This window comes from Nicotiana tomentosiformis, chromosome 9 (genome assembly GCF_000390325.3).
Source record: "Nicotiana tomentosiformis chromosome 9, ASM39032v3, whole genome shotgun sequence".
Taxonomy (NCBI): Eukaryota; Viridiplantae; Streptophyta; class Magnoliopsida; order Solanales; family Solanaceae; genus Nicotiana; species Nicotiana tomentosiformis.
In genome coordinates, this window is record NC_090820.1 from 45760241 (window position 1) to 45832329 (window position 72089).

The 72089-nt window shown below is 38.0% G+C and overlaps 2 protein-coding genes across 3 annotated transcripts; one reads left to right on the plus strand and one right to left on the minus strand.

Annotated features, from left to right (window-relative positions):
* Positions 1-15010: 15010 nt before the first annotated feature.
* LOC104118447 (folate-biopterin transporter 1, chloroplastic-like) lies at positions 15011-32530 on the minus strand. Of its 2 annotated transcripts, none has more exons than XM_009629679.4 (9): positions 32189-32530; positions 27531-27760; positions 27052-27116; positions 26809-26971; positions 19341-19489; positions 18996-19241; positions 18742-18910; positions 18334-18426; positions 15011-15537 (listed from the first exon to the last, which is right to left on the minus strand). In XM_009629679.4, exons 1-9 carry the CDS (start codon positions 32445-32447, stop codon positions 15382-15384), a joined length of 1530 nt encoding a protein of 509 aa, XP_009627974.1. In that variant the 5' UTR covers positions 32448-32530; the 3' UTR covers positions 15011-15381. The 2 variants fall into 2 exon arrangements, with proteins under 2 accessions (XP_009627974.1, XP_009627973.1); XM_009629678.4 differs by having other exon boundaries at positions 15011-15675; positions 32189-32528.
* Positions 32531-46896: 14366 nt separating this feature from the next.
* Positions 46897-47716, plus strand: LOC138898712 (uncharacterized). The gene is made up of 2 exons (XM_070184805.1): positions 46897-47507; positions 47569-47716. Exons 1-2 carry the CDS (start codon positions 46897-46899, stop codon positions 47714-47716), a joined length of 759 nt encoding a protein of 252 aa, XP_070040906.1.
* The last annotated feature ends 24373 nt before the right edge of the window (positions 47717-72089 follow it).

Below are 72089 nucleotides of genomic sequence, written 5' to 3' on the forward strand. Positions count from 1 at the left end.
TAGAAATGAAAGAGAGAAGAAGAATTCTCATTGACTGTGCAGTGTGAAGGATCCAGATTACATATATAGAGAGATTAACTTAACTTAACAACTTAACTATTTAACAACTTAACTAACTTGTGGGCAATGACATTTATGCCCTTATATTATTTAACAATGACTTTTGTCAAGGTTATGTACCTATTATACGACTTATTTTCGCTAGGTTGGTGCCAACAAAATCTTCTGCCTCTCGTCATAAGAGGCGGATTTAAGATTCAAAGTTTATGGGTTCTTTCAACAGTCTCGGATTAATACTACAATAATAAATGAAAATATTTATAAATATTTAGTGATATATATATATATATATATATATATATATATATATATATATATATATATATATATATATGAAAAAGCACGTGAATTTGTAACCCAACCTTTTAGATCTGCACTTACCCGTCACCTATGGATAGATCCATGTTTCAAAATTTTGGGGGTCCTATTTTCTTGCAAACATTTAAAGCCTCTCAAAATATGTTGTAGGAACAATTCAGACATGACTAAATATTAAGACTTTAATATGAGACAATTGGTAATTGAGAGATTAATAAAATAACTTACCTAGACTCCTAGAGTTCCCAATTTAGAATTTGAGTGGTTCCATACAAAAGAGTAGCTGGTAAACTGTTTGAACAAGAAGTTTGTGATTGTCATCAAATGGAGGAAGGTTTTAAATACAAAATTAGAGATATTTTCTAGTTAAACCATTATATACATAAATATCAAGAAAGCTTCATAATTTCTTAGTGAGAATTAAGTTCTTGTTTGTGATTGAATGTAGGAAGGTTTTGCTTGCACATCCAAAAATTATTTCAAAAGAAGAACAGAACAAGAGAAAATCTCGTTCTTTCAAAGTAAGAGTAGATGTTATTGTTTACCCAAAAAACAGATCGAGTTGAATTTATACGTAGTTCTAAGGGTACATGGTATAACTTGGCACAAATTGAAAAATAAGTAGAAATATGTTGAGCATTGACTGTATAAAGAATGAAATACAAACCAAACTGAGTGGAAAATATTTTATGAACAAACAAGATGAATCAATGTGCTAAGCCCCAAAAAAGATAATCTCTATATCAATATCAGTATGTTTTCTTGTGAATAATATCAGAGTGTAAGAATGCCTTCCAATGTTTGATCCGTACAGAACTAGTAGTTATCCCTCTTATAGTGAAGGAATCCTACTTTAGATATAATTAAAAATACATAGTGGGGATCTCATAATATATTAGCTTTTCCCTAATTTCCGCCGAGATTCTCTCCCTTAGTGCGGCTGTAACGTTTCTTGTCTCTTGGCTCGATCTTGGTCGGATTTGGTATTGGTTGATTTCTAGATTTAGAGCTCGATATTAACTCAAGCTCGATATTGACTCAGGGCTCGGTATCAAATCTGGCTTGATATTGGTCGGTCTCTGGCTCTTGAGCTCGATAACACCGCTTCACCTCATAATTCGATTTGGACTCGAGCTCGGTACTTGATCGGTCTCAAAACTTCAAGCTTGGTAACCTGGATTCAGATCTCATCTCGATATTATGAAAATGACCTTCGATCCATTATGTTCCAATCTTGACTAATCATATAAAGGTCGAAATCGGTATTGACCGTATACGATTATTCACATTTCATTTGATGACCATGAAGTGATACGAAGGTTTAGCGCAAATTTTAAAGCTTGGCACGAGGAAAAATGAAGATTGTAAAAAAAAATTCGTATTGGATATTACACCAAACAATAAATGAGAGATATATGTTATGTATGAAATAATTTTCACTTAGTTTTAGTCAAATGAATGCATTCTCATTTTATTTTCTGACGATCATGATTAAATTAATCAATTTAATGTTTCATAGTGTTCCTCAAACACTAATTAGAATTATATATGCAATCCTAATTAAATAAATTATATCTTTTGTTTACATTAAACGCCTCAGTGGTGCTTTATGCATTTAACATCTACCCTCATTATTCACACATTAGACTTAAGGCTATGAGGGCCAGCTCATTTCAATTAGTTTCAATATTTTTGATTAATTTGATTATACTCCCTAAAACCATAGTCTACATTCCAGGCCCTAAGTGTCATTATCATTGATTACTTAGATAATAATATAGCAACACAATTTAAAGTTGAGCTAACTGTGCACATCACCATCACAATTGAACTCTTCATTTGAAAAAAAAATTAAAAAAATTCCATTTGCTTGCGTATTCTTTCAATTTTTCCATTTATTTCCTTTGTCTTACGTAATGTGGATCAGATCTTAGCATAAGTGATATTGACACAATTTATTACTATCATAAAAGAAAAGAGTGGGTTGCGTTAGTGGTGAACATCCTTCACTTTCAACCAAGAGCTTGTGAATTCGAGTCACCCCAAGAGCAAGGTGGGGAGTTCTTGGAGGGAGGGAGCCGGGAGTCTATCGAAAACAGCTTATCTACCCCAGGGTAAGAGTAAGGTCTACGTACACACTACCCTCCTAAGACTTCACTAGTAAAATTATACTGAGTTATTGTTGTTATTAGTATCATAAAAGTACGATACTCCTGGATTTGACTTTTATCCTTTTTTTCTTTTTGTGGTAGGTTTTGGGGGTTTCTTTTAATTTCGCCATTATATACAAGATTGCTTTCATTCAAACACTCATTTTTCATCATCTTGAATTGATTAGCCTTATATTTCTTGTAGTGGGCAATTATATATTGGCCGTTCTAAGCAGTTTTAAGCTAAGATTCAATCACTTCTTTATCCCAAATACTCAGAAAGTGCATATATCTTATTTGAGATTGAAGTTTCAAGTTTGACTTTTTTTGTACCTTGGTGATATCGATAAAATCAGAACAATACAGAAAATGTCTGTACGATGTATGCACAAATTGAGAAATTGTTCAAGTTCGAACGTGTTTTCTCTGCCTTTGCCCCAATATATTTAAAGTAATTAACCAGATAGTGACCTTGCAACTCACACTAGATATGGTTGACAAGTTAGATGGAGTTCTGGCCTATGATCTCAAAACGATGAAAAATTCTAGTTAATAAATTATGTGTTTTGGTAATACAATTATTACTTCTCTCTGTTTTGAATTTCCAACAAGATGAGAAAAATACTCTCAGTCATGTCAATTAGCAATAGTAATGTCAAGTAGCTGCCTCTATTGTTGCTATCCCTAAAACCATAAAATAAGGGAAGAAAATCTTTCTTTCCACGTCCTACAACAGAAGCAAACTGTTGTAAGATTTCATTCCATATAATAATATGCACTCGTGAAATTTTATAATCATTAGGTTGTATAACAATAAAGTAACTATTATGAAGTAGTGGAGACTGGGGAGATTAAGTGAGGATTAAGGTCCATATAATTGAATACCTTTACCAAAAGAAGCTAATAGAATAATTAAGTGAAAATGACTGCCAGTACAAGCTTTCATCAAGATTAAGAAGGGTACGTGATGTTGATAATCCATCATTATATACACGTTAAGACATCTCAATAACAATATTCATATATAATAACACTTCATTATAAAAGCCAGACTTTTTCCGAAATAATTTTCATGTTATATTATAATATAGGTTTTCTATAACAACATTTCGTTATAACATTCAAAAATATTCTGAACAAACGAGATTGTTATAAAGAGTTTTGACTGTATCTCTGTTTTAGTAGGACTTTGTATGCCAATTTAGGACTGTAATTGCCTATAGCCTAATAGATAAGCAATTAATGTATAGTCATCATATAAAGAATTGTTTTCTTTTACATTCTTTTTGTGATTATTAATATCTATAATATCAACCATTTGATTTCTTACTTAGAGCATACGGAAAAGTTGAAAATGTATATATATGGGATTATTAATTGAATCAACGAAAAGAAAGGAATATATACACGTTCTAGTTTGGGATAACCATATTAACTAGATAAATTCTAGTTAATATTTTATCTGTCTTTTCGGGAAAATGAATATCTTCAACAAGATTTCATGTTCTACTCTTTTTTTTTAATCACCACTCGGACCTGCAACCTGCCACACTAGTAGCCTGTTGTTTGTCATCATCTAAAAGAAAAAGAAAAGAGAAGAAAATTTTGAAAGACAAAACTGGTAAGTTATAAGTAGAAATTGTTGAAGTAGAAAATGCTTGCTGATCGCTTAGCGCACGGATCATACGGTATCTCCTCACTCACTAAGACTAGGGAAAAGTGATTGAATAAAGCATTTGTTCCTACAGCTTTCGAACCTCACGTTCTATCACGCACGGAAAAGAAGCTGACTCAAAGAAATCGGTCACAAAGCTTATTTTTGCGGGTCAATAAGCTCTCGAACTTTAAAAATTTATTTATTTTGAGAAGTATTTTTTTTAAAAGTGATTTTCAAAAAAAGTACTTTTGGTGAAAATCGGTTTGTGTTTGACTAATTAATTTTAAAAACACTTTTGAACAGTAATTAGTGTTTGACCAAGCTTTTGAAAACTGCTTCTAAATATATTTTTCTCAAAAGTACTTCTCAAAAAAGTACTTTTGGAATTTTTTTTTTTTTCTTCTAAAAACTTGTTAATCACCTCAATTTTTAGCCAAAAAAAATACTTTTGACCCAAAACAAAGCTTGGCCAAACATGCTACTAGTTAAAGTTGACTTGTTGATCTTGAGATATATAAATAGCAGTTAAATTAGGTAAACAAATCAAGAGTATGGAAAAAAATTAAAGGTCCTTGATTGAGAAATTAGATTGAAGTATCTTATTTGGTCCATCACAGACAATGAATTGCCAAACATGTGGGGTTGAGACTTGAGAGACATCACATACATTGCTAGTTACTATAAAAGAGTGCAGTTATTGCCTTGGCTTGAAAACATGTGAACTCTTGTCTAGTAGGAAACCAGCATTTCCAGTGGCCAACAGTTTCCTTTATATAAAATTTCTAACGTCTACGACTCTAGCACTTTCAAAACTATGGACTATGGTGTTGGCGTATTCTATCTGAAGATTAGCAATTAATTATGGATATTTGTTTTCCTAATTGGTTAGGAATATCATTTGACACTAGTAATTTGGCTTCGCACTTCATGTGTAAGGCTTACTTAATTACCTATATGGCCAAGATACTTTTTTATAGCTTAGCCAATTAATCTGAAAGAAAAAGACACGAATGAGTTTAAGGCACACACATCAGATCAGAAGCTGAAAAAAATAATTTTTTTCTAAACGAATTGCTCTTCTAATTGACTAGACAAACACAACCAAATCAGCTATAAACAAGGGTGTTTTAAAATATTACGTACGTTAATATTGTCATTTTGAAATTTAATTATAGGGATAATACATAAGTTGCTCCATGAATTTGTGTCGAAAAGTGTGTTTCCATCCAATCTTTACGGGTATCGTTTTTTAATCATATACTTGTTCATACTGAATTTAATTCCTCCTTAAAAATACATAACCATTATTGTAGAGAGTAATGTTTTACACGCTCTGCCACGTCACCAGCCACATCAGAACTATGTCAGAGTCAAATACTTTTTAATTTTTTTAGTTATTTTTCTTTTTTAATATCTCCTCCCTTTTATTTACTTTTTTTTACACAAAATTTTCTCTCTCACCCCTCCCCACGACACATATTGTCGCGGTTTGCAATATCTGCTTTGGGACCTCACTATACATGGTAAAATAAAGGGGATCCTAGTAATTTTACATTTGAGAAACTAGTATCAATAGACATTGAAGAAGGGATGGTTCCTGACGATGATGTTAATAAGTTGTGTTGCATGATTTCTTTGTGTTCTTAAAGTTTAGGGATAATGCCGTTTTTATTATTTAATAAATATCTTTTTCCGAACAAATTTCCCCATCAGTAATGGGACGTTGCTGCAATCTCTAATTTTTTTCGGCAAGCGAAGAAAAACCTATAAAACGATCAAATAGTGTTGTTATTTGAGTTTGAATTGAAGTATAATTACTTAAATTGTTGGATCACCATAGCAGGCCCCAAAACTCCTTTCCACCAATAAAACAGAGCTTCCACCATAGATAAATCCATCAAAAGGACCCAACAAAACAACACTCATTTTTATTCCTTTTTTTTCTCCCTATTCTGATTAATATTCAGTACCAGTATGAATTAAGAAAATATTTTCTATACAGTTGATTAGCTTTTATTTTATGGAAAAGACAGTAAAGAGGGTCACTTGGTGATATAAGAAGAAATGAGGAGAGAGTGAATGGAGAAATTTGGAAGAGAAGCAAAGTAAAAGAAGAGTATTAAAAGTTGCTAAAAAGTGAGGATGGAGCCAAGAGAGTATGACAAGTTGACAATTATGCTACTTTTAACGCTTATTTTGACATTTTACGCTCTTCGAAGAAGAGTAACTTCACTTGCTTCATCCCATCGTTTTCATTTAAGGAGGAATTAAATTCTGTATGAACAAGTATAAGATTAAAAACGATATCTGTAAAAGTTGGGATGGAAACTCACTTTTCGGCACAATTTGAGGGAGCAACTTATATATTATCCCTCGATTATATTTGTGTTTTATATGGCATTTGGCTTGTTTTCTAAAAGAAGACACAGTGAGGTTTAATTGTATGTAAAACAATATGCCTAATATGGGTTTTAGCTCTAGATCCATTGTTCAGAATTTTAATCATTTCTCACAAGAATCTTATTATAAAATTCTACCATTAATGGTTGCGTCTATATTTAGTGCATTTCACATGGCTTCCCACATGCTTTTAATTATCTTTGAACAATTCCCTCCCAACCATGGATTCTACTAACCAACTACTTCAATTTCAGGTTATGACTCTCACCACACACCTATATCATATTATCTGGAACGAAAACGAACCAAGAGACTACAAGACTGAGAAACAAAGTGAGTTATTATAAAAGTGAGTATAGAATATACTAAGAACGAAGTAATTCTCTGTTAAAATTAACAATGTCAGAGCGACAATGGTTGAAAAACTGTAAAAACCACGTCTTTAGTCAAGAGTACTCATCCAATGATCGAAGATTTAAAAAAACATAGAAGAAACAAATGAAACCCCAGGAAAGTAAGTATATTGATAAGTTTTTGTCCCCATAATTATTTCGCATAAAGAATGTCCCCATAATTATTTCGTAGTAAACAAAATATACTTATGGTGCATTAATTGATCTAACAAAAATTATATTCAAACACTTATCCTCTATCAAGTGCATTATTTCCTTATCAATCATCATGATCGCTTCTCAAGTCTGCTTATAATAATAGTACTAATCATTGCACCAACCAATAGTGGCTTTCTCTTCTCATTAATTTAATTTAATGTGAAGAACAAATATATTAGTAGTTATATTTATACATATATAAGTAGTTTTTTAATTATCGTAAGCTGCTAATGAGACTAGTCACTTATGATCACCAACGTTTTAAAAGGCGTGGGCGTAAGGCGGAGCATAAGTCCGAGGCGCAGGGCGTAAGCCCCATAAGTATTTAATTTTTAATATTTTATAAAATAATATAATGACAGTTAATATTTATAAATAGGTAAAATTACATAAAAATTAAAGAAAACTATATATATGTGTGCTCCATCCCCACAAAAAAACTAATCAAAACAATCTATTATACATTACTTACAAGCGCAAGTCATTTGAGTCTAAAAGAATAAAGTTTTCTATATGGAGAAACAAAAATGATGATTAACTTGCAATTTGAATTTTGAATTTGATGATACGAAGAAAAATATAGTTCTCTTTGTAAAAAAAAATAAACATTCGCTGCTTTTAGGAGATTAGAATCTTATTGTTGTTAGGTAATAGGTAGGCTTCAAGTAATTGGCTAGAAACTGGTATTATAGATATACATCTCCTTTTTTCCTAATTATAATAGGTTCTCCTACTCAAGAACTTTTTGGTATTAAAAGTGGTGCAATGATTGGAGTGGAGAGAGAGTCTAACAACTATTCCAACTTCCAACTTCCCCATCTCCCCATGTGACAGCCTTTGGGATGTTTGGCTGAGGACAAAACAATGAAGAAAAGCAAAAACTAACAAGCAGAAAGACAATCAGCCACTTATATTTCACTCAAAAGAATTCATTTTTTATCTAAAGTCCTTATGTTTGTGCATCAGCCACATGGAGGAACAATAAGAAATCTACCATTTTGATAAGTTGGTGTAAGTAGTAGCAAACCCACTATTCTCCTTTGGTTGCTAGTGAAACTTATAAAAGTGTCATATATAGTGTTAATTGTGTCTCGATCGATGTAATTAGTAATCTTTCTATCACAAATGCACCTCAATTACAATTTAATTGTGTGTCTCCATATAATATCACAAGTTAATTGAAGATTTTATATATTCAACATTTTCCTATCCTTTTCATGTTGTGGGGCAAGGAAGGGAAAATTGTGTTTCATGTTCAAGCCATCAACATATGGTAGGAAGGCATAAATGGAAACTCCATATGATGAGGAATCATAGAAAAGGTGAGAGGAACCCAATTGGAAATTGGAAAAGAATTTGTGGGGCAAGTGCTAAAGTAGAAAAAAAGAGAGGAAATGGACTCTTGTGGATTACTTCTTATTTAAAGACTGAAAAGAACAAAGAGCCATTGGGTTTGAATTGAATTTGGTGGAAAGTATTGGGCCTTTTCAGATGTGACTACACCAATCGTAATTGTTTTATTTTTGTAGGAACCTTTTGAGGCCCACCCCATGTGAACTTCTATCAGTTTGTCACGTGATAGGTTTCTTGTAGAAAATCTCCCAATCTCAATGATAATATATACTGGAGGACTCTATTTTATTTTATTTTGTTTTAATTTAGTTTTCGAAGAATTAGATTTTGAGAAATAAATTTTAGAAAAATATTTCTTTGAGGAATTTTACTTTTGTATAGCATTTGTGAACTTATTGCCTATGTTTGGTTTCTTTTCAATTTTAGAAAAATACTTTGGTTTACTTTTTAAAATACAAAGTCAGGTTTAGAAGCAAACCCAATGTTTTCTGCAACCAAAAAAATTCCGAAAACCTTCTAATTCCAAGCGGGACCCAGTAACATTTCACTAAATATTTTCTAAAAGAAGGAAAACCAAATTAAGGTATAATGCTTCTATTTTAAGATAGACCGGCAAGCCAGCCCATGCGGGCTTTCGAATTTGACGGGCTGGGCTAGTTCAAATGAGCTTTGGAATGGTCAACCCCGACCTCCGTGGGCCATGGGCCGGGCCAACACACTATTTTTAAAAATTATTTCACAATTTTTTTAACATTTAAATTATAATCTAAAAATCCAAACACATTAATATGTACAAGACAATATTACATAGAGTTGCTAACCAATTTGCAAGTCTAATTAAATTAATACTTACTATGTACACCAATATCCCATGCTTTTGATTGTTAATAATGCCCATCAAGTAGGGGGTCTTCGTATGGGTTTGCTAGTTTTAGTACAATTTTAGCTTCATATGGTGTCTTCTTATTGATTTGCTGGTCTTAGTACAAGTTTGCTAGTTTTTAATTAAGTTTGGCTTCTCTTTTTAGTATTTTTAGTTCCTTATTTTTTCTAGTTATTATATTTTCCCAAATACCTTTTTATTGGGAAACTACAAGTTATGTCAATTTATAAGTAGCTTATTATAAAAATTGGTCAGTTCATAAAATATTATTAATATTAGCCAAATATTACCAATATTAGCCAATTAGCTATTTGTAGAAAAAAATGTCAATTTTTTGCTTTCTTTTGAATGAGTGTTATTAGAATAGATTGGTACATCTTAAGAAGCTTGAATCACAGTTTTGGGATGATTTGGTTGAGTTTTGAGGTGGTTTGAATTGAAAATTCGAAGTAGAAAATGAACATGAAAAAAAATAAGTGCATCACATATGTATCATATTTGTATCCAATGTGTATCCAATATATATATAACATGTATATCCATGTATACCTGTGTGTGAGATACACACGTGATATATGTTTGATACATGTATCGCAGAAGAATATTTTAAACTCGATTTTAACTACGAATTTTGATACTAAATCAGTCTAAATCACCTCCAATCTTCTCAAATTTTGTATATTGACTTATCTATATGTTTTCAATGAATTTCAACCATAATCATTGAAAAAGTCTTTTTTCCTAGGTTTTTAGAATCTTATGTATATATTTTTTTTGTATTTCATCACCTTATTTGCTACCTCATCCATAAAATTTCTTGTCCGTTTTGCATCTAATGTTGTTGATCACGCTTAAATATATAGAAAGAGATCTTTGCGTGTGATTTTTGGAGAGAAAGAATCTTGTTTATTTAATTTTTTAATTTTTATATGTGTTTGACTAATTTTGATAAATCTATGGTTAATGATTAGAGGTTGGTAAGTTAGGACTTATTTGAGACATTTCTATAAGATTACCATATTTTTTGGGCATGTGCCGGACTGGCCTAGCCTTGATCAAGCCTCACGACCGTGGGCTTACCTGGATTGGTTAAAAAAGCCTTATTCTTAAATAAACTTAAAAAATCTTCCAACCTCATTAAATCATGAGCGGGGCTAAATCAGCCAAGAGGAGTAGACCCGTATTGACAACTCTAGTATTGTAAAAATTGCGCGGGGCGCCCTATTTGGTCGCCCCCGTTTAACTTATACCCACATTTTAAAAAAGTTTAAATTTGTACCCACTTTTTAAACAAATTCAGGCCTCTTTCTCCTCCTTCGTTTTCTTCTCTTTCTTCTTCTTTTTCGGGTGACAATGATTTTATACGGTGGTTGTGAGGATATTTTAATCTAGTTTATGATATTTTACAATGGTGAGCTGCTATGACGCTTTATTTCTTATTATTGCTTAGAGTTTCTTCCTCTTTTTCTTAATTGCAAAATGGGTTTATTAAATTTATTATTGTTTTGACAAATTGATGATTGGGGTTTGTTCCTGATGATATTTGGAGGTTATGTTTCAAATTTGAGCTCATTTGGAGTAGATCGAGGTATTAAATCGTATAATTGATTGTTATAATTCGAAAAATAAATTTCTGTTTTCGGCAATTTGCACTTCAGACCTATTTGGCCTTAAGTGCATAAAAATGTTGGTTGCACTTTAGACCTTTTGGCCTTAAATGCATCTGATGTGCAATTTTGCACTTCAGACTTATTGGGCTTAAGTGTAGCAAAACGTTTGTTGCACTTCAGACCTTTTGGCCTTAATTCATCTAAAGTGCAATTTTTCACTTCAGACTTAATGGCCTTAAGTGCTTGAAACCATTGGTTACACTTCAGACCTATTTGGCCTTAAGTGCATCTGAAGTGCAAATTTTCACTTCAGACTTATTAGCCTTAAGTGAATGAAAATGTTTGTTGCACTTCAGACTTTTTGGCCTTAAGTGCATCTGAAGTGCAAAGTTTCACTTCAGACTTATTAGCCTTAAGTGAATGAAAACGTTTGTTGTACTTCAGACTTTTGCCCTTAAGTGCACTTCAGATTTTTTGGCCTTAAGTGAATGAAAACGTTTGTTGCACTTCAGACTTTTTGGCCTTAAGTGCATCTGAAGTGCAAGTTTTCACTTCAGACTTATTGGCCTTACGTGCATCTGAAGTGTAATTTTTCACTTCAAACTTATTATCCTTAAGTACATCAAACCATTGGTTGCACTTCAGACCTATTTGGCCTTAAGTGCATTTGAAGTGCAATTTTTTCACTTCAAACTAATTTTTTTTTAACTTCAGACCCGATAAGTCTGAAGTTGATCGTAAAGTGGGTACGCTTGCAAACATTTTTGCAAAGTGAGTATAGGTTCAATTGTGACCCCAAAATCGGGTATAGATGCAAAAACCCATCTAGTATTTGATAGTTCGAACATTTTTTCATTTGTCGTCAATAATACTTGAAATTTTTACCTTCCTATACTATATATGAAACTTTATTACCCTCCCTAATCAAGTTTTAACTTAATTACATGCACATATATAATTTACCAATTATATACAAAATAGTTTTAAATGAGTAATCCTTTATATTAAGAATTGAATAGGGTATCTCCGTCCCTACTCTCTCTCTCTCTCTCTCTCTCTCTCTCCTTTTCTGTTCTTTCCCCAATTTTCCTCCTTCGTTTTTCTCTACTTTTCATCCTTTTTTACTATGAAATTCATCAATAATTTCAATTGTTACAATATAGAATTTTAACTTAACAATTTCCTTTTCATGTTGCACAATTGGTGTTCGAATTGAAATTGTCAATCAATAAATTTTGAAGATATTTTCACCATTGACAACCATTAAACAACTCCGAAACTTTAAATTCTAATTTGTATTTTCAAAAACTATTGTTTGTTTGGATTGAGTGTTGTTGCAAACAATTGAAAAATATTCTTTGAAGTTTATATCTCAATTTTGAGGGTGTTTGGTGAAGATTAAACTTGATTTTGGCTGTATTTCAGATTGAAACTCGAAGAAGAAGAAGGTATGACATACTAAAGTTGTACTAAAGGCATGACAAGAGTGGGTTGCTTTAGTAGTGAGCACCCTCTACTTCCACCCAAGAGGTTGTGAGTTCGAGTCACCCCAAGAGCAAGGTGTGAAGTTCTTGGAGAGAGGGAGCCGATGGTCTATCGGAAACAGCCTATCTACCCAAGGGTAGGGGTAAGGTCTGCGTACACACTATTCTCCCCAGACCCCACTAGTGGGATTATACTGGGTTGTTGTAGTTATTGTAAATTGTATTTAAATTGTATTTTGTTGTACTTATATATTTTTTATTTGAATATTGTATGAAAGTTAAAAAATAGTTGTATAATGTATGAAGCATTGTATTAAATTTGTATTTCAGTTATAAATACTATCTTTTTACATAAAGTTGTTGATATGTATCAAAATTGTATTAAGAAAGGAATTTTGATTGAAATTTCTAAGAGGAAGAAGAATACACCACATACAAAATATATGCAAATCATATACAAAATACATACAAAAGACATTGTATAAAATTTGTATGAAAATTATATTTTAGTTGTATGATGTTGTAGTTATATTTAACCGGGTAAAAATGAAGTATGAAAGTTGTAGATAAGTTAGAAAAAGTTGTATACTATATAATTAGTCGTATAAAATCTGTTTTTAGTTTATATATTGTTGTAGATGTATCAAATTTGTATCAAAATTAAATATTTCGCCATTCGGAATTCCTTTTGATAATTAAACTAAAGAATTTATTATTCAAATAAATTAAATTATTAGTCCAAATAAAATATTATTATATCTTTGCTAGCACAAAGGATATAATTAATATTGTGGACAAATTAAAGTTTTCTATTTGAAATAGAAAATCAAATTATATCTCTTGGTTGAAGTATATATGTGAAATATATTTAACACTCATAATTAATATTTATATATATAATAGTTGTATATAAAATATAATCCAATTTGAAATTGAATAGTTGTAAGGTAAAGGACGTGTAAGTCAATCCAATTTTGAATTGGATTGTCGTCGTGAAAATCTGTCTTTACATTATGAATGGGATTCAATGTTTCCGATTTTTCTTTAGAGAGGAAGTGATTCTTAAATAATACTTTCTTCCTTTTTATTTTACATAAATACTACAATTAAGGCACTATGGGAAAGAGGAGAAGAGAAAAAAAGAAGGAAAATGGTGCAACTGAATCCCCTAAATTAAGACATTAATAATGGATTATTTATGGTGAGAGACGGCAAAGAATAGGGAAAGAGGAGATGAGAGAAAAAAAAGGAAAAAAGTATAACTAAATCCCCTAATTTAAGGTACTAATAATGAATGGTATATAATTCGTAAGTAATCTTTATTTAGGACGGGTAATATACAAAACTAGAATAATTTTGATAAATAAGTTTCAAATATTGTAAAGGAAGAAAAAAATCCCTACTTGGACTAGTATACTTTTTTAACATAAGCTTTTACTTTTTCTTTATTTTGGAAAACCAGACAACCAACATGATGTCCTCAGCATAAGTTATACATGGTGTTAGAAATGCTTATACAAGTATAAGCAATAGCTACACTTAAGGATCTTAACATTTCATATTCTGTAAAACCTTCCATGTATTTCTTTCCATTTTTCATCTCGAAATTTATAGAAGAAACCCACTAAATCAAATTTGTGCAAAACCAGATAAAGTTTTTATTTCTTTTTACATTTCTATCAAAATTGATGAGTTTCTTCTTTGACCAATCCTCAACAACAACAACAACAACAACAAACCCTCACCAATCCTCCTCATTAGCAGTATATTTCTCCAATATGGATTATAGAGAAGTTAACTTCGACCTTAATTGAAAAGCTTAAGGGCGAGGCGAAAAATTGGTGGGGTGCATTGAAGTTATCCCAAAAAGGAAAAGAAAAAAAAGTTCATACTAACAAGATTCTATAGTAAAGCTCAAACCTAGACTGCAGTTTACTTGTTGAGAAAAAAGTAAATTATAAAAGATTCAACCTTTTGCATTATTTGTGCATTTGTTAAGCAAAAAAGTAATGAAAAAAGTTGTCAAGATTTTTAATAATAAAACTTTCCCCCAAATTACAACAACAACAAACCCAATGTAATCCTATAACTGGGGTCTGAAAATGGTAGTGTATACCCATACCTTAAAAGTAGAGAGGGTAGTGTGTACCTTCCCCAAATTAAGCCTAGAAAAAGTTTAAAAAGTTGAGGAAGATGGTTCGTTTTATTTTAAAGTTTCCTACTTCAGGTTCTTTTTGCCATATTAGTTCCCCCGCACTCCCGGTCCCCATTGTGGCTAGTACACCGAGTCAATCCATCTTGCCTTTTGCTTTCAGATAAAGGTGTACAGAAATTTTTTTTCCCTTTTCCTTCACTTTGATAAACGTATATACATTTTTCACCAACTTCTTGACACCAAGATAGATAAAGTAACAAGCAAATTCAAAGAGTACTTTTATTAACTTGAAGCTAGAAGCTATTGGCTTACTATACCAACAGTAAGTATTCCCATATGGAACAGTCAATGTTATAAATACTTCAATGCCTTTTGGCAAAGATTTGATCATGTAATGCCAAAAGTTAGTCAATTTCTCAATGGGAATTCAAGACTTACAAGTTACAAGACCATCCAGCATTACATACGTTAAGGATCAACAAGGCTCACGACCTATCTCGCCCTTTACTCAATATCTCGAAACAAATAAAGATCACTAGTCCCTTAAGCTTTTTCTGTGGGGGTTATGAATTCACATAACTCATGTGTTTAGTCATTCGATATTAGTATTTGTATTTACATGTGTATTCTCTCCTATTGTTTTCTCAAAAAGCTGTAGCAAAAGCTTAGCCAGATTCAGGATGACACAGAAGGCAAGAATTCAATTAGATTTCATCTCTATATCGGTATTTTCTTTTGTATCCGGTTCATCATCAGGAAGAAGACCAAGCAAGGGCAAAGGCAATAGGGAGCTGAGATTGCAGAGAACTATCAGAAAAGCCAAGTTGTCAAACCTGTCCTTGGTGACACCAAATACCTGCGTTAGACCGGCACCAATTAGACCACCAAGGACACTCCCTCCATTGGATATGGACATAAGGGTTGCGAAAAGAGTTGCTTCCATTCCTTGTGGACATATTCTAGCAGCCAGTACTAGAACAGGCATGAAAGATGCCTGAAACAGGTAAGTAGTTAGATGATGCGTGTTGCCAGAATACTCTAAATTCTATATTAGAATATAGAAGTTTACCCATTCAATTTCAGTTTACATCTATACTAATAAATAATGCAGTATTTTAGACTAAAAATGGCACTTCATCGGCCAAGTTTACCCTTGCGAGAAAAACTCACGTTTCTCTGCTCCTCCATCAGATAAGCAATCTCGTCAAATGGCAATTTTTTATGCAATCACTCATTTGCGAAGATTACCCGTTGCTATCTTCTTACAATTCGTATATGAAGTGCTCAAGAAGGTGATATCACCAAAATTCAAACAGAACACCCATGTTTCCTCCATTACTCTTATCAGATAACCATTCTCTAAACACACCGAAAAATCTATTGTTAAAACGATTTTACTGTTCTATAAAAAGCCATACACTATTTTTATTTGTTCTCTCACATGCATCAAGCACATAGTCTGGCTCAGTATGTGTGGTGAAACTTCCTCCTTCGTACTTTAACTTTTGTTTTGAGAATTCTAAAAACCATTACTTTTACCATTCATCTTTGGGTGTCCAACTTGGTACATGAAATTGACACTTCTGGTATGAATTAAATCTTTCACAGTTCCAGTGACACAAGATTGCTCCTTGCTTTTTCATTACAGATTTCTGTTTCATGCTTTAGATTAAGCTTCAACTATGTTCTGTAGTAGTTTATATTGGTCCAGATATCAAATAAAAGTAGTAATTCCTAACAAATATGAGATTGGAAATCTGAAAAATAAAATGATTTTCTTGATATAACCAATTAAAATCTGCTAATAGCATAAGTATTTTCTACACAATCGATATATATCACTTAAATTCTTTAAAAAATAATTAACGAAAACTGAGTTGGGGAGTGAAGGTAGATAAGATAGTGCTTTGAGTGACTAAAATCTGCGGATATTGATCAGCTTTTCCCTTTGAAATTATTAATAGACAAATATATCAACTTGATAAAAATATACGAGCAAAACTGATTCTAATATTGTTGATAATTGCAGATTATTATTATTATTATTATTATTATTATTTTTATTATCTAAGCTCGATACTCAACCTTAATGCGTGCTCAAACAAACCTTTAAATATAAGATTTAATAGGTTTTTAAATACAGGTGGAACTTTTTTTTTTTGATTGCAAAAAACGAAAAAATATGGTATGTGTTTTAAAAAACACCACTATGAGAAAAGCCTTTTTTTTGGCTGCAAAAACTGAAAAAGATTTTTAAAATTGTTTTCAACCAAACAGAGAAAAGTTCTTCAGTATTTGCAAAAACTGAAAAGTACTCCAGAGGTGTTTTGCAGTTTATAGTTTTTCAGTTTTTGCAAAAACTGAAAAACTTTTCTCAATATGGTGTTCGGTGAAAGAAGATTTCAAAAGCAAATGAAAAACAATTCAGAGAATGTTTTCAAAACCTTCTGGAAACAAATGCCAGGGTACATGCTAGATCTTAAGGGTTTTTGCCTTCAAAACTTAAGCTATTTTCCTTAAGATACAGTTCGTGTAGAAATATCTTAATCTCATTCAGGTAACATCCATTCAACAACCCACAAATGCATGCTACTTTGAAACGGTTTATCCTAACACAACCTAAACAAGAAGACAGAATACAAATTGAAAACTAATGTTATACGAAAACCTCAAGGAAAAAGCATAGATTTGAAAGAATCTAAGCATCCAACACGAATCTTAAAACTAGGGGTGAAGTATCCCAAAATCTTTTATAAACTCCTTCAGATGCCCTTCTATATCCAAGAGACTATATAACTCAACAATCTCCCGCATAGGTAACGCGATTTTGTGTTCACAGTAAATTTAATGTGGATTGGCGGGGCTGAGAATATTCTTGCCAAAGGTTTGCTCTAATACCATGTAAAGGAAATTGAAAGTCTAACACAAAACCTTAAGGTAATAATAGAGTAGCCAAGACCTTGATAAATCTCTTTAAATGCCCTTTGATACTCGAGACTATATAATTCAACAGTACAGATATAGTTTTTATAAAATATAACCTTAATGAAGAGCTACCTTCTACTTTATCAAAACTCATGCTGGCCAAAGAAAATCTAGTTTTACATGACATTGCAATCCTAAATACACAGTTTTAAATTCATATCATTTACCTGAATTTAGCATCCCAAAGAATTACTATTAGTTTATGTGCACGAATATTTTCACAAATTTTATTTGTCTTTATGGCTGCTATAGTTATTAATTGGAATGCAGACCTAATTGGAATCCATTAGACACCCTACATACATGAAAAATTACTTGATCACTGTCATTATATCCCAGTTCGACTGTTTCAATGAAAGAAGAAAAAAACTCTCAAGTTCTTGTTTTTCATTAGACAAATACATCTCTGTAGGTAGGTTCGGTGAGTTTCTTGCAAGCCGCAAGCTAGCCATTATATCCTTCAATTGTTTTGTGTGCATTCGCTGCATCTTTATATGATTAGTACTCATTACTTAAGTTCTGCTTTTCAGATTTCGAACTAAGCAAGATTGAGCTTCAGAGTGCTTTACTCTATATATTACTATGCGTTCAGAAAAAATATGAATTAGATCAACCAAAATATGAACGGATTCTCAAGTATGGAACCAAGTACAAGAAAAAAGATTACCTGACCCAGAACAGTTATAATCAAGGAATCCCCAATAGCAAACCACTCATCACTAATGCCAAACTGCCGGTTCAATCCAGTCACCAGCAGAACCTAAAACAAATCCATCATACTTTGAAGTAAATAAAGGCCACCATGACCCCAAAACAGAAGAAAAATCATAAAACAACAACAACCCAGTATAATCTCACTAGTGGGGTTTAGGAGGGTAGTGTGTACGCAGACCTACCCCTACCTTGGGGTAGAGAGGCTATTTCCGACAGACCCTCGGCTCCCTCCATCCGAGAACTCCCCACCTTACTCTTGGGGTGACTCGAACTCACAACCTCTTGGTTGGAAGTGGACGGTGCTCACCACTAGAGCAACCCACTTTTGTCACCAGTAGAAAAGATGTGTTGGGACAAGTACCTGGGTCATCCCAAGAGCTGTACCAATGAGAGTCATTACGAGGAATATTTTGCGTAAGGGAACTTTCTTCAAAAAACCATTATAAAGACCCACGCCAATAAGTGATGCAACTGAAGTGACAAGCTTAACACGTCCAAGGAATTCAGGAGTGAAACCAAGTTTGTTTGTCCTACAATCAGAACAAAATTCTATTAGAACTAGTCGCTTTCATGTATGTTTACATTAATTAAATTTAAACCTGAAACTGAGCATACGTGAAGTAAAACATAGCAGAATCTGACTGTGGTGTTGCCTGCCATAAGAAAATAAATAGGGTGGGAAGTAGAACGCTAGGCTGCTTAACAGTAACCCATAACTGGATAAAATTGTTTTTTGAGCTCTCGATGAAGCCATTGCCTAAAGAAACTCCCCTTGCTGGGCCTCGTACAGGCTGCTCTTTCACAAGTACAGATACTGCAGATGTTATGAGAGGAAGTAATGATGTTGCACCAAAAACAAACCTGGAGGAACCAAAAATATTTAGATTAACCCATCTGGACCATTACTACTCACAAGACCACAATCACATAATATTTAGAAAGACTGACCAAGTATCATACCTCACACCGTAAGCATCCACAAGGGAGCCACTAAAGTAGGCACTCACAATTCCTCCAAATGCCGAAGAACCCCAGCACAACGACTGAAGAGATCCTGACATGCTTTGAGACTCACCACGTGCCCTCTCAACAACCATGGAATCTACAACCTACATGATCGCTCAATTATATATGCCAGATGAATGTGGTGGAAAGATACCAGCTACAGGAAGAGAAGCATTACAAAGAAGCAAAAGATCAACTCAGATTCATTTCGCCAGTAACTCCTTTTCTATGAACAAGCGTAACAACAAAAAATCAAGTCCAATAATTCCCAAGTGGCATTAATATTTTCAAGATTTAACACAAGGATCGGTTGATATTTGCAGCGTGTTCATTGGGTACCTACTCCCTCCTACCAGCAAAAGTACCGTGTAACCTAAGTTGCTCGGACTTGGGAGCGGGTGTCCGATACGGGTGCGGATCTAGAGGTCAGATCCGTCATGATCTAAATTTAAAGATTCGAGGGTACGGATCCAGGTACGAATACGGGTGCGGGGATTCGACTAAAAATAATTCAATTATTTAAAAATAGAGTTATAGAAATATGTCTAAATTATGGGATATTATGTGGAAAACTTACAAGGTATTCCGAGAAGGAGAAAATATTGAACAAGAGTAGAATTTTAGAAGGAGATAAAAGGAAAAGGACTGATATAGAAATTTATATATACAAGGTATTCCATTTTCTTCCATATCACCCTATCTTTTGATTTGTTTTCAAAAATCATTGTATCTGTCCCAAATTTCTCTGTTGATTTTGGTCAAAGTACCCAAAATCGGTTGACCAGATCCGATATGGATCCCACACCCATACCCACGTCGTGTCGACACGGGTGCGGCACTAAAAGCGAAGAGTCCGAGCAACTTAGCGTGTAACTTTACCCACCAAGAATTAAGCAAATGCGAAGAAATCACATACTCCATGCGTTTCAATTTAGATGACACATTTCGCTTAGCGATAGTCAAACTGTGTGAAGTTTGACCAACATTTTAAAGTATAATTTTTATCATATTTACATGAGAGAAATTGCAACTTATAGTACCTTTTCGTATAGTTTTTGAATATCTAAATTTTAATTTTAAAATATTGAGTTGAACTAATCTAATTTAGCTTGAAAGTTTAGTCAAACTTATCCTCGATAAGCAAAATGTGTCATCTAAATTGAAACAGAGGGAGTAGCGTTTTTTGCCTCTGCTGAGATTTGTACCTAAGACCTCATTATTCTTATGCCCTTTCTTTCTTTTAAACAAAAAGGAGCTGCAACATCATAACTTCTGCTTTATTCATCACTTTGATTTAAAAGATCATCACTCGCTAATGTGCTGTGAAATTACAGCACATTTGATATCATTTGCACAAGTTTTTACTATTCTTTAAGCATGATTGTTGTGTTGTAGGGGTTTTGAGGCCAAGCAAAAATGCACGAAGTGTCCCAGATTTGATGACATATGGCTCTTATCTTGAAGGCACGGGCCGCAAGTGAAACGCAGATTAAAGCTGAGAAGAAGGAAATTGAAGGGTTGAGATAGGGCAAATGTGGACAGTACATTCATCGTCTGCTGAGAGCCCAAAAGTCGTGAAAGTTATCCAATTGGTTGGCATGGAGCCAAGACGCGGGCCGTGCATTCCACATGTGGACCGCATCCCAAACACATGTTGAAGATCCTGAAAGTCAAAATTCTGAAGATTGACATGCGGAGCCAAGATGCGGGTTGCACATTCCACATGCGGAGCCAAGATGCGGGTTGCACATTCCACATGCGAACTGCATCCCACGTGCTTGTTGAAGATCCTGAAAGTCAACATTCTGAAGATTGACATGCGGAGCCAAGATGCGGATGGTATATTCCACACGCGGACTGCATCTCAAACGCCCATTGAAAATCCTGAAAATCAACAGTCTGAAGACCAACATGCAGCTCCAAGATGCGGACCGCAAGTCAAGATGCGGATAAAAGTCTAGAAGCCCTAATTTAAACATGTGAAGGCCAGACATATGTGGACCGCATGTTCGTTATGTGCTCAAGAGACAGTCCACATGTGATACTGCGGGGGCATTTTTAGCATAATTATTGTCGCGTTTTTGGACCATTATAAATAGTATAGTTAGGGTTTTTGTAGGGGTTTTCGGTCTGAAAAGTGTCCCTCTTGGAAGGGCATTGAATACACCATTCCTTTGAAGCTTTTGAGAAGAAGATTCCTTTACTTTCTCCGCTATAAGACTTTAATGCTTAGTGTTGTTATTCTAATTGTCACGAGTAGCTAATTTTATTGTTAAGGTTGTGGAGCCAATGATTGGTGTAATGTTAATGTGTGCTTATCATTAAATATACATATAATGGGTTGTTGATTTCTATTCATCTTCTCTTGTTTCATTTATGGTTGGTGGTTGCAAATATTAACCTGTGCCATTTTATTTAGTGAGTCAGGGTTTGGTAAAAGTGAATAGCAAAAACTCAAGGCTTTAAACCTTGTTTAATAGGAATCATTTAGGAATAAGAGGATTCTACTTGCCATAAATTGGTCACTCTTATTTGTAACTCTTTTTGTATTTGGAAAAATCATAAAGAGGAGATTCTACCCAACTATTGAAAAATATTAGGTAGTCACTTAGAAATTCCCATTAAAAATATACCATATTAACACATATAGCATTGCATTCCAGTAAAGGGGGCACACCATTAGTTTCTTAATCCAAATAGTTAAATCTTTTAGCAAAATAGCGTCTCTTAAATAGATTAGCAATATCAAACTCTTTTCAAACTAACGGGATAGAATTACGACCACAGTCAAGTACCACACTAGTAAAGTAAACTTTTCACGCCTATTCTTGGGTTATTATATTTGACATCGATCGCCTTACACCATTTATATAGATGTAATCTGGGTGTATCAAATTTTGGCGTCGTTGCCGGGCAATACGATTTTGAAATTACTAATTAGTGTGTACTTTACTTTAAGTCTTTTTTCTATTCCATCACACTTTGTTTGCCTTGTTTTGTGAAATTAGGCAAGCATGGGTGAACCTGACAATGTGTTTGCGAATATGGATCAAGTTATTGATGATGTGAATGCCATTGTCCCTCCGAGAGTTGATGCAACTACCTCCAAGGTGGACGACAGTCTCTACACAATACTAAAGGCTGAGGGGTTCTTTCGGAACTCTACCGATGATGACCCAAATCAACATCTCAAAAAATTATTGGGCGTACGCGCATTGCACAAGAAAAACCATGTGTCAGATGATGCACTGAGGTTGAGAGTCTTCAAATACTCTCTAGCTGGAGAGACAAGAACATGGCTTCACAATCTACCTCCAAACTCCATCCATACTTAGGGCGAGCTAGTGCATGTCTTCCTCGGGAAATGGTTTCTACCAAGCAAGAGGGCGGAACTCCAAGAGAGAAAAAAATTCTCTAAGCAATTCCCGGGGAACAACTTCATGAAGCTTGGGGTGAGATTCAAGCAATACATGGTAAGATCACCAAATCATGGGTTTCCGGAGAACATCTTGTTGGAGAAATTCTACAAGGGTTTGGATCCCATGAACCAATCCGTAGCTAACAATGCGGCCAATGGGTTTTTCATGGATAAGACATTTGCGATTATCACCCAAATCTTTGACAAGGTCGCCAAACATAATCAAGCATGGCATTCGAGCGACACGGATGGTGGTGTTTCATATGGATCCCCTTTTTTTACCACTATCGTCAAGGAAAATTAAGAGAGACTAAGTGATTACCGGTCTTGCCACTAATGTGAATGTTTTGACAAAAATATTCACGGAAAGCCAAACAAAGAAGGTGAATGTGGAGAAGAAGTGCAATCAGTGCCGACTTTAACTATTAAAATCAAGAAGGCCAATACCAAGAATACACTCGGACGGAATATGAAGAAGTGAATTATGTCAACAATTCTTAAGGAGGGTATCAAAGATAAAATTAGGATTGGGGCAAAAGAATCAATGGAGACCTAACCCGCAAGGGCAATGTAACCAACAATGACAAAACGACCTAAGGTAAAATCTGAATCAAGAAAATTGGAACATAACAACTTTAGGAATCGGAACTCAAATCCCTATGTTCCACCGAAAGGCCAATATTCTAACTCTCAACATTAGCGGGAGAATTCTTCAAATGATCAAGGTAGTTCCAAATTGGAGAATATGCTTGAAAGGGTTTGCAAAACCAAGAGAAGTCTAGGCAAAAAAAAAATCAATGGAGACCTAACCTCGCAAGGGCAACATACCCAATAATGGCGAAACGACCAAGGTAATCTGAATCAAGGAAATTGGAACAATAACAACAACTTTAGGAATCCAAGCTCAAATCCCTATGTTCCACTGAAAGGCCAATATTCTAACTCTCAACATAAGTGGGAGAATTCTTCAAATGATCAAGGTAGTTCCAAATTGGAAAATATGCTTGAAAGGGTTTGCAAAACCAAGAGAAGTCCGACATTTCAATGAAGAACATAGCCGAACTTGTGAGTTTTCACACCGCTTCTATTCAAAAATTAGAGTTGCAAATGAGAGATCCTTCAATAGAGAAAAATCTAAAGTGAAAAGGCACACTCCCGAGTGACATAATTGCAAATCTAAAGGGTATTTCATTGCATATCTATTACAACTCGAAGTGGGAGACTACTTCAAAATGAGAGTGAAAAACTGGTTTTAGTAAAAGATGTTGAAAAAGAAGATAAGGCACATGTAAAAAGTGCCTATTGTTGTTGACGTTGAAAGATTTCCGCAAAAAGCTAATGTTCGGGATGTGAGCAATGACAAAGGTGAGGAAATGGCAGTAGAGGCACCAAAACCTCTAGCACGATTCCTAGGCCTTCTCGTCCATTTCCTCAAAAATTGGCCAAGAAAATTGATGATGACAAGTTCGAGAAGTTCTACCGCATTTTAAAACAAATGTCGGTGAACATCCCATTCTTGGAAGTTTTTCAAGAGATGACCAAATTTGCTAAGTATTTGAAGGATTTGATCACCAAGATTAGATTATGAAAAATGAAACAATGAGTGTCACCCACCAGATTAGCTCCATTATCTCAATAACCCCCGTTCAAAAGAAAGAATATCAGGGGGCTTTCACTATCTCGTGCACAATTGGTTTGCGTGATTTTGCAATAGCTCTTAGTGACAATGGTCCTAGCATAAACCTAATGCTATTTACAAGCAATCGGGATTGGAGATGCCTAAACCAACTAGTATGAGGTTGCAAATGGCCGACCAGACGGTGAAGAGACCCGTAGCTATTGTTGATGATGTGCTAGTATGAGTGGGCAAGTTCCTACTTTCCACCGACTTCGTCATCCTTGATTGTGCGGTAGATAAGGAAATCCCCATCATTTTTGGAAGACCATTCCTTGCAACTGGAAGAGCACTTACTCGGAGAAAAATGAAATTAAATCCCGGGTGAATGATGAAGAGGTGACTTTTCAAGCGAGCAAAGGCATGACGCTACCAAGTGCATATGAGAGCATCTCGGTGATTGAAGTGGTTGAGATGGAAATGGAAGAAGAATGCCTCGATGAGGCATTGGCGTCAATCTTGGTGAACTTTGATGGTGATGATATGGAAGGGTATGCGGAGACCGTGAATGCACTTGAAGAGTTAGGTTCGTATACCTACAAACCAAAGAAGCTTTCTCTTGACTTAGAGAAAAGTCACTCCTCTCGCCAAGCCATCAATTGTTGAGCCACCACAACTTTGAGCTCAAACCATTAGGTATGAATTTCTTGGCCTTAATGATACTTTACCCGTAATCGTTTCTTCTGTGTTGAGTGATGTGCAGGTTAAGCGATTATTGAAAGTCATGAAGGGCTATCGGTTGGACAATAGCGGATATTCGGGGGAATCTTTCCGTTATTTATGAGCATAAGATCCAACTTGAAAAGGATAGCAAGCCAAGTGTGGAGCACCAAAGGAGGTTGAATCCCTCCATGGGTGAGTATTGTCTAATACTTAAGCCACATGGTATGCCGATATCGCTAATTTCTTGGTTAGTGTCGACGAAATAGAATCTTATCAAAAGAAGAAGTTTTTGCGGGAGTTTAGGCACTATCATTAGGAAGAGCCCTATTTGTTCCGAATATGCGCTGACAACATTATTAGGCATTGTGTCCCGAAAGACAAGGTGATGCCTATTCTGAAGGCATGCCATATCTCTCCAGTTAGGGGTCATCGTGGTGGAAATCGGATGGCGGAAAAAGTTCTTGAGTGTGGCTACTATTGGCCATCCATTTACCAAGATGCCAATTTGATGGTAAAATCGTGTGACGTCGATTTCCAAAAGGTATGAGATGCCTTTGAACTTTGTAATGGAGGTTGAAATATTTGATGTGTGGGGGATCGACTTCATGGGTCCCATTGTGAGCTCGTATGGCATGACATACATCTTGGCGGCCGTAGACTATGTATCGAAATGGGTTCATGCCTTTGCTCGCTTGAAAAGTCACCTCTTCATCATTCACCGGAATTTAATTTTATTTTTCTATAAGTCCATAAGTGCTCTTACAGTTGCAAGGAATGTTCTTCCCATAATGATAGGGATTTCCTTATTTATCGCACAATCAAGGATGGCAAAGTCAATGCGAAGGACTTGCCCACTCGCACAAGCACATCAATGGTTAGTTCTCAGGAGAAACACCAACAACATTTGTGGAGAGCAATCACATGATTTTGCAAATTCAAAAATTTTCAAGAGGTAGTGCTCAGAATGAAAGAAGAACAGATACTTGCAGTGCTGTAAAGGTCATTTAGTGTGGCTAGCTAGCACTGTCTATCTAGGTTAAGCGTAGGGGAGAGCATTTCCAAAATCATAAGCAGGTCCTTAGACTACTTCCAGTTTGAAATTCCCAAAACCACAAAGGACAAATGCACGTTTCCTTTCGTTCTCCTCATTTCTTCTGAGAACAAGCAATGAAAACTCGGAAATGGTAAGGGATACAACAAACAATAAGGGATAGAAATTTAAGGCACGTAGTTGTGTACTACCTACTGACACATATTTGACACACCGATGAACTCTAGACAACCTTTCTGAACTTTTGAGACATCCTTTATCATACTAGTTTGATAAGTTTTTCTCTCGAATGAGTTGTTGAAAACTTAGAAGATATTAGGGTACAACCGAGTCTCTGATCTTACCTAGGTTGCAATTAAGGATTTCCTTCAATTTTTCAAAAGACAAAACAAACATCCGCCAAGCCAGGCTTATGTATAACTAGCAAGAATTCTTTATTAATGCAATGAAATACCTGCAGGAACAAAAATGAGAGCATAACGAGTACTCAACTAAAGGTCAAAAGCCAAACAGATTGTCATCAACCTTCGGACCAGAAGAAAAGTATAACTACGCAAAGAACATAACAGCACTAGTATGAATTTATTGAAACTAACTAGGAACACGAGAAACTTACAACGTCGGAGAAAGCGACAGAAAGAGAACCAATAAGTATGGACAAGGCAGCACTATACTTGCTATCAACGAAGGTGGCCATCAAAAACCATGAGAATGCCCCAAGGAGCCCAGAGAGCACCAAGTATGATCTCCTCCGATATCCAAAGAGAGGGAAGGAATCGCTACATGGGAAAAACTCATTTATTGAAATCTTTCATTAAATAGATAGATGGATAAGGATGAAAGGAAAATTTATACCAACCTGATGAACCCATACAATGGTTTTATGAGCCACGGCAATGATGAGAAACCAGATATGACAGCTGTCTAGTCAGTCACATATAAATTTGTCAGTCCGTGTACTCAACAAAAATGGTGAGGGGAGAAGTGAAAAGAAATGTGTAAAGAGGTCTTCCTTTTTAAATGTACGAGAAGGTGGACACTTTCAGATAATCACAAAATAGAAAGGATAGTTTAATTGAAAAAGAAGGAATAGCTGAGTGCTGTGGCAGTCTAAGTTCGAGAGAGAATTGTATTTCAAATAACTGAATATAACTGTAGTCTAAATTCTGTAACAACTCATAATTCAGTATGACAAAGTTAGGTATCCAAATTTAGAAAAAAATATACTGAAAGCACTTTTGGCTAGAACCTGCAGTTTGAATCTGATGAAGATGATTTTATTAAACTAGGGAAGATTAACAAACAACAGAAACAAATTACCCTATCAAGATGACATACCTCTGCAGGATCTAGGTGTAGGTCATCTTTCAAGTAAAAGCTAACAGCAAGCCTAGAAAGGCCCAGGACGCCTTGAACAAAATATACCATAGCAACAGCAATGTTATCTGGGGTTAGATCCACTCCAAAGCAACTGATTGAACGAAGAGAATATTTGTTCTTGTGCGGCACAGTTTTATTGGACAAGACAGAATCTTCTTGGACTGTGGTTGTCGGCTGATCCCCCTTTCCTGCATATGATCATATTGGAGAATGTAAATATGAGTGAGACAGCCAAAAAGAACAACCACACAAACAAAATAGTAGAAAAGGAGCTCACATAAGCCACCATGTATGAGCATGAGGGTGCTAAATCCATGATGAGACTCTTGAAACATTTTTCTTGACAACCTACTGAATACTAAGCACCAAAAACGGAAATGACGTATAACAGCAATTTCTCACTCATACAAGGGCAGTTTATATTTAGGAAATTTTCCAAAAAGTGTTTTGCCTAAAGAGATTAAGATCTGCTAAATTATACTGAAAACTATACATAGTACATATGTGGGAGGCTAGCAGGCAACCCATAAAAAATGAAAATTGCTAGCTTTAGTCTAAGGTGCACTGGCTCTCTTAGGTATGATCAGACGTGGATATCCCTGATGATTGAACATCATGAGCCATGAGGTACAATCCACTCTCAACTATAAATTATCCTCTGAAGAATCCTTCTCCAAGGAAGATTATTTAAAATCTCCAATATGACAATCATATGCTCCCTCTATTTGACCTTAAAGCTCCAGTTTCATTTTAATCCATCCTATAATGCTTTCTAGTTTCTTGTGTTAGACTATTTCCTCATAGTGCAGGCCAGCTCACTCTTCCCCGATTTGCACAAACAACAATGTAGAATGGATCACACTTTAATCTATTGTTATTAGTCTGAAATTGTTGAAAGTTATTTTAACTGGAACTTAGGATGCAATCACAAAAGGACTTGATGAATCTTCGCATTTGTTCCAGAGTTGTTAAAGGCCCTTGAGGCATGCTTAAGTCCTAAGCTCGGTGAAGCTCAGGCGCTTCGCGTGACTTAACCTGCGCTTTATTACAGGCAGCGCACTGCTTCAATGCCCCCAGGCATTGTCTTAAACAGGACAATATTAAACCATAAAAGTAGGCGATGAGGCGATATACTAATAGTTAAATAATATATTAGTGATTAGGAATAGGAATTAGAAATGAAGTAAAGTAAAGTAGTTGCTAACCTAACAACAACAACATAACTAGTATAATCCCACAAGTGGGGTCTGGGATGACAGTATGTACGCAACCTCACCCTACCTTGTGGAGGTAGAGAGTCTGTTTCCGAAGACCCTCGGCTCAAGGACAAAAGTAGTTGCTAACCTGAATAACAAATTTGCTTCGTATCACAATTAAAGTGATTCTTGAAGTTGATTGACACAGTTTTTAATTCACTTATTCCAATTAATTACAGATTCTCAATTCTTTGATCCATATAGTTATCGTTTGTTTTTATATTTGTTTTTTCTTTGATTACAATTTTATTTTTTATTCATCTGCACTATGGTTGTCCAACGGGACGGGACGGGACAGGACAAAATTAACGGGACGGGACGACATTTAGCATGGACGGTGGCGGGACGGGACAAACGGGACGAAACGGTAGGCCCATCCCGTCCCGCTAACAAACGGGATGGGACGGGACGGGTTCGCGGGCCTTGAGTGCCGTTGTAAAAAAAAACAAATTATTTAAGCATTAAGTTTGGTAACGGCTATTCTTTTTTTACAATGACTAAGTTTTTAAAGTTTGCAACGACTAGTTTTTTGACTTATTTAATAAACTTAAAAGTTAAACGGAAATTAGGAAACTAAGTAAAGAATTATAAAATATTAAAACAAAAGACTCTTTTTTTTGATAAGGTAAATTGTATTAATTAAAAGGGAGAAAAAACTCCCGCATACAAGAAGTATACAAAAAAGTCTTGTAATGAAATATTCTAGTAATTATAAATTTATAATAGAGTTATAATTTATTTAATATAATTTCAAGCGATTAAGTAACTAAGTAAGAGTGTAAGACAATTCATAAAAACAATTCAACGCTTAGAGCCTTTTATTTTATTAATAGAACTTTCAAATCTCACATACAAATATAATTCTTTTGAAGAGTACCTAATCTACGCAGCCACCTTCTAGGAAGGATTCTGTTTGAACTAGGCCTCTTAGTAGCCAATTACAAATTATCATACTAATATTTGTAAGCTCTTATGTAACTTCGTTGTAACTTTTCAAAACCAAGATTTCTTCTTGAAGAAATTTCCCAAACTATTGCTCCAAATACTTGACGAATTAATTTGAAACTTGAAAGTTGCTCCAAAAAATTGCCCAAATACTTGAAACTTATCACTTGATTGTGAGAAAATTGAGAGAATAATATATATAGAATGAAAGAGATTTGACAGAGAATGATTTATTTTTGTGAGAAAAAATGAAGAAGGATGGGGTATTTATAGTCGAAAATAGGGCCAAAGTGTAATTTAATAAACTTAGGGGTTATATTAAAAGTTTGGGGGTAGGGGTGTTTTGGGGTGGTGGGGGCCAAATATGGCCGTTGGGAACGAATATTTTTGCAATTGAAGTCGTTGCCCAATGGCTATAATTCAAAAAAAAAAAAAGGATGCGGGACAGGACGAAACGGGACGGGATAAATGGGACGAAATGGTCATCCCGTCCCATCCCGTGTCCCGTTTAACATGGGCCCATCCCGTTTAGAATTAAGTGGGCCGGGCCGTGACGGGACGGACTGTCCCGTTGGACAGCCTTAATCTGCACCTATCTTCACTAAAGCCGTATTTTGATTGCGCTTCCTGCTTAAATTTCCAGCAGACTCTTGGTGCTTTTCTACATTATTTGTCTTTGATGCCACATGTAATACATGCGCTCATGAACGGTATGACAATTGAAATAGAGCTGAAGAATTATTACTATAAAATTCTCTCTTACAACCCTAACATAAGAGCCTTTTTTTCCTTTTGAGGGGAAGGGGATGGGAAGGGGTGATAAGGGACAAAATATTACAGATAGTAAATCCAAAGTGATAACCAGTTACCTCTGTTATGCTTATTATGATTATTCTAGAATTATATGAAGTTATACATATTAGTTATTACACTTAATATCATGTACATTCATGATATCTCTTCCCTAATTTTTGAAATTCTGTATGTCTGATTCCATGTCAGATATGATTCCCTTGTCTGTGTCTGTGGCCATGCTAGCTAGAGGGGGGGGGGGAAGAGAAGTGAAAAACCTTCGATCTACATGAGATGTATTTCTTAAGTGCTTAGAGTCCAATGTGGGACAATTTCCTACAAGTCTCCACGTTAATAAGTACAACAAACCGGAATGCATGCTGACTTCAAAAGAAGCTGCAGACATCCTGGTGGTTCCCGATTCCATCGATCAAACAATTAACTCACACCAATGTTCCAGGTATCACTCTGCACCTCTAAACTTCTCCTCTACATCCCGAAGACTTTCTTCAGAGGTCTTCTGAATTTGATGCATTCAAAGAACCAAGGAAATCTTATTACAGGTTCCTTCCTGTGAACTTTGGCGCAACGGTAAAAGTTGTTGCCGAGTGACCAGGAGGTGACAGGTTCAAGCCGCAGAATCAGCCTCTTGCAGAAATACAAGGTAAGGCTGCATACAGAAAACCCAATGTGCTTTGGCCCTTCCCAAGACCCTGCGTATAGTGAAAGTTTAGTGCATTGTGCTGCCCTTCTTATTCCTTTCACTGAGCAACTCCTTTGCATGATACATGCATAAAATGTTATCCATACAATTCAATTTGAATCAACACTGTGCTCCTACTACTTCAAATGCACTAAATGCTTAATATTAACTTTGGAAATACATACCATGACTACATGGTTTTACCGCAAGACCTTATTCATCCGGTACGGAATATTAACAAACAGTAAAACTTCAATCGCCCGCTATCCCAACTCGAAACTATAACTATCAACAACCACACACTCGAACATGATTCAAACATTCAGAAGCTGTTAACTCGCTCGTTTTTTTTTTTTTGATGAAGTAAGTGGAATATATCATTAAAGGCATCAAGAAGATGCAAAAGTTACAAAGGAAGTGAGTTTGACAGCTCATTTACAATTAAGCGCTACAAAACTAGAGAGCTGACAAAGTCCAAGAAAACATCACAGTTTTTTACGGTAGTAAGGTTAGCCCAGTGAAACAATTTAACCAAACATCTAGCCTTTAAGCAACCTATTGAAGTTGATAATCCATCAAAACATCTACTATTCCTTTCGATCCAAATACACCAAAAAATGCTTGCAGGTACCATATTCCAGTTGTTAACTCGCTATATTTGCTTTCCTTGATTTCAGAGAAAAAACAAAAGCCTTAAAAGAAAAGCTAATAACTTTACATTTCATTTTTCATAATTCTACTAAGCAAAATGTGGAATAAAGTATATTCGATAAGAGGATTCAATCCAGACAGTTAAGGAGTGAGGTATAGTTGATAAATTGAGTTAACTAAAAATAAATTAACATAAAAATGAGGTAATTAAAAGTGAAATTAATCACATCCACATCATTAAATCATTTTTATGATTGTAAGTAACTCACGGTTTCTAGAATCTAGCAACGGTTCAGTCTCGAGATCTCGCCGGGTGGAAGCTGCCGGAATCTGAACTGAGACTGACATTTTGGAGTCTGGTGGCTCGAAAGGCGGTTTCCGGCGGGAGGAGCCGGCAGCGATGGTGAAGGAAGGCGGTTTCCGGCGGCGAAAACAAGAGAGGAGTGGAGAGAGGGAGAGGAAGGGGAAAAGAGGATTAACGGAGGGCAAAATTGAGAATGAGATTGAGTTGGTAGTTATTGTAGCCATTTTTTAAATTTATGAAAAGTGCTTCGATTCGTACAGTCTTGTCTGATGTTTTTTAATTGAGAAATTATAAAATGAGCACACAGCCGCACACTTTATAAGCACTTTTAACGACTACAAATGTAGCAACGAATAACATGATCCGCGTCCAGTCCAAATGTCGGAATTACCCCTGATTAGCTTCACCGCGATTTCTTCGCCACTTATCCATTTCCTTGGGCTTCGACAATAGAAATATATCCATTTCCTTCTGCCAAATAAGCTTATGAGGAAGTGGGAAAATTGAACAAATGGGATCATTTAAGGCAGTTGCTTAAATTGTCTCTGTTTAAAAACTTTATGAAAAAGTAATAATCTGACAGGTCATAAGTTTTACAAACCAATCATAACTTTTCCACATTGGAGGAATGAAATATAATATTTTTACAAGTTATGTCAGGTGAGTCATAACTTTGTTACAAATAATTCACAAAAATTATGACGGATTAGTAAAACTTATTTTGTTCTCAAGTTATGATGAGCAATCATAACTTTGATATAAATTGTTCACAAAATTCTACTGGACTGTGTTTAATTGTTCACAAGTTATATAGGAATGATAAAATTTAGCTTTATCTCCATTCCACCTTTTATTAAATTGCTTGCAAGTTCTACCAGTTTATTAGTAAACCTTCTGTATTCTAGAATAGTGAATTTAGTTGCTTTTCACGCGGGTATGAAAGATATTTCATCTTAAAGATACAAAATTACAGATTTACTGTAAAAATAAAAATAAAAACCTTTTTATCGTTGATGAGCAAATAAATTGCCACGACCCGAAATCTCAATCGTAGGACCGTGACAGCGCCTAACATCCACTTGCTAGGAACGTCAACATTAGCTAATTGAATAATCATTTTTAACAGTTTAAAAGCAGAACGGTAACAATAATAACTAACGATTGGTAAACACTGAAATACATAATATAAATCCATAAATACCACAGTATATACTAATCCCAGAAATTCGGTGTCACGAATACATGAGTGTCTAGAATACTACAAACATGGTTTGAAATGAAATACAATACTGTCTGAAACTAGAATAACAACAAAACAAGATAGAAGAGGATTTCAGAGACCGCAGACGCCAAGCAGCTCTACCTCAAGTCTCCAGGCAAGTTATCCGAGCGAACTCCTTTACGCACCGCTAGGATCAACACCGGAATCTGCACAAGAAGTGCAAAAATATAGTATGAGTACAACACACCTCATGTACTCTGTAAGTGTCGAGCCTAACCTCGACGAAATAGTGACGAGGCTATAATAAGACACTCATAATAAACTTGTACGAATAACAATGACAAAATACGAAAATATAGATAAAGCAGTGAACTCATAAAAACGGATCCGAGTGTAAATTACCAGAGGCCCCCAGAATAATATGATCTCAAATCTCATATCATAGTACCGAGAAAAAACTCTACAACTACTAATAGCTACATCACACCATACTCTGTTGCGGCTCGCAACCTAATCACAATAATTATCAAAATACTTGTTGTCGCGTGCAACCCGATCCCAACATTTATCATAATATCTGTTGCGGTGTGCAATCCGATCTCAATATCATATCATATTATTATTTGTTGCGGCGTACAATCCGATCCCAATATTAATTCATTATAATATTATTGCAGGATCACAAAAGCGAAGAAGGAAGCTCTAGGGGAAGTCCGCAGATGCAGACCTTGGACTGTAGGAGCAGAGCCACAGGTGCGGCCAGGTATGCACAGGTGCGAAAGATGGCTTGGCCAGGGGAGCTTCACAGATTTACGTGTGTTTACCCTAAAAACGAATAACAATTGAATTTGTATTGTGATTTTAATGATACGTGATTTTACTTAGCACAAACTGAGCAAAAACGTAAATCGATATTGAAATTGGCAGTAAATAGAAATTAAAGCAAACCAAACGAATCAAGTAGCCTTGGCCCTCGAATTTGATCGCCCTTGAACCAAATGGAGATTCAGTTGATACAAGAATACAATAACAGAGTAACAAACCAACCAATTATCTCACTGGAAAGTATGAACAAAGTGATAGAGTATTGGGAGCTTAAGAAAAAGAGAGTATATTGCTTTATGTAACGTGGATGCGTTCTCCTTTACAAATGATCAATCCTCCTTTATATAGTAGGGGAGTCCTGCTCTTGGTACAATTCTAAATACAGTAAGAAATCCCATGATTGGATAATTAATCGGCCTCTTCTTGATACATGTCATGATTCGCGCATTGATCTTCGCCTGATTGCGGATATTTCGTCTTTTCGTTATTCGACCCAGTAAGCTTCCCTCGAACTCCATCTTATTCGGTCTCCATCTTGGTCGATCTCAATCTTGGTCGGTTTCGGTTTGGTCAGTCTCGATCTTAATTGGTCTCAAAGTCTCGAGCTTAATCGGTCGCAGGGTCTCGAGCTTGACAACCTATGTTCGCACCATAGGTTCATATAAATAGAAGCCGATCCTTGACTTATCATGCTCCTACCTCGATCAGTCGCACAAAAAAGGCAAACCCGATTTTGACCGTATACAGATAGTCCCCTCATTTTTTGGAGACTAATGACAAGAAATGATTTGAGCTCTCGATCTTCACCTCGATACACTGTGACGTAATCATTATGATATAAGCAATAGAAGTAATCGAAACGTATCGTCGGTACAGTTTACCATGTATTTAATGCGTGCCAGTCGACGGTCAGCCACTACCGAATTTGAACCGTTATCTTAAACCTATAAATGTATCGTTCTTCTTTTGTCCAAACTTTACTTTTAAATCTTCTTTGCCCTAATCTTCTAAATTCCTTTGCCTTCCTGAAAGCTTTTTGTTTTCAGATCTCTGGTGTTTCTTCGCCTATTTCATCACAAAATACCAAGTATTTCTTCTCAGTTTACATTCTTCGTCATTCGTAGAAATAAAATGGCTAAGACTTCAAAAACTATTCCGCAAAATGAAAACGCTTCTTCATCAAGGCCTGCCAGCGATGGAGCCGTGGCGGAACCTCCCCTAGAGGACTTCGCTCCGACAAAGTTCCCTACTGCTGATTTTAAGGTAGATAATACACCCTCGGTACCGAGTCGATGTGAACCGATGTCGAGGTACATATGCACAATTACAGACGATCTCCTCGACCAAGTTAAAGAGGACTGCAGTTGGGTCGACAAGCATGTGGTGGTTCCCTGGCCTAAGGAATCAATCACTACCCATGTGGAAGGGTTTTTAAGTGTTTACACTTATCCTTTCACATTGGGTCCTTTAGACCCCATCATCGTTGCCTTCTACAAGAGGTATGATGTGACCCTTTTCCAGACCCATCCATTATTCTGGAGGATCGTGATCCTCCTCACAAGATCGAGGGGCATTCTTTTACCCTCGATCACCTTATACGTCTCTACAGTCCCGGACTTTATCAGGGAGGATTGATCAAGCTTTACGGCCGAGCCACCAAACCACCGTTCTCAATCATAGACGAGACCCGAGACCAAGGTTGGATGGGCCGATTTGTCCGAATAAGGATTTCAGACCTAATCCCCGCTGAAGACATGTCGTTCCCTGAAAAATGGAACATGAATCGTAAGTATTGCTTTGCCTTGAATATCTCATTTTGCCATTTTACTTCTCATCTTGTTTCCTCATCTATGTTTTCTTTGTGTTGTAGTTGTGGCCCATATGCCGGAAGTAATCCCCGATCTTAAGCGATGGGTTGAGGGCTTAGTGTTGCAGAAGTCATACTCCGAGCGTTCTTGGATGCAGTTGTCAAAGGGTCAATCGGAGGCCCGTAATCATGGTAACCTTATTTTCTTAGAAAGATTTCCATTCGATTTTTGCATTGCACTTACTCGTCTTTTTCCTTTTTTAGGCCTCGGGAAGGATGTAGCTATGAGGCCTCCATCTGCTGAAGAAGAAACCCTTCCCCCTCCACCTGTCTCGAAGCCGGTGAAGAAAAAGAAGAAGAGGAAAAGGGCTTTGATTTCCACGAACTCTGAGGGGCAGAAACCCTAAAAGAAAGCAGCTCGTAAACCCAAGGGGAATGTCATCCTTATAACTTTAGAGTCAGTCCAACGACTAAGAGATGAGGCTGAAGAAGACGAAGAAGAAGAAGAAGAAGAAGAAGAAGAAGAAGAAGACTCCGGGCTGGTGGCCCATGTGCGAGCTGGCACCGATATTCAAGGGACTACTGAGCCAGCGGGAGCTGAAACTGCTCTGCCTCAATTTGATGAAGTCCCTGAGCCAGAAAGAACTGAAGACGCTTCACCTTGAGGTAAGAAGGCTATCGAGGAGGCAGTCGATGCTGGTGCCCTAAAAGATTTACTTGGGGTGGTAGATATCAGAGATTTCCCCTCGTTTCCTTCATTCACTGAGTTGATGATGCATGAAGCTCAGATGGAAGGGGTCCATGGAGTAGAAAACTCTTTCCGTGGCTATTTTGTTGGAGTGGAAGATGTCACCAGTCTTGGCGACTTGGATGTACCGAGGAAGAACTCGAGTGAGGCTTCCTCAAGCTTTAAACTGACCAATCAGTTTTCGGCCCCCAGTGTCGATCCCGGGCGTAAGCGATCAATTATCATCTCGATCCCGAAGGATGCTCGAGTTCTTTATCCCCATGTAGGGGTGGCTAGCTATCTCCGATTCTTGGTCACCGAAGAAGGCCAAGCCAATATGGATGAGGTGGAAGCCGCTTGTTTGTTCAACGAGGCCCAGCACGCTCTGAATCAGGTAAGTTCGAGAGCCATTCCATTATCATTTTAAAATTTTGAATTGTAGATATTTCTAACATTTGCTTCCTTACTTGTAGGCTTCGGTGTTGCATCACGAGGCCTTCCTTCAAATCTGAGATGAGTGCAAGGCTGAGGTTCGGGGCCTTACTGAGAAAAGCGATACCTACAAGCTTCTTAGTGAGAAGCTTCAGGCAGATTTGGTGACGGCTCGAGATACGTATGCTGAGATGACCGAGCAGGTATTTCGAGTGCTTCATGATAGTGAATATGAGTTGGAGATAACAACTAATAATCCGATTCTATAATAAGACAAAGGCTCGAACAAATCAAGGACCTTCAAAGACAAATAGATGAAATACGAGTCGAAGTTGAAAAGTTCAAGGGGTGTATGGACATCTTAGCTACAAAAAAAGAGGTCGTCCAAGGAAAGCTGGAGTAAGACGAATCTCATCTTCGGGCTACAAGGGATAAGGTCTCGGTACAAACAAAGAAAATTTGGGAGCTTTAGTCCAATTTAGCCAACTTGGCCAAATAGCTCGAGGTGGCCAGATCTGAGGTGGTCGCGGCCAATATTAAGGCCCAGGCTAATGCGACCTAATACAAGGTCGATGTTGAAGCCACCCTTGTGCAGGCCAAGAGCATGGTAGATCATGCGAGGTGGCAAGCTCAAAGGGAGGCTCTCGAGAGGGCCCATGCTCAAAGCTTTGATATATCTGCTGAAATCGAGATTGCCAGGGCAGAGGAAACAAAGGCTCGAAATCTGGATTTTCCCAAGGAAGACTCCGAGAATTTGAGTGAATCTGGCGGTGGAGAAGACTCTGAGGGCGAAGATGCTGCTTAGGCTTTGTAATTTTTGTAATTTTTCATTTTTATATTGATGCTACATCCCATATTTTCGTACGTGAGAGTACGTCATAAGTAAATTGATGAAAGCTCGGAAAGGAGATGTTACCTCTCGCATTTTCATACGTTAAAGTTTCGTCGTAAGTTAATCGACATAAGTTCGGGAATGAGATTATTTTGAGATTATAAGCATTATGCTATTTCAAACAAGTGATAAGTAAATTTGTGAAAGTGAGAGGGTAAGCAAATCGAATAAAATAAGTTTCGTCGAAGTTTGATAATTTGGGATAAAATACGGTTCGAGCTATATTATCCGGTATTTATGGACTAGTGTCATATAAGGTACCACATGACCATGATAGTATAATGTATAAAGTGTGTTAAAAGTGAGTAGTATTTTATGTAAGTTGAGATAATTCTTAATTATGTGGGTAATTGGTTAATTATTGGTTTAATGAGATATTAACCATGTAATTAAGGATTTGTGGATAATTAGTATGTGGGGACAAAGCCCCCCAAGTGGCAGCCAACCATTCAAATTAGTGACTCTTGAATTAAATTGCAAGGTGGCACATTTGAGAGAGTTTGGTGCCTAGGTCATTACCTAGTGGCCCCCACACCCACCAAGGTTTAAAAGAATCCCTCTAAATCACTTAAGGGAATTGATGTCTCTACAATATGAGGGATTAAAGCTTCAGCCCATTTCATACAAGGATTCATATGGTTGTGACGTGATTATCTTGAAAAAAAAATTCAAAGAGATTTCTTAGCATCTTAGTAACCTGAGATTTTGCAATTTTAAGGGAGTACGGTGCAATATTTCTCAAGAATATCATATGGATTTTCCCCTACTCCGATCTTGTCGTCACGTGTTTTGTCGCAATTAATGTGTGTTAGAGGGATTGTCAAGAGAATCGACTCAGGTATGTTAAGGCTAAGCCCTTTATTCATTTTGGCATGATCTCGTAACTACATGAGTTTGATAACAAGGCATAAAGAGAAGTTCATACTCCCGAATTTATATACATTATCCTAGTCTCATAAGTTACAGTATTCTCCCATATCGGGACTTTATATTTAATTGAGTATTGTCTTATTCCAGTCAAGAGAGTAGAGGGTCTATATATATACAGTATTACAATATTTTCACCACCATCGAGTTATAATCGGTGAGCAGGCCCCTATCGGGCAACCTCTGATTAGATGGTAAGTTATATACCGAGCCTACTATGGCCGAGCGCCTATGAGAGAGCCCAGAATGGCCAAGGTAAAGAGCCTAGTATGGCCGAGCACCTATGAGCGAGCCTACTATGGTAGAGCAGTTACACGTTCCGAGCCTTATAGGGCCGGACATTTATTTTACTTACTATATTGAGAGAAGTTGAGTCAGTATCAGTAGGTAAGTATATCTCTAGACCATCTTTGACTCCCAGTTACTCCCAGTTACTTCCAGTTATTATATTATCAGTTTAGTTTTAGCTTTCAATTATTTTATTGCCTTACATACTCGATACATTATTTCGTACTGACGTCCATTTTCTGGGGATGCTGCATTTCATGCGTGCAGATTCAGACAGACAGGTAGACCTCCTCAGTAAGTGTTGCCCGAGTTAAGCTTGATCGATAAGCTCCGCGTCCTTCAGAGTTGCCAGGTCTAGATTTTTGTGTACATCTTATGTATATATGTATATATGTTATGGGTAGGTCAGGGCCCTATTCCGATCACAGTACATCTATCAGTAGATGCTTGTAGACATATCATGTCAGTTAGTGTAGTATGTTGGGCTTGTAGGCCTTGTATATATATTTTGGTTGGTTTGTCAGATGTAGTAGTTATGCTGGCCTTGTTGGCCCAAATTTGTATTTATGTTTAGTGAGCGTTAGTTTTAGTTCAGTTTTATATTTTTCTTCACAAATTGTATTGCAATGTGGCCCATGGACAAAGTATGACATTATATGTTCAGAGTCCCTTAGTCGCAAGTTGATACGTAAGGATCGGTGAGGCACCGGGTGCCGGTCTCGCCCCCCAGGTTCGAGGCGTGATAAAAGTGGTATCAGAGCAGTTTTGTCCTAGAGAGTCTACAAGCCGTGTCTAGTAAAGTCTTGTTTATGGGTGTGTTGTGCACCACACTTATAAGCAAGAGGCTACATGGCATTTAGGACTATCACTCTTTCTTATTACTCTAGATAATGTGGTAAAGATCAGTTGTAAGAACTCAATTTTCTAAACTCTATCTTATTCATGATACGATGATGCCTATATCCAGAAAGATGGTTGGTAAGAGATATAGCTGTGGAAGAGTTGAGTCGAGGAACTCGATTTTTGCATCATGCTTATGATGGATAAATATGAGGTATTCAGTAGGTCATGTGTATACTAAAATGTGTAAGCTTCTTAATAAGGATCCCTAAGGCAAGAATGCCTATCCACTTTTACGGTAAAAAGAAATAAGAGAACCGGAAGGTAGACATAAGTTTCAGCAAGTAAAAGAAGCAAGGTGAAAAAGGGTATGAGGTACCTAGCTAATGAAGATTATTAGTATTTACAATTCAGGCAGAGGAATATAAGCCTTTTGAGTTACCTTCAACAATAACAGAGGTATGTACAATTGGCCACACCCATCTCATTTATGCCCCATGGGGGCTAACAAAAGTAGTATAAGAGAAGGACGGATATCAGGATCCGATTAGGGTTAGAGTGACCCAAAATGATGGATGAATTGTTTGCGTTAGTTGACATTTCCGAAGGATGTTGCAAATTTGCTAATAGATCTCCTTGTGAGACACCCAGACGATGTAGTCTAAAATAGTACAACTAGATATGAGTACTACAAAAGATAGGCACTAGAATTCTGGAAGGGATAAATATTACCTTAGTATGGCTCCCTTCCCTAGTGGAGCAAGAATGTTAGGCAACCCGAAGAGCCAGGGGATGGAACAAGGGGATCTAAAAGCAAAAGAACGTCTTGTTGGAGTTTTCAGAATAAGGTCATAGGCGTAAATATTAGCAGGGAAATAAAAAGAGAGTTAATGAAGCATTATGAGTAAGATGTGATACATGGATGACAATGGTAGATCCCAAAGGATGACAGTATTACAGAATCTATAGTCAAGTGAAGGAAAAGACGAGAGGTGACATGCCTTGAGACAATAAAAGAGTATAGGCCATAAAGTCATATCCTCATTTCGAGAAATAAGTTCGTGACTCCAACGCAACTACCAGAAGAAAAAGTTAGACCTAGAGTACTAGAAATCAGTATGGGCTGGTGAACAAGATAAACTAAACATGAATTAGGGACTGAGTGAGTTGATAATGGTCGACATCATGAGCATTTCAGATTTCGTTCCGGCGATAACAGAATGAACAACAGAAGAGAATTCATGAGAAATTCAGAGAATGGTCATTAAGGAAGATGCTTCCTAAAGAAAGAATGTGAGCAAAGTTAAGCTTAAGGGACTGTATGTGGCAGTTACACTAAGTGTCACCCTCGCGAGTAAGGAAATTTTTTATCCTTGGTGTAGAAGAATTACTGCAAGGCGAGTAAGGGTTATCGATGATGTGAGAATACGCCAAGATGAAAAGGTAAAACATCTATAGATAGATCGTCGTAGCACTAGATCTTAGTACTCCCTGGGGGTGGGGGGTGGATATGGAGTGATGTGGCATTGAGTCAGAACTAAATGGTTCTAGTAATTATGGAATGGTAAAGGAAGAATGCGATAAAAATGAGAAAGGGATGAGATTGCACTTACTCAAATCTTACTGATATGCTACGATTCCAGAACATTATGCAAACACGATGTCAAGGAGAGGAAGTAAGGGTTCCTCTCTCGGATGTTCTTGATAAATAAGGAACCAGTAAGAGACGTATGTTAAGACAAAGGAAATAACCCAAGAAAGATTACGCTGAATATTGCTATGAGAATGGACTAACAAGTAGTTAGCAGCTGATTTAGGAAGAGCCTAGTTATGGATAGACAAGAAGATACATACAAATCAACAGATCGTGCAAGATAAACATAGTAAACCCCAACATGGGGAATTCAGTCCCATAGATATGACATCGTAACCTTGAGAAATATTAAGATAGGAGTTGGGGTAGTTAAATATACCGTATGAGTGTTACGGAGACAAAAGAAAGTGCCACTGGGAAGACAATCAAAATAACAGCTCAGAAGCAACCCTATGAGCACAAGGGCATGAAGGTTAGTAAGTAAGGATAATTACAAGTAAGAAAGAACATAAAAAATTCCGTCGGATAAACGATGTAATAAGCTCGTAGCCTTGCACAAATCAGAGGGTCCTCCCTAAGTACTACAATGAAAGACTAGTTGAGGAAGTGAATAAGGCTTCAACCTAAGCTTAGTAACCTAAAGAGGAGGTGATCTTATAACAACTGTCTCACAACAACGTTGTATGCACTCCATAAGAAAGTGGAACCTACCGTGGCTAATGGACGGGAAGTAAAAATTGGAAGTGATATTCAAGATCATATGAGTTGTATGGAATTCAACTATGTATGGGAACTAAGATAAGTTAAGTATGCACGCAACAAGGGGGCAGAAAGACTAGGAAAAGTAATTGCCTACGTTTAAAGAAAGCTGAGAAGGAACAAAAGAAATTATTCGATCACTGATCCAGAGTTCGTTACGTCATGAACACACTTAAGATTTCGGAATATTATCCATGTATCATATATACTGACATTCATACAGCCTTAGAAGACTCCGATATAAGTTAAAATAAAGAATTGAGCCCTGGGCATAAATAAAAGATTGAATTGTTAGAAGATTGTATCATGGATATTCCATAGCGCCCATGAAAGGCTAAAGTAATAACTAATACCAGGAGCTGCAGATCGGAAGATAGCTTAAGCCTACATGAAGGCTAATCAGAATGAAGAAGAAACTAAAGAGTTACATCAACCAAATAAATCAGGAGTCTGATTATTGGACCCAGAAAATTATAGAAATCGTGATTAAGAACATTGCAGGATCACTCTTAATATCAGAGGTACAAGAGTGATAGTATAGTAGCCATATTCTACAATGGCCCTACGATAAATATAGTTAAAAGAGTACCAACCTTATAAGAATTCAATATAAATCTCCCACCGGATTGTGTATGCACCAGAGGTGCAAGTGTTATAATAGAGCTCCAAGTTGTGGATGTAAATTATACCTATGTGAAAGGGAGGTCATGAAAGAGATAGAAGATGTGATGCATGATTTTTATGGTAAGTAAGGTAAGGGTGAACAACGTACGAGATACTCAAATGCAGAAGGTTGTGAATTGTCCATACTTCGGACAAAAGGCTAGAAGCACTGGGATTCAGTATCTAGGAATAACAGCAGCGTCGTCAGTGGCATATCTTCCAGCCTATGGTTTCTAGGTATCGAGAGATCTAGCTAAGAGAGTAAGAAGAGTTAGAGACAATATGATGTCTCGCTTGATCTTTCAGAATAACACAAGGAAATCTATGATGCAAGCAAGTTGAAGGAAGGTTGCGAGTAGTATAAATAAATGTGTGTAGGTCGTAAGCTAAAGTATGGTAAAACGACAAGGGTTTAGGAAGACAGGAGTAAGGATACGAAAGGGCGAGTAAGAAGGTGACGAGAATGGATAAGTCCTTAGGATTAAGCCCATGAAAACAAGAGAGTTGATGGTTTTTCTAAGTTATAGAAAACTCGGTATAGCCTAAATGAACTGAAATGAGTCTAAGACTAGTAACATTTAGAAGATATGGAACGATGCCATGGTAATAGAATGGGGGTGTAATTGTGATAGATAAAGGATGATGTTTGGGCTTTCGATTGAGTAATGATTTGAAGAAAAAAAAGGAAAAAAAAGAAGAAGAAAAGATTTCACGGATGACACTGGTTTAGAATACCCCCCATAAGATGAATCACGTTAGGATGCTATGAAATACGATTATGGAAGTATAGTATCGTATCACCCCAGGTGAATCAGTCTAATCATTTCAAATGTTCCCTGATGAGACGTCAGCCCTAGTGATTACGTAAGAAGTTTCAAGTTATCAGTGGTAGATTATAGATCAATATTGAGGTAAATCAACAATGGATGGATAAAAGTTACAAAGTATGAGATGAGATTAGGTCATCAGTCTTAAGGATAAGCAACGAGAGTAACCTAGAATTTGGTAGAAAACCTCAGTAACGATAAATCAACGTAAGTGTTATGGTATAGTATGACCTACCTAGATGCAGTAATGTCATACAGATGGATAAACAGATCTATCTAATAAGGTATAGCAATATTCGTAAGTTTGACAAAGTACCGAGTGAAGAACTTCAGTATACCTACAGATGCCCAGAGGGACATTTTATCAAGCTTTGTATATGTTTGCAAAGTGAGGCCTGGAGATTGGCTAGAAGCTGGAACAAAAGGGAGAGAAGAGTCACATAGGCGCACTTACAAGGTCAGTGTCATCAGGCTACATGATAGAAGGTAGCAACACTTATGAGATTGGAAGGATTTAGACTACAAGTCATGGTGTGAAAAAGAGGCTTAAAGGTGGGGGGGGGGATGCCCTGGCCTTTGAATTTATTCACAGAACAATTGCCAAGATGACAAGAAGAGTACTAAAGTATTCGGAAGACATATGCTATGAAAATGATAAGTGCATCAGTCAACATTCGAGGACGAACGTTCCAAAGGAGGGAATGATGTTACACCTCATATTTTCGTACGTGAGAGTATGCCATAAGTAGATTGATGAAAGCTCGGAAAGGATATGTTACATCCCGTATTTTCGTACGTTAAAGTTTCGTCGTACGTTAATAGACATAGGTTCATGAATGAGATTATTTTGAGATTATAAGCATTATGTTATTTCAAAAAAGTGATAAGTAAATTCGTGAAAGTGAGAGGGTAAGCAAATCGAAGAAAATAATTTTCGTCAAAGTTTGACAATTTGGGATAAAATACGGTTCGAGCTATAAAATTCGGTATTTATAGACTAGTGCCATACAAGGTACCACATGACCATGACAATATGATGTATAAAGTGTGTTAAAAATGAGTAGTATTTTACGTAAGTTGAGATAATTTTTAATTATGTGAGTAATTGGTTAATTATTGGTTTAATGGGAGATTAACCATGTAAATTAAGGATTTGTTGATAATTAGTAGGTGGGGACAAAGCCCCCCACGTGGCAGCCCACCATTCAAATTAATGACTCTTGAATTAAATTGCAAGATGGCACATTTGAGAGAGTTTGATACCTAGTTCATCACCTAGTGGGGCCCACACCCACCAAGGTTTAGAAGAATCCCTCTAAATCACTTAAGGGAATTGATGTCTCTACAATATGAGGGATTAAAGCTTCAGCCCATTTCATACAAGGATTCATATGGTTATGACGTGATTATCTTGAGATAAAAATTCAAACATATTTCTTAGCATTTTAGCAACATGAGATTTTACAATTTTAAAGGAGTACGGTGCAATCTTTCTCAAGAATATCATACGGATATTTCCCTACTCCGATCTTGCCGTCATGTATTTTGTCGCAATTAACGTGTGTTATAGGGATTGTCAAGAGAATCGACTCAGGTATGTTAAGGCTAAGCCCTTCCTTCATTTTGGCATGATCTCGTAACTATAAGAGTTTGATAACGAGGCATAAAGAGAAGTTTATACTCACCCATTTATATACATTATCCTAGTCTTATAAGTTATAATATTCTCCCTTATCGAGACTTTATATTCAATTGAGTATTGTCTTCTTTCAGTCAAGAGAGTAAAGGGTTTATATATATATAGTATTACAGTATTTTGACCACCATCGAGCTATAATCGGTGGGCAGGCCCCTATTGGGCAACCTATGATCAGATGGTAAATTATATACCTAGCCTACTGTGGCCGAGCACTTATGAGCGAGCCTAGAATAACCGATATACAGAGCCTAGTATGTCCGAGCGCCTATGAGCGAGCCTACTACGATAGAGCTGTTACATGTTCCGAGCATTATAGGGTTGTACATTTATTTTACTTATTATATTGAGAGAGTTGAGTTAGTATCAGCAGGTAAGTATATCTCCAGATCATCTTTGACTCCCGATTACTTCCAGTTATTATATTATCAATTTAGTTTTAGCTTTCAGTTATTTTATTGCCTTACATACTCGATATATTATTTCGTACTGACGTCTCTTTTCTGGGAATGCTGCATTTCATGCGTGCAGATTCAGATAGACAGACAGGTAGACCTCCTCAGTAGGTGTTGCCCGAGTTCATCTTGATCGGTAAGCTCCACGTCCTTCGGAGTCTCTGGGTATAGAGTTTTGGGTACATCTTGTGTATATATGTATATATGTTATGGGTAGGTCAAAGCCCTATTCCGATTACAGTAGGTAAGGTACCGGGCATTGGTCTCGCCCCCTAGGTTCGGGGCATGACAATTGAGGCTGATCGACCCTTATAAAGAACTCTTAATCGGGCCATATTTCCCTTGAAAAAAGACTTTGATGAATATATAAACCTTTTTCCTTCCATGGTTTCTGAATCTATTATCCTTTTCTTAATTTATGTAAGGGTCAAAGTGCCTTATCATAACCACCACCAAGGGGACCGTCCGACGACTATGATGGAGGCGATGGTAACTCCGACAACTGAATTCAACAGAGGAAAATTCCATTGACTTTTGGCAGCTTTCTCTCGTCGAAGTTTCAATCAATCGAAGAGGAGAGTGAAATTGAGGTAGATTTTGATAATTCCAACCAGAATCCTCCAGTAAGGGGAGGAAAAAATGAGCAAGTTAAAAAGGAAATTCATGCACCGCGTCGTCACCAATTCTCTGAAATTAGTACTGATAAACATCCAACAACTATGGCGGCGAAGGAGAAATTTGAACCAATTGAAGGACTGGGCAATAATCATGGATCTCAAATGGGGAAACCTCTTACCTATGTTCCTCCATCAATGAGGGATGGTAAATTGGTGGTGAAGATTGTAGCAGATGATATCAAGTCACATGAGGAACTATGGAATTCAGCGCTGATAGGATACATACTTGGAGACACACCATATGCTCGATCAATGGACAATTACGTAACTACGGTATGGAATTTTGTTGCAAAACCTAAGATTCTGTATCATGAGGAAGGGTACTATATTTTCAAATTCCAAACGATTGAGGATAGAGATTTGGTTTTGCATACTGGCCCATACACATATCACAAAAAACCATTCTTATTGAAGAACTGGGAAATTGATTTTTATTTTGATCCAGAATGCCTTAGCACTATTCCGTTATGGGTGAAGTTTCCAGGTTTACCAGCGGGATATTGGTCTCCTGAAGCCTTAAGCAAATTGGTTAGTGGAGTAGGTAAACCACTGTATACAGACAAAATTACTGCAGAAATGGAGAAAATCTCATATGCTAAAGTATTGGTTGAAGCTGATGTTTCTCAACCTTTACCACAATGTTTCAACAACAGGTGACATATGATTAGAGGCTAAAGTTTTGTGTAGATTGCATAAAATTTGGTTATGACTCAGAAAACTAAAGAAGGATCAGTACAAAAACAAGGGAGGAACCTTACCAGGAAGTGGTCAAGAGGAAAAAGATAAGAAAAAGAAAGAAGAATCCAGTATGGCAAGCAAAAGTGACAGACAAAGAACAGCGGAAGCAACAAGGTGGAGATGAAACAGAAATCACACAGGTTGAGACATAACAAAATATCTCCCTAAATACAGAAGAGGATCATATTGAACAACAGACTGAGCAACATAATAGCAAAGGATCGAAGGGTAAAACTATAGCTGTACAAGATATGAGAGAGCCTATGATGCTGCAGAAGGCCAACGGATTTGCTGCTCTAAGAATTTAGGAATCTAGCACCACAGGGGGAGGGCCTGTATGTGTGCAGATAATGGTAGACCCCCCATGATTGTGTGCACCTGGAACATTAGAGGGCTAAACAAGCTCTCAAAACAGAAGGAGTTGAAGCTCTATTTGGAAAGACATAAAATAGACATTATAGGGTGTGTTGAAACTAGAGTTAAAGAAGGTAAAGTAAGGGAAATTCTGCAGAAAATAGCTAAAGGATGGAACTACTGCTATAACTACAACACAACAGTAAATGGAAGAATTTGGATCTTATGGAAGGATCATATTAATGTACAGTTACTATATATGAAAGACCAGTATATCCATTGCTCAGTAGAGGATAATACAAGCCAGATTAATATAGAGTTTACAGTGGTATATGTAAAAAATACATTGCAACAAAGGGAGGAATTATGGACTGAATTACAGTAGTTGGGAGCACCGATCATCACTCCATGGATTCTTTGTGAAGATTTCAATAATGGTCTAACTACTGAAGATAAAATTGGGCAACTAATCACAGTAAAGGAAATTCAAGGCTTCCAAGAAATGATTAATAACTTGCATTTGACTGGAATAAGATCAATATAATGGAATTTTACCTGGTGTAACAAGTAGCCTGTGGCACGTAGAGTATATAGTAAAATAGATTAGGCCTTGGGAAACTTTCAATGGATACAACAGTATGGACATATTGAGACAGACTTCCTAAATCCGGGAGTATATGATCTCTCTCCTATTCTGCTGAAATGTGGTAAGAAGTGGGGATTACATCCTAAACCATTTAAATTGTTTAAAAATGTAATGGATCATCCTGAGTTTAATGCAATACTGAGAAGGGCAAGAGTAGAATCAGGGTACCGATGATATGATCAGTATTAGTAGGAAACTACAGGAATTGAAGCATGCGCTAAAGGACTTGAATGAGTATATGGCCTCATATGCACAAAGGTTGAATCAAGCTAGACAAAAATTGGAGATTGTGCAAGCCACCATATGTACTCAGCCCTTTTTCCAGAACTTGTTTAATCAGGAGAAGGAGCTACTAGCTGAAATTGATAAATGGAGCAACATTGAAGAGAAGGCACTCAAACAAAATCTAGGGTAAATTGGATTATGTGTGGAGACACCAATTCAAAGTATTTTCATGCACAATGAAAGATCAGACAAAGCAAAAACACAATCATAACCATCTATACAGACACAAGTATCAAACTCACAGACCCTACACAGGTGAAAGCAAAGTTCATTTTATTTTTCAAATGGTTAATGGGTGATAGCAGCGGGGAGATTATATGTCCAAATTCAAAAGTCATTAGGAAAGGGCCAGTGATGAATAGGGATCAACAAACACAATTGATAAAGTCAGTGACAAATGAAGACATAAACATAGCCATCAAAGATATGCCAACAGACAAAGCTCTAGGGATTGATGGATACCCTATAGAGTTCTTTACAAAGAACTGGAATTAGTGAAGGAAGAGGTGTATGCTGCAGTGCAAGGTTTTTTGAAACAAGAAAATTATAGAAGAAGATGAACTGCACAACTGTTACTTTCATCCCTAAAGTTAATTCACCTTCACTGGTGAAAGACTATAGGCCTATTGCATGTTGTAACACCTTGTACAAAATCATTGCCAAGGTGTTACAACTAAAAATAAAGAAGGTAATTAGGAATATAATAAGTCACTCACAGTCTGCTTTTATAGAAGGAAAGAGTATCATAGATAAAATGCTTTTCAGCTATGAATTATTCAAAGGATACAACAGGAAAAGGGTATCTCTTAGGTGTGTTATGAAAGTGGACCTAAGGAAAGTATATGATACTATAGACTGGAGATTCTTGAGAATAATGCTTAGTGATCTTGGATTTCCCTTCAGATTTATTGAATGGATTATGAAATGTGTCACAACAGTGTCATATTCCCTAGTGCTAAATGGAGGATTGACCAAACCTTTCCAAGGAAAAAGAGGGATCAGACAAGGGGACCCTATGTCCTCTTACCTCTTTGTAATTGCTATGGAGTACTTAAATAGAGAAATGACGCAGCTAACAGAGAATGAGAATTTTAACTTTCATCCTAGATGCAAAAAACTTGGAATAATTCACATTTGTTTTGCGGATGATTTGCTCATGTTCTGCAGGGCAGACATTGAATCCATCAGACTACTTCAAGGGACTTTTCATAAATGTTCTGAAGCTTCTGGACTAAAGGCTAACATTGATAAGAGCTCTATCTACTTGACAGGGGTGGATGAATATGAAAAAAGGATATTCTGAATGTACTGGGGTTTGAAGAGGGTACTCTTCCTTTAAGATATTTAGGAGTGCCACTATCATCAAAAAAATTAACTGTACAACAATGTCTACCCTTAATTGAAAAAATTACAGCAAGGATAATGTGTTGGTCTGCAAGGTTACTGTCATACTCTGGCAGACTATAACTGATAAAATCAGTGTTGTTTGATATTCAGACTTACTGGGCACATATATTCATCCTTCCCAAGAAAGTTATGAAGATGATTGATGCAGTATGCAGATCATTCCTATAGTTTGGTGAAGCAACTATCACAAAGAAGGCACTGATAGCTTGGAAAAAAATCTGTATACCTCAATCTGTAGGGGGTTTGAATGTCATAAACTTAAGCATGTGGAACAAAGTAGCTGTGATGAAGCAATTATGGGCAGTAGCAATGAAAAACGATTGCCTAAGGATAAAATAGATTCATAACTACTACATAAAAAAGCAGGACTTGGAACACATGCCTACACCCAAGACTGCAGCTTGGGTAATCAGGAAAATCATAAAGACAAGAGAGAACTTGATGAGGCAACCCATATAGGGATCCTTGAATTACCGATTGAAGATACTGCAGGTGCAAGAATAATTTTCAATCAAGCGGACCTACCTCATGTTGCTACCCCAGTATCAGAAAGTTCCATGGAAAAGCATAGTTATACAGATAAACATTTACCCCAATTTCAAGTTCATATTATGGTTGGATGCACATGAAAGGCTATCTACTGTGGATAGACAAAATAAAATGGGAATACAGGTGCCACAGGATTGTGTCTTTTGCAAAGCTACTGATGAAACAATGAAGCATCTATTCTTTGAATGCCAAGTTACTAGCAGAGTATGGACCAGCTTATTGGTATGGCTAGGCATGAAAAGGAACATAAAGGGATGGAAATAAGAGCTTACATGGGCGAGCAGAATGGCTAGAAAGAAAATAGGAAAAGCTGCGATCCCTAGCTATGTGTTTGCTACGATAATATACATTATTTGGAGGGAAAGAAACATGATTCGATTCCAGCAAAATATCTTTGAGGAACACAGAATATACAGAGAAATTATTTTCCATGTGCACACTAAAGGCAGAAGACATCCTACTTGGCAGGAGATGTTACATAGCTTATATAGGTTTGCTTAGGTCTTTGTATGTAATACACTATCATGTGTATGTTTGAAGCAATGCCTATATTTGTAGTAGAATGCAAATGAAGTATGTAATATAGGACTAGATTCAAATTCTGGATAGTAGTTGGTCAACAACTACTTAGTCATGTACATATATACTTTTGATTAATACAATTTGAGTTTAATAATAAAAAAAATTCCTTATCGTAAAATTTTGAAGTTGTATTCGAAGGTCCAAGGTTTATGATGGTAAAGATTGATAAGAAGTACTGCCCTCGACCGTTTCTGATCGATGGACCCCAAATGATTACTCGAACTAGAGCTGAGGTTTCCCTTAATGATTAAGTGAGGACCTACTCAAACTTGAAATAAGGTAGCCCTTAGGCTTTATATGTAGATACAAAATGAGATAATTTGTTCGAACCCGAATCAAAGTAGCCTTTAGGATTTGCGATCGAGCAAGGAGGATCTCCCGAACTTGAAGTAAAAGTAGCCCTTTGGCCTTTGTATTTTTACTTTCTTTTGTATCTTTTTCGAGGCCGTTTTGGCCGTTGTAAATTTTGTATTTGGCCGATTTGGCCTTTGTAAAACGATCGTTTATACATATATATAAGGCTTTCTACCCTTTTTGGTTTTCGAATTTTTTCCTTTATTTTATCATTCGTGTTCACAAAGGTAATAATGCCTTAGCATGAAATAATGAGGTTGTGTTCGAGGGTTTAAATAAAACCTTGCCTTTCTGGGTTAATGTCATGCCCTAAACTCGGAGAGCGCGATCGGCGCTCAACCGAGTGAACCCGACCGAGCAAGCCTGTTAGATTCTTTCTACCCGAACTCACTCATGAATAAAGAGAAGACATATTCTCATTAATTAAGCGATATGGAGATCATGAGTACAATACTAAATCACTTCCATTAGTTACTTCAATTTTTTTAGTCTCCAAAATACATACATTTTTCACCGTTTTAAGTGGAATAGATGATCCAAAATACAACATAACTCGTTTGACTTTCCCCAGCACCCATATACAAATAACCCACACTATGTCTACCGAGTCTCTAAATAGATACAAAGAGTACTACAAAAGTGCCGTAAAGAAGGCCCCGGCTATACCTTAAGTACAATACATAAGGAGCAAAAGATGCATGACCCCTAAATGAAATGGGGCACACCAAGACTGCTGGGAGGAGGATGTGCCATAAGCACTGATCAACACTACCTGCTAGGGAACCACCTGCATCTATTTAATGGTGCAGCGCCCCCGAAAAAAGGGACATTAGTACCGTCGAATGGTACTAGTATGTATAACTAAACACCATCTCATTAGAATGAACAATAATACAAGAAGGAATAATCATGAAATCAATAAAAGTCATAACCAATACCATAACATCAAATTAGGAATCACATAAGTTTTCAAGTAAGTTTCCATAACTTTAGGTTGGGACATCTTTAGTACCGATACACCATCATTTACAATACCACCAAACTTTTATATGGAGTCTGATCACGCCCCGATCGGCTAGGTCGCCTCACTTGAGAAATCCACCACAATCACAATTCAAGTTTTGATTTCCAGTTTCAATTTCCAGCACAACCACCACCATGTGTGCGATATGGAGTCCGATCACGGCCTGATCGGCTAGGCCACCTCACCCAAAAAATTACTTTTTTTAATCAATTATCTCACTTTATTCTTCTTTCATATCTTTTCAGTTTCATCGGCACTAGTGGCCAAAATTGTAACATTATACTTTGGCACTTGGACGCATTTCATAATTCAAATTCTTTTACACATTCCACATTATTATCATCCTCAGTAACAATAAGGCCTTTCATCTAAGACTTTGGTTTCACACATGAGCAATTTAGAATCCAAACAACATAGAGTCCTTTCACACAATTTGGAAAAACAATCTTTATTCAAATTTGACTTGATGTCTAGGAATGTTTATGTCACGCCCCGAACCTAGGAGCGAGACAAGCACCCGGTGCCTCACCTAACCTGGCATACCAAATTGCGACTAAGGGACTCTGAACACATAATGTCATACTTTGGCCATGGGGCCACCTTGCAAGACAATTTGCGAAGCAAAATATAAAACTGAATGGAAACTAGCGCTAACTAAATATCAATATAAAGCTAGGCCGACAAGGCCGTCATAGCTACTACAGCTGACAAACCACCAATTTATACAAACCCAACATACTGCACTAACCAACAGGATATGCCTACAAGCCTCTACTGATAGATGTACTGTGATCGGAACAGGGCCCCGACCTACCCATAACATATATACAGATATACATAAGATGTACACAAAACTCTAGACCTGGCAACTCCGAAAGACGTGGAGCTTACCGATCAGGCGGAACTCGGGAAACACCTACTGAGGAGGTCTACCCGTCTGTCTGTCTGAACCTGCACGCATGAAATGCAGCGCCCCCAAAAAAGGGACGTCAGTACGAAATAATGTACCGAGTATGTAAGGCAATAAAATAACTGAAATCTGAAACTGAACTGATAATATGATAACTGAAATTAACTGGGAGTCAAAGATGATCTGGAGATATACTTACCTGCTGATACTGACTCAACTCCTTCAATATAGTAAGTAAAATAATTGTACGGCCTTATAAGGCTCGGTATATATATAACTGCTCTGCCATAGTAGGCTCGCTCATAGGCGCTCGGCCATACTAGGCTATGTATCTCGGCCATGCTGGGCTCGCTCATAGGCGCTCGGCCACAGTAGGCTCGGTATATAACTTTCCATCTGATCAGAGGTTGCCCAATAGGGGCCTGCCCATCGATTATAGCTCGATGGTAATGAAAATACTGTAATACTGTATATATAGGCTTGCTGCTCTCTTGACTGAAAGAAGACAATACTAAAATTGAATATAGAGTCTCGATAAGGAATAATATTGTAACTTATGAGACTAGAATAGTGTGAATAAATTCATGAATATGAACTTCTCTTTTTGTCTCATTACTAACACATGTAGCTACGAGATCATGCCAAAATGAAGGAAGGCTTAGCCTTAACATACCTTATCACAATCTTTCCAATCACCAAGTTGAACTCACCTCTTCGCACCTTAATCTACAAGAATGATAATAATACTATCGTTAAGTTACGAAAGGTACAACTATCGCACAACGAACGACAAACCTATTTTGTATTAAAACGGGCAGCATCTCCCCTATAATATGCCCTTCCTCCAAATTCAAGATAACACCAACAATACAAGAACAGAACAATAACAACATATATACATCATTTTCCAGCCCTATATACACCATCAAATACTACAAAATAGCCCAACACACCCCAATCTCTTCGTACACAAAACGACCACCGTAGTAGTGTCAAACGACCCGAAAATGTTATGACGAACGACCAGCCAACCACCCTACATTTATATGGTGTTTATAAACCCCCTTCCTCCTCCAAAACTCCACAAAATAGTAGTAAAACACGCAGCCCAACAGCAACACAAAACAGTCCACAAAACAGTCCGCTACAAGTGAATAACTCGAACTCACGGCTTCCGATCACCGTCCCGTGAGTTCTTACAAGTATAGAACGACTTACCATGAATTTACAGCAGAAAAAATGGATGAAAGAGAGCAGTAAACTCACCTTATTTGTTGGATAACTCAGCTCCTATCTTGGTTCTTCAAACTCTAAGTTTTACCTCCAATTGGAACTTGAAAGGGAGAGAAAATCAATTAGGGTTTGTGGGAAATTTTTGGGAGGATTCTTTGCAGAGCTTATGTCTGGTTATTATGCTCTATTTTAAGTCTAATATATGAAGAAAATAGGCCCTTAAAAGGCCTCTTTGGACGACCCGAAATGGCCCATTTTTGGGCTTTCATTTAAGCAAGTAGGTGACACACCTACTTGTCACCTAGCAGCTTGCACAGTATCGCCAAAATGCATATATATCTCTACTCCAATGTCGTATTGACAAATAGTTTAATGAGTTGGAAAATAGACTCATAGATCTTTAATTTTATTGGTGGAACACCCCATAACTCTAAGTATATTGGGAGAAAATCGCAGTTACATTTGACCAAAAGTTTCAGTAAAACTTATGAATGTAACTTGTGATGACTTTCATCGACTTTTATTCCACAACTCGCTTGACATCAAAACATAACACACGGATGTCATACAAATAATATAAATCATAACATAATATCCTTATCATGTTAATCACCCTAGTCTCACCCCAAAGGTACATGTTATAACATTTCCAACTTGTCGAATTTCGATGAAACATTGTTTTATTTAATTGCTTTAGCTTCTGAACAGTCCAACCCTCTTTGTACTTGTTGTTCATGATCTTCAATATTTGTAACCTCAGAGGTAACATGATTAACTTACTTTATATACTTTTAAATATTATCTCATTTTTGGTCCTACATTAGTTTGCTTACGACGCATTTTTACGGACGAAAATATAGGGTGTAACATCACTCCCCCCTTGGGAACATTCGTCCTCGAATGTTTACTCTTGGAGACTTTGGAAACTTTTTCCAGAGTATCCTTCGTACACTCGGTTAAAACCAACCTGCACGTAGCCAGAAACATACTATGCATGCCACACATGGCCATTCTTTATAAATAGCAGTAATTTGCCTCACCGACCGTAAATCATAAATATTGAAAGTGAAAAATAAAAGCTTACCTGATGACCTGCTAGCCTACATAGAGCTATGTTGTAGCGTCCCATCTCGAACCATATCTTCAGTTTGAAATAGGTGGGGGTATTTAGACTTCATTTCTTCCTCCGATTCCCACGTCATCTCTTCTACATTCTTGCTCCTCCATAAAACCTTTACGGAAGCTACCTCCTTATTTCGTAGATTGCGGATTTGTCGGTCTAGGATGGCAACTGGAATTTCCTCGTATGACAAGTCCTCTGTAATCTGTACATCATCCGTGGGCACCACTCGGGTAGGATCGCCAATGCACTTCCGTAGCATAGATACGTGAAAAACCGGATGGACAGACTCCAATTCTGAGGGCAACTCTAACTCATAAGCTAGTTGGCCCACTCTCCGAATGATCCTATAAGGCCCAATATACCGTGGGCTAAGCTTTCCTTTCTTGCCAAACCTCATCACGCCCTTCATAGGTGATACCTTTAAGAATACCCAGTCATTAATCCTGAACTCTAAGTCTCGTCGCCGCACGTCAGAATATGACTTCTGACGACTCTGAGCTGTCAACAGTCGCTCCCGGATAACCTTTACTTTCTCTATGGCCTGCTGAACCAGGTCTGGCCCATGTAACCCAGATTCTCCAACATCAAACCACCCTATAGGAGATCTGCACTTACGCCCATACAAAGCCTCGTACGGAGCCATCTGGATACTGGAGTGGTAACTGTTATTATATGCAAACTCGATAAGAGGTAGATGTTCATCCCAACTTCTTTTAAAATCCAACACACATACTCGTAACATATCCTCGAGCGTCTGAATTGTGCGCTCGGCTTGTCCATCAGTCTGTGGATGAAAAGCTGTGCTGAGATTCACCTGAGTCCCTAGACCTCTCTGAAATGACCTCCAAAAATGTGCTGTAAACTGAGCCCCACGGTCAGATATAATAGAAACTGGTACTCCGTGTAGCCGCACTATCTCCTTAATATATAACTTTGCATAATCTTCTGCTGTATATGTAGATCTGACCGGTAGGAAGTGAGCTGATTTCGTGAGCCTATCGACTATCACCCATATGGAATTGAACTTACGATTAGAACGAGGTAAAACCGTGATAAAGTCCATGTTTATCGCCTCCCATTTCCATGTCGGGATCTCTATAGTCTGCATTAGCCCTCCAGGCTTCTGGTGTTCTATCTTCACTTGCTGGCAACTAATACATTGGGCGACAAACTCAGCAATGTTCTTCTTCATATCATTCCACCAGTACACATCCTTAATGTCATGATACATCTTCGTGGATCCAGGATGGATGGAATACCATGAATAATGTGCCTCTGACATAATCTTGTCTCGTAGCCCTACTATATCTGGAACACACAAACGACCCCTGTATCTGAGAACCCCATCTCCCTTGAGCTCTAACAATGGCTTCTTCTGCTGCGGAACTCGCTCTCTCAACTCGACCAACTCTGGGTCCTCGTACTGCCTTTCCTTGACTTCAGCTATGAGGGATGATTTTGCAGTGTTTTGGATTACAACTCCACCATCCTCAGAATCTACTAACCGAACCCCCAACGAAGCCAATTGATGAATCTCTCTAGCTAATTGTCTTTTCTCGGGCTCTACATGTGCTAAGCTACCCATAGATCGGCGACTTAAGGCATCTGCTACAACATTAGCTTTCCCTGGATGGTAGAGAATGTTAACATCGTAATCTTTCAATAACTCAAGCCATCGCCTCTGTCGCAAATTCAACTCTTTCTGCTTGAAAATATATTGTAGGCTTTTATGATCAGTAAATACATCAACATGAACACCATATAAATAATGCCGCCATATCTTAAGTGCATGGACAACCGCAGCTAACTCGAGGTCGTGGGTCGGATAATTCCTCTCGTGCTTCCTCAACTACCTTGAAGCATACGCAATTACCTTCCCATGTTGCATCAGGACACATCCTAACCCAACACCTGATGCATCACAATACACGGCATAACCCTCTAGACCCTCTGGAAGTGTTAGAACTGGAGCTGAGGTCAACCTGTTCTTAAGCTCTTGGAAACTCCGCTCACAAGCCTCTGTCCATTGAAACTTAGTTTCTTTCTGTGTCAACTTCGTCAATGGTGCCGAAAGGGAAGAAAAACCCTCTACGAACCTCCGATAGTATCCTGCTAAGCCTAGAAAGCTACGAACCTCTATCGGAGTGGTAGGTCTAGGCCAAGATTTCATGGCCTCAATCTTCTGAGTGTCCACCTTTATCCCTTCATCTGATACAATATGCCCCAAGAATGCTACAGACTTCAACCAGAACTCACATTTAGAAAACTTAGCATACAACTTACGATCACAGAGGGTTTGGAGTACCGCTCGCAGGTGGTCCGCATGCTCATCCTCTGAACGGGAATAAACCAGAATATCATCAATAAATACTATCACGAACATATCTAAAAATGGTCGGAATAGGCTATTCATCAAGTCCATAAATACAGCGGGTGCATTAGTCAACCCGAAGGACATGGCAAGGAACTAGAAGTGGCCATATCGGGTCCTGAAGGCTGTCTTCGGAATATCTTTTTCCCGAACTCTGACTTGGTTGTACCCCGACCTCAAATCTATCTTTGAAAAGCATCTAGCCCCCTGCAACTAATCAAACAAGTCATCGATCCTTGGAAGTGGATACTTATTCTTAATAGTTACCTTGTTCAACTGCCTATAATCGATACACATCCTCAGCGAGCCGTCTTTCTTCCGCACAAATAGTACCGGTGCACCCCAAGGTGAGGTACTGGGCCTAATGTAACCTTTCTCCAGCAAATCTTTTAACTGCTCCTTCAACTCCTTCAATTCGGCAGGTGCCATTCTATACGGAGGGACGGATATTGGTTGAGTTCCTGGAAGCAAATCGATGCTAAAATCAATCTCTCGCTCTGGAGGAATACCTGGAAGCTCATCTGGAAACACATCTGCATACTCTTTGACTATGGGAATAGACTGAAGTGTAGGTATCTCAGCATCTGCATCTCTAACTCGCACAATATGATAAATGCACCCTTTTGCGATCATTTTCCTCGCCTTCAGATAGGAAATAAACCTACCTCTGGGTGTTGGTGTATTACCTACCCATTCAAGGACTGGCTCACCCGGAAAATGAAATCTGGCTGCCTTTGCTCGGCAATCAACTGTGGCATAGCAAGCTGCCAACCAGTCCATGCCCATGATAGCATCAAAATCCATCATCTCTAGCTCAACTAGGTCAGCTGAGGTCTGACGACTACAAATTGTCACCGTACAACCTCGGTAAACCCGTCTAGCAATAATCGATTCTCCGACCGGTGTAGATACCGCAAAAGGATCACTTAGTATTTCAGGCACTATACCAAACTTCCTCGCGACAAATGGGGTAATATACGATAAAGTAGATCCTGGGTCTATCAAAGCATAAGCATCGTGAGAGCAAATGGTTAATATACCTGTCACAACGTCTGGTGAAGACTCCTGGTCCTGTCGACCCGCTAAAGCATAGATACGGTTCTGATTACCACTTGAACTGGAACCTCTACCTCTGCCTCGACCTCTACCAGCCGAAGACTGAGACTCACGCCTTGAAGGATGCACGGACATAGACGATCCTGTTGCTGAACTCGCTGGTTGTGCCATTCCCCCAGAATCTCTATTTGGGCAATCTCGCATCATATGCCCCGGACGCCCACATGTATAACAAGCATCAGAACCTGCTCGGCATTGACCCAAGTGTCCTCTACCACAGATGTCACACCGCGGAGGAAATGACCATGTCTGCGCAGAACCTCGTTGTCGCTGCAAACCCGACGCCCGTGAGCTCTCACCTGGTCCTGACTGAGTATAGCGGTCATACCCGTAACCCTGTAACTGAGGTGGCGGAGGCCTAGGTGGCCGTCCGAAGTACTGGGTCCTATAACTACCCTGAGATTGCTCCTGAGACCTGGGAAATCTCATCCTCTTACGTTGCCCTTGCTCAGCCCTCTCTGTACCCTGCTGCCGACGCCTACCCCTTTCTATATTCTGGGCGAATGCCTGAATCCGGGAGATATCCATACTATCCTGCAATGCAGCGGTGGCACATGCCTCGGTTAACTCTGGGGCTAACCCTGCTATAAACCTGTGAATCCTGTCCCGCATAGTAGAAACTATGGATGGTGCATATCTGGCCAATGAGTCAAAACGGAGACTATACTCTCGAACACTCATATTACCCTGCTTGAGGGCTAGAAACTGATCGACTCGAGCCTGTCGGATCTCCCGCGGTAAGTACTGGTCAAGGAAAGCATCTGAAAAATTCTCCCAAATAGCTGGAGGTGTATCACGTCCCCTGGACCTCTCCCATCCCTCATACCAAAGGATGGCTATATCTCGGAGTCGAAAAGCTGCTAGCTCAACTGCCTCTTTCTCCGTGGCATGCATAACACGAAAGATCCTGTGAAGCTGATCTATGAAATCCTGCGGGTCCTCCCTCTGATCTGTCCCCATGAACTCTGGGGGACTCAAAGCAATAAACTCTCGGACCCTTGAACTCCCAGACCCCTCAGAAGTTCCTGCACTAGCTGATGCCCTAGCATGTTGCTGGGTAGCTACCAACTGTGTCAACAAATGTACCGCACTCCTTAAGTCCTGATCTGATGGAAGTGGAGGGGGAACTGGATGTGCGGTTTCCCTAGGAATCTCAGTAGTTGGTGGAGGAGCCGGTAATGGCTGAGTAGGGGTCTCCCCTTGAGCCTCAGACTAGGCCCCATCTACTGGGGGTACCCTGCTGGTCCCCTCACCTACTACCGTATCTCTCCTCTGGCTATCCGTAGTCTTCCTAGTCACCGTCATCTGTGCATGCAAACACCAACACATAAGTTTAATTCAAATTTCCTATAACTCAGTACTATAGCACGATTTAGATTTCAAAGAAGTGTAACCAACTCCTAAATGCCCTGTAGTTCCTTGCTTATATAATGTGGTGCACAACACATCTATAAACAAGACTCTACTAGACACGGCTTGTAGACTCCCTAGGACAGAACTACTCTGATACCAAGTTTGTCAAGCCCTGAACCTAGGAGCGAGACAAGCACCCGGTGCCTCACCTAACCTGGCGTACCAAATTGCGACTAAGGGACTCTGAACACATAATGTCATACTTTGGCCATGGGGCCACCTTGTAAGACAATTTGCGAAGCAAAATATAAAACTGAATGGAAACTAGCGCTAACTAAATATCAATATAAAGCTAGGCCGACAAGGCCATCATAGCTACTACAGCTAACAAACCACAAATTTATACAAACCCAACATACTGCACTAACCAACAGGATATGCCTACAAGCCTCTACTGATAGATGTACTGTGATCGGAACAGGGCCCCGACCTACCCTTAACATATATACAGATATACATAAGATGCACACAAAACTCTAGACCTGGCAACTACGAAAGACGTGGAGCTTATCGATCAGGCGGAACTCGGGAAACACCTACTGAGGAGGTCTACCCGTCTGTCTGTCTAAACCTGCACGCATGAAATGCAGCGCCCCCAAAAAAGGGACGTCAGTACGAAATAATGTACCGAGTATGTAAGGCAATAAAATAACTGAAATCTAAAACTGAACTGATAATATGATAACTGAAATTAACTGGGAGTCAAATATGATCTGGAGATATACTTACCTGCTGATTCTGACTCAACTCCTTCAATATAGTAAGTAAAATAATTGTACTGCCTTATAAGGCTCGGTATATATATAACTGCTCTGCCATAGTAGGCTCGCTCATAGGCGCTCGACCATACTAGGCTATGTATCTCGACCATGCTGGGCTAGCTCATAGGCGCTCGGCCACAGTAGTCTCGGTATATAACTTTCCATCTGATCAGAGGTTGCCCAATAGGGGCCTGCCCACCGATTACAGCTCTATGGTGGTGCAAATACTATAATATTGTGTATATATATAGACCCTCTGCTCTCTTGACTAAATAAAGACAAAACTAAACTGAATATGAAGTCTCGATAAGGAATAATATTGTAACTTATGAGACTAGAATAATGTGAATAAATTCATGAATACGAACTTCTCTTTATGTCTCATTATTAACACATGTAGCTACGAGATCATGCCAAAATGAAGGAAGGCTTAGACTTAACATACCTTATCACAATCTTTCCAATCACCAAGTTGAACTCACCTCTTCGCACCTTAATCTACAAGAATGATAATAATACTATCGTTAAGTTACGAAAGGTACAACTATCGCACAACGAACGACAAATCTATTTTGTATTAAAACGGGCAGCATCTCCCCTATAATATGCCCTTCCTCCAAATTCAAGATAACACCAAAAATACAAGAACAGAACAATAACAACATATATACATCATTTTCCAGCCCTATATACACCATCAAATACTACAAAACAGCCCAACACACCCCAATCTCTTCGTACACAAAACGACCACCGTAGTAGTGTCAAACGACCCGAAAATGTTATGACGAACGACCAGCCAACCACCCTACATTTATATGGTGTTTATAAACCCCCTTCCTCCTCCAAAACTCCACAAAATAGTAGTAAAACACGCAGCCCAACAGCAACACAAAACAGTCCACAAAACAGTCCGCTACAAGTGAATAACTCGAACTCACGGCTTCCGATCACCGTCCCGTGAGTTCTTACAAGTATAGAACGACTTACCATGAATTTACAGCAGAAAAAATGTATGAAAGAGAGCAGTAAACGCACCTTATTTGTTGGATAACTCAGCTCCTATCTTGGTTCTTCAAACTCTAAGTTTTACCTCCAATTGGAACTTGAAAGGGAGAGAAAATCAATTAGGGTTTGTGGGAAAAATCTTTGGGAGGATTCTTTGCAGAGCTTATGTCTGGTTATTATGCTCTATTTTAAGTCTAATATATGAAGAAAATAGGCCCTTAAAAGGCCTCTTTGGACGACCCGAAATGGCCCATTTTGGGCTTTCATTTAAGCAAGTAGGTGACACACCTACTTGTCACCTAGCAGCTTGCGCAGTATCGTAAAAATGCATATATATATCTACTCCAATGTCTTATTGACAAATGGTTTAATGCGTTGGAAAATAGACTCATAGATCTTTAATTTGATGGGTGGAACACCCTATAACGCTAAGTATATTGGGAGAAAATCGCAGTTACATTTGACCCAAAGTTTCAGTAAAACTTATGAATGTAACTTGTGATGACTTTCATCGACTTTTGTTCCACAACTCGCTTGACATCAAAACATAACACATGGATGTCATACAAATAATATAAATCATAACATAATCTCCTTATCATGTTAATCACCCTAGTCTCACCCCAAAGGTACATGTTATAACATTTCCAACTTGTCGAATTTCGATGAAACATTATTTTATTTAATTGCTTTAGCTTCTGAACTGTCCAACCCTCTTTGTACTTGTTGTTCATGATCTTCAATATTTGTAACCTCAGAGGTAACATGATTTACTTACTTTATATACTTTTAAATATTATCTCATTTTTGGTCCTACATTAGTTTGCTTACGACGCATTTTTACGTACAAAATATAGGGTGTAACAGTTTAGCACATATTCCATATTTTTAACACATCCTCAAGTGATAATATAACATGATGAAAGCATGGGAATACATATTGCACAAATATGTTTCAACGCAAGCACATTCGGGATAGCAATTTCTATAACGATTAATTTGGGACTTACACCGATTTCATGAACACCATGAGATTCAATTCTAAGAAGAGGGGGTTTTAGCCATACATACCTCAATTGAGATTCTTTAAACTCTACAATATTCCAAAACTCTTAGTAACTTCAATTTGTTTTAGTAATATAACAAATTGAGCCAAAAATTAGGAAAACGATTATGGTTCTAGCTCACTTGAGCATTTTATCAAACACTAAGTGTGAATTAAGGTTTCAAGACCCTTTCTATGGAGGATTCCATCATCCCACAACCCATATTTTACCATTTTGAGCCCACAATCTTCCTACACTCTTTTATCACACATGCATGCAAAATAAACAACTCTCATACCCATGAACCATCTTACTAATTACCCACTTCTAGTTGATTTTCGAAATTAAGGGCTAGGGTATAGATTCTTACCTTTAGGATGGGGAAATTTCTTGATAATCTTCAAGGACTAAGCAAGAATTATTGGATAATAGGTTGAAGGTTACTTCCCCACTCTAAGAACTCTTTATCACTCTAAAAATATCAGAAATATGCTCAAAATGGACTATGGAATATGTTTTAACGAAATAGGGCTGGGGTTAAAAATTAGAAAAATAGGAGCCCCGACACAGATATATGGTTACATAATGCTTCTGCGGTCCGCAAAATGGGCCGCGTAATTGGCCCCTCAGAACAAATATTCTCTGCCTCAGTCTACGGTCCGCAGACCTATTCTGCGGCTGCATAATGAGCCGTAGAACCTCCCTCCGACAATTATTCCATGCTGGATCTGTGATAGGTATGCGGCCCGCGAAATGGTTCTTTGGTCGCATAATAGGCCGCGAAAATGACACCAAAAATGGACCAAGTGACTGCCTCACTATGCGGCCGCATAGTGGGCCACAAAAATGCCTTTTTCTGCCAACATTTCCTTTAACACATAAGCCTAACTCTACACCACGAAATCTCGGATTTTAGGTGAAATTTTATGGGGCCTTACATCCTCCCCCACTTAATATCATTCGTCCTCAAATGAGAGTCAAGGTTCACTATTAGCATCCGATTTAACTCAACTGCCATACTACACACTAGTAGTCCCAAATTTTGACTAACTCACAAAATTTCCAAAAATTTCGCCAGAGTTACTTTGTAACTAGGACTATCCACCTATCAGAGAGCCCCATAAATACAGCCTAACAACATACTTATGATCCGATAACCTAACATAGCACCAAAACAACACTAACCGTGGCCTCATAAGAATCATATAATAAAAAATGAACACCTTTACATTAACTGATCATGTGATACAAAATTCATATGCGACAATTTCATAAAAGGAATACATAGTTATTCAAACAAGTAAGGATACTTTTTCTTCATTTCTTCCTCGGCCTCCCAAGTAGCCTCTTCAACCTGTTGGTTTTGCCATAACACTTTCACGGAGGTAATCTATTTATTTCTCAGCTTTCGGACTTGTCTATCAAGAATGACAACTAGAATTTCTTCATATGATAGTTCTTCATTAGCCTCAATAGCCTCAATAGGCACGATAAGCGACGAATATCCAACTACTTTTCTTAACATAGACACATGAAATACAGGGTGCACTAATGGAATCTCAGGTGGTAGCTCAAGCTTGTACGCCACCTGACCAATCTTTTGAATGATTCTGTACGGCCCGACATACCTCAGACTGAATTTCCCTTTCTTTCCAAACCGCATTATACCCTTCATGGGGGAAATCTTCAAGAATACCCAATCATCTTATTTGAATTCTAAATCTTTACGACGAATATCCGAATAGGAATTTTGACGACTCTGAGCAGTTTTCAACCGCTCCTTAATGATCTTAACCTTTTCCATAGTTTGGTGCATGAGGTTTGGTCCTATCAATTTAGCTTCCCCAATCTCGAACCACCCAATGAGAGATCTACATCTCCTACCACATAATGCCTCGAATAGTGCCATCTGAATACTAGCATGGTAGTTATTATTATAAGCTAATTCTATGAGTGGTAAATGGTCATCCCAGCTACCTTTCAAGTCAAGGATGCAAGCACGCAACATATCCTCAAGCGTCTGAATAATCCTCTCTGCCTGCCCGTCAGTCTGTGGATGACAGGATGTACTAAGATTCACCTGAGTACCCAAACCTTGCTGAAATTTCTTCCAAAAGTTAGCTGTGAACTGTGCTCCTCGATCCGATATGATAGAAACTGTAGTGCAATGCAACCTGACTATTTCCTTGATATACAACTAAGCATACTATTCCGCTGTGTCGGTAGATTTAGTTGGCAAGAAATGTGTTGATTTCATGAGTCGGTCCACAATCACCCAAATTGAGTCATTCTTGCGCGGAGTGCGCAGTAGTCCTACCACAAAGTCCATATTAATCATTTACCACTTCCACATTAGAATTTCTATATTATGTGCCAACCCATCGGGCCTTTGATGCTCAGCCTTCACTTGCTGACAGTTTGGACATTTTGCCACAAAGTCTGCCACATTCCTCTTCATGTCATTCCACCAATAGGCTTCCTTGAGATCATGATACATTTTCGTAGAACCTGGGTGCACGGAATACCTAGAAGTGTGAGCTTCAGCCATGATTCTTTGCCGAAGACCATCTACTTTTGGAACATATAGTCGCCCTTGGTATCGTAGTGTACCATCATCCATGCCAAGAGAAAAAGTTGCGGTCTTATGTTTATGAATTCTCTCCTTTAATTGTACCAACAATGGATCATTGTACTACTTTTCTTTGACCTCCACCACAAGCAATGATTCAGACCTATTCTGCACAATCACCCCACCATCACTAGAGTCTGCAAGACGAACTCCCAAACTAGCCAACTGATGAACCTCCATGGACAACAACCTTTGATATGCCTCCAAGTGAGCCAAACTTCCCATAGATTTCCAGCTAAGAGCATCCGCCACAACATTAGCCTTCCCCGGATGATATAAAATATCGATGTCGTAGTCTTTGAGTAACTCCAACCATCTTCTCTGCCTCAGATTCAATTCCTTATGTTTGAAAATATATTGAAGGCTCTTGTGGTCCGTGAATACATCCACATGGACCCCATACAAGTAGTGACACCAAATCTTCAATGCAAAAATCACCACCGTAAGTTCTAAGTCATGTGTTGGATAGTTCTTTTCGTGATTCTTGAGTTGCCTAGAAGCATAAGCTATAACCTTGCCATGTTGCATCAGTACACACTCAAGCCCGATCCTTGAAGCATCACAATATACCATAAACCCATATGCACCCTATGATAGGGTCAACACCGGCGCCGTAGTTAATCTTGATTTCAACTTCTGGAAGCTCCTTTCATAAGCATCAGACCATTGGAACTTAACCTCTTTCTGCGTCAATTTAGTCGATGGAGAGGCAAGGGTAGAGAACCCCTCCACAAACATCCTGTAATACCCTACTAAGCCCAAGAAACTGCGAATCTCTGTTGGAATTGTAGGTCTAGGCCAATTCTTTACTGCTGCAATCTTTTGAGGATCAACCACAATTCCTTCTCTGGAGACGACATAACCCAAGAACGTGACAGATTTAAGCCAAAATTCACATTTCAAAAACTTCGGATATAATTGTGCTAATGAAGAGTCCGCAGAACTGCCCTGAGATGATCGGTGTGGTCCTCTCGACTCCGTGAATATACAAGAATATCGTCAATAAACACTATCACAAAAGAGGCAAGAAAAAGCTTGAAGACTCGATTCATAAGATCCATGAAAGCTGTCGAGGCATTCGTTAGCCCAAAAGACATTAACAGAAATTCAAAGTGACCATACCGGGTCCTGAAAGCTGTTTTCAGAATATCCTGCTCCCTTATCTTCAATTGGTGATACCCGGACCGTAAATCAATTTTGGAGAAGTACCTAGCACCCTATAATTGATCAAACAAATTGTCTATCCTTGGTAGTGGGTACTTATTTTTTTATTGTGACTTTATGTCACGCCCCAACACCGTGGAGCGCGACCAGCGCTCAACCGAGTGAACCCGACCGAGCAAGCATGTTAGATTTCTTCTACCCAAACTCATTCATGATTAAAGATAATATATGTTTTCCTTAATTAAACAATAAAGTGGTCGTGTCTGCAATTACTAATTTCTTACCATAAGTTTCACCATTTTTTATTTAGGTCTCAAATGGACAAGTAATACAACCACAACATAGCATAGTTTGTGTTTCCCAGTACCAATACACAACCCACACTATGTCTACGGAGCCTCTATAAATAAAGAAGAGTACAATGATAATGCCGGCAACAAGGCCCCGGCTATAGCTCAACCATAATACATAAAGAACAAAAGATACATGACCGTGGGATAAAGTGGGGCTCACCAAGTCAGCTGGGAAGAAGGTGTACTGCTATCAATGATAAATGTCTCCTGCTGTGGATCCACCTGCATCCATTTAAAGATTCAGCTCCCCCGAAAAAAGGGACGTTAGTACCGTCGAATAGTATTAGTATGAAAACTAAATACCAATTTAAGAATTTAGAAATACGAGATAAATATGATGAACCAGTGCGGCAATAGAATAATATAGATAATAGTTTCCACCATAGCAAGCTTATCAAAAGCTATCAATAACATTTATAGGATTTAAGATGAGATCCTCTGTAACTATCTTCACACAAAGCGGCCCGCCGTCTCACCCGATGTATGCAGGTGGAGGTGTACGTACAATACCACAACTCTAATCAAGCGATCCTGCCCCCTCACCCCAATTTATGCGGGTGGATGTACAACCACAGTACCAAGAACCTACACAAAGCGGCTATGCCGCCTCACCCCAATATATGCGGGTGGTGGTGCCACAACAATACCAAAACTATACACAAAGTGGTCGTACCACCTCACCCCAATGTAAGCGGGTGGAGGTGCACTCCCACTATACCATAATCCCTACACAAAGCGGTCATGCCGCCTCACCCCAATATATATGCGGGTGGAGGTGTATCACAATCACAATCTCTATACCATAATCCCCACACAAAGCGGTCATGCCGCCTTACCCCAATGTATGCGGGTGGAGGTGTATCATAATCACAATCTCTACACAACTTGGCATAATAACTTTCACATAAATCACGACTAGAAATTATAACATGTGGATACATAATCCATAGTTTGGGACACATCCTCAATTTATAATGCAATTTGATAAGAGCATTTGAAACACGAATTGAACATATATCTTCATCGCATAACTTATCGGAATACTCGATTTATAATCAACATCTCGAAACTTACAAGGATAATGGGAAGTCCAAGTCTTAAAGAAGGGTTTAGCCAACATACCTCACTTGAGCTTCCTTGCACTCTAAATGTTCATGAATTCTTAACAACTTCAATCTATTTTAGAAATATAACAAATTGAACCAAAATTAGGAAGATGCTCATAGTTCTAGCTCATTTGAGCCTTTTATCAAACACTAAGTATGGATTAAGGTTCAAGGTCCTTTTATGGAGGATTCCATCATCCCACAACCCAACCTTTACCATTGTTAGCTCAACAATCTTTCTACACCATTTGATAACACATGCATGCAAAATAACCAACCCTCTTACCCTGAAAAGTTCTTGCTTATTATCCATTTCTACACAAAATTTGAAATTGAGGGTTAGGGTGTAGAATCTTACCTCTAGGATGAAGACCTAGTGAGTTTCCCTTCTTAATCTTCCAAAACTTGGGCAAGAATTGAAGAACAATTATTAGAGAACACCTTCTCACTAGGGCACCCTCTCTCACTCTAAAATGTTAGATAATAGCTGAAAAATGACCCAAAGAGTGTATTTAACGAAATAGGGTCGGGTTTTAAAAACCCAAAAAATGGAGTTCTGAAATAGATTCTATGGTCGCATATGCGACCGCATAATGGATATGCGAACCGCATATCGGTCGCATAATTACAGACCAAAACGATCAAAAATCTGTCTGTGAATGCGGTCACTATGCAGTCTGCATAACTGTTATGCGATCGCATAATGCACTGCATAGCAGTTATGCGGTCGCATAGTCAACTGCATAATTGCCCCCAGACTAGCCCTTCTCCTGCTCACTTCTGTGGCCAATATGCAGCCCGCAGAGTGATTCTACGGTCATATAATGGACCACAAAATTACAGTTTTCCGCCAAATATTTTCCTTTTCATTCCCGTGAATTGTTCAACCCAAAAAGTCTGATCCGTGGTGAGCAAGCTCGCCGCGAAGAATTTCAACAATCCTTAAACACGTAAGCCTAGTCCGATACCATGAAACATTATTTTCTTTGCAAAATTTACCGGGTTTACCACTTAAGTACTTCGAAATTTTTCGGGGTGTTATACTTTGTTGAGATTTCGGTAGTCAATACACATCCACATCAACCCATATGTCTTTCTTACAAAAATAACCGGTGATCCCCAAGGCGACACACTCGGTCAGATGAAACCCTTCTCTAGCAAATCCTTCAATTGTTCCTTTAGCTCCTTCAATTTTGCCGGTGCCATTCTGTAAGGTGGAATAGATATAGGTTGCGTGCCTGACATAATATCAATCCCAAAATCAATCTCCCCATTTGGTGGGATCCCAGGGAGCTAATCTGGAAAGACATCCAGAAATTCATTCACAACAGATACAAACTCAAGTGTAGGTGCCTCAACATCGGTGTCCGTGACCTAGACTAAATGGTAGATACATCCCTTATTGATCATCTTCGTGGCCTTAAGGTAAGAAATAAACCTACCCCTTGGCACCACATTATCCCCCTTCCACTTAACAACTGGCTCATTAGGAAATTCAAGCCTTATAGTTCTAGTTAGGCCACCGTGCTTGGCAAAACATAAATAAAGCCAATCCATTCCCATTAGTACAACAAAATCAACCATCCCCAATTCAATGAGATCGGCCATGGTATCCCGACCACGTACCGTGACAACACAATCTCTGTAAACTCGCGCAACCATAATAGGCTCACCGACTGGAGTAGATACGAGAATGGCTCATGAAGTTGTTCCGGTTCTATCCTAAATCCCATAGTAATATAAGGAGTAACATAGGCCAAAGTGAAACCAGGATCAATAAGAGCATACATATCATGAGATTGGACAGTCAATATACATGTGACAACATCTGGAGAAGTCTATGCACTCTGGCGACCACTCATAGCATAGAAAATGATGGGTCCTCCCGAACTATGAGCACCGCCCCAGGCTGCACCACGCCCTGCGGGTGATGGAGTGTCTCGAGATGGAGGGGGTGGTGAAGATGTAGCAACTGCTGAACTGGATAGCTATGCTGTGCCCCTGCCCGTACCCTGGCGGGATGAACGACACTCTCTCTGAATATGACCCCTCAATCAATACCCTTAACATATGGGCAGGTGCATGTAGAAGATACCCAAGTGCATATTCCCATACCTGGGGCATGGGGTCCTTCGCTGCTGCTGGAATCTCCCTCCTGACCGACCCTGCTACTGGGGTCCCCTGTTGCCCTAACTGGGCCTGAAATGACTCCACTACTACTGCTGACTGGGCCTTGATGGCGGTGCACTAGCTGAAGACTAAACAAATGACTGAAATGGCCATGATGAACCTCCCCTGAATGCTGACCTACCACCACCAAATGAATCTCCAAGGTTGCCCACAGACCGGGCGTTACTGCTACCCTTACACTCCATTCAGTTTTTCAGCTTTCGTTCTCTGTAGCCTGAGCAAATGCCACCATCTTCCCATAGTTCATATCAAAATTCAAGGCAGCTGTAGAAGCCACATTAATAACAAAATAACTAAGGCCCTGAACAAACCGGTACTCCCTGTTCTCCAGAGTGGGAAACATATGAATAGCCACTATCTGAGCCAACATTTGTATGGCTCCCCTAAGATCCCCATCAGAAACACTCGGACCAGAAACTGGGGGTGGAGGTGGAACCAGAATATCAACTGGGGGGATCGTTGCACCCTCAATAGATGAAGGAACTGGTGTAGTGGAATCAAGCAGTAGGGTAGTCGAGGGAATGTCCTCACCCCTCGGGTACTAACCCACATCATCATGTAAATAATCAACAAAACTCTTGGGGTGGCATTGGCTCCTTGGACAATTCTTGCTTTCTTCGTAGGTGACATGTACTGAAAGTTAGAACAATGCACGAGTTTGAGGACGAACAGTCTCGCATTCAGTTCTATCGCATGATATAGAACATCAATAAAGTGAAGACATATTCTTATTAATTAAGCGATACAAAGTCATGAATACAATACTAAATCACTTCCATTAGTTACTTCAATTTTTTTAGTCTCCAAAATACATACATTTTTCATAGTTTTAAGTGGAATAGATGATCCAAAATACAACACAACTCGTTTGAC

Bases quoted from the DNA above. Each gene is read 5' to 3' on its own strand.
- LOC104118447 (XM_009629678.4), bottom strand. From the start codon at position 32,447: ATGGCTACAATAACTACCAACTCAATCTCATTCTCAATTTTGCCCTCC. The intron at 19,242-19,340 runs GTATGATACTTG...TGGTTCCTCCAG, and splicing joins GTGGATGCTTACGGTGTGAG to GTTTGTTTTTGGTGCAACAT. The intron at 15,676-18,333 runs GTAATCTTTTTT...TACCTGTTTCAG, and splicing joins TTATAACTGTTCTGGGTCAG to GCATCTTTCATGCCTGTTCT.
- LOC138898712 (XM_070184805.1), top strand. From the start codon at position 46,897: ATGGCGGCGAAGGAGAAATTTGAACCAATTGAAGGACTGGGCAATAAT. The intron at 47,508-47,568 runs GTGACATATGAT...GTTATGACTCAG, and splicing joins CCACAATGTTTCAACAACAG to AAAACTAAAGAAGGATCAGT.